Source organism: Canis lupus, chromosome 12 (genome assembly GCF_003254725.2).
Source record: "Canis lupus dingo isolate Sandy chromosome 12, ASM325472v2, whole genome shotgun sequence".
NCBI lineage: Eukaryota > Metazoa > Chordata > Mammalia > Carnivora > Canidae > Canis > Canis lupus.
In genome coordinates this window covers 51111539-51183627 of record NC_064254.1, presented here as the reverse complement: position 1 = coordinate 51183627, position 72089 = coordinate 51111539, and the positions used below count along the sequence as shown (strand labels likewise).

At 35.1% G+C, this 72089-nt stretch overlaps 1 long non-coding RNA gene across 2 annotated transcripts; it reads left to right on the top strand.

Annotated features, from left to right (window-relative positions):
- The first annotated feature begins 14824 nt into the window (after positions 1-14824).
- LOC112658697 (uncharacterized) lies at positions 14825-61882 on the top strand. 2 transcript variants are annotated; one of them, XR_007401508.1, is made up of 4 exons: positions 14825-15422; positions 26401-26724; positions 27410-27502; positions 61756-61882. It is a non-coding gene; the product is annotated as an uncharacterized LOC112658697 (long non-coding RNA). The 2 variants fall into 2 exon arrangements; XR_003135903.3 differs by lacking the exon at positions 61756-61882 and adding an exon at positions 61468-61658.
- The last annotated feature ends 10207 nt before the right edge of the window (positions 61883-72089 follow it).

Here is a 72089-nt window from a genome sequence, read left to right as displayed (position 1 = left end):
ACTGAATTTTGGGTCTTTACCGTAGAGGCCAAATACAATGCAAAATAAACAAAACCAAGAACAAAAGATAGTAAAGCCTTGGGAAAATACTGAAGCCCCATGATGGAGTATTAGCCCTTTTACAAACCCAGACATTTGTCTGGTGATTTCCTTCTGCACGCACTTGCTTTGGAGAGAGAAATGGCAAACAGTTAGAGTTTAGGGTTACAAAAACAAGGCAAGGGGTAGATGCACAGAAGTGCCCATGTTGGATGGCGCTTCTGCTGACAGTGTTGTCAGAATGTAAAGGGATAACAGAGAAAATCAGCATGAGAACAGCAGGATTGTCCACAATGCCTTTATAGAAGAATAGCCTAGGTTTGTGAATAAACGCTCTTTGTGTTTCTGGCTCAGCTTTGCCTTGTCTGCTACCTAATTCAGCCCACATTTTACCTGCTGGCTGCCACCTTTTATATACAGGCAAGTACTATTCCTTGGCAATGCTCAGCTATGTAGCATTACCTAAGGCACCATTACAGTGTCAGTTTAGCTGGTTAGAACAAAATGCTCAATAATCTAAAGGCACAGAGGGGTGGTTTAATCAGGCCGTTTGGCTTTGTACAGAAAACCTCTCCCCTGCAAGGCCTGGGGCTGTCCTTCACATTCCTGTCCCTTAGGGACAGTGGAGGTATGCTGACACACCATCACTGTCTGGAAAACCATTGAAAAAAACTGCAGTGACAAGAGGGTCATTTTAGGGATGTCATCCTGTGGGAAACTCACATTATTTCCCACTAGTCAAGTTGTTTGGAGGTTTGTTTGTCTTTGTTCATAATGCTTAACTGTAGCCTATGTCCTACAATTTGAACAACTACTTGAATAATCTATTATAGCATGCCTGCTTTACATGTAGAGAAAAACCTCTGTAGCAGACATGCAACTGCAGCTGGTCCTGAACTTGGTTGGGATCCAGTTCGTAGATAAAATCAAAAGGTGATATTCTAAATGGCATTCTACAGGTGGCCAAAAAACTCTGAGTGTTGCCCTATTTCTCAGTGCCCTAAAGAATAAAATGGTTTATAGACCTTTAGTTTAGTTTAAAACTTGATGTTCTATTGACATCACACCCGCACTTGTACACTGTTACATGCAGGGACAGAAACACTGAATCACTGTTCGTCCAGTCAGAAGTATTCACAATTTGCACCAATGTTGTTTGCTGACATGGGGGGCATGTGGAGAAACTATTTTTCTATGAGAAGTCAATGATAAATTTTAATTGTTTATGTGGCATATTTATATAATATGGTTTGAAACAGAACATTTTTATAAACATATTAATCTTATGTATAAACTAATTATAAAATTAGAAGTTCATATAATTATACCTATTTTATTGAAGGAAAACAGAGTTTCAGGTATATTTGAACTCAACTATAATGGTCATACAAGGCAGGCAAATAAGAGTCTGCTATTTTTAAACCAGATTTCAATGAATAAATACCACTTAATCTTAGAACAAAGCTAATAATCCTAGTGGATAAAAATGTAAAATATATGGAGATAAATTGGGCTATGAATTATTATTCATTTTTGTGATCAGAGAACATTGTATATAGACTGTCTCACCCATTGTAATACCATAATATAGAAGACCATATAGCCTACAAATATGGGAATATATAATAAGTATTTTTAAATGCACAGTTGTGTTTGAAAAATATGTTAGGGAAATCAACAGGGAATAGGAACTGCAATAAAATTCTGGAGAAGGTGCAGAAAGGATTGTTAGTGTCAGTAACCTAGGATTAGAGTTGTTATCACAGAAACAGACATAGGGATGAGGTCTTGGGCAAGCAGAACTTTAGTTTAAAAGAATACTCATGGAGAGACTTTAAAATAGGAGTATGGGTGCTCCTGGCTGGGTTGATCAAAAGAGTGAGTGACTCTTGATTTTGGGGTTGTGAGTTCAAGCCCCATGTCAGACATGAAGTTTGCTTAAAAATAAAATCTTTTTAAAAAAAGTTTTAAAAATGACAGTTTGAAATAAGACCAGTCAGGTTTGAAAAAAGTCCAGTGAATCTTTTAAAATTTAAAAATACAGTCTTTGAAATGAAACACTCAGTAGGTTAATCAACAAGCAGATCAGACACAGTTAAAGAAAGATTTTGTGGGAACCCTGGGTGGCGCAGCGGTTTAGCGCCTGCCTTTGGCCCAGGATGCGATCCTGGAGACCCGGGATCGAATCCCACATCGGGCTCCCGGTGCATGGAGCCTGCTTCTCCCTCTGCCTATGTCTCTCTGCCTCTCTCTCTCTCTCTCTGTGACTATCATAAGTAAATAAAAAATTAAAAAAAAAAAAGATTTTGTAAGACTCTAAAGAACTTATCCAGAAAACACAGAGGTAAATATGGGAATCCATGAAATGTAGATTGTAAGTCATAGAAAACAGAACGACAAATTCCAATAAAATTCTACCAGAAATTCCAATACAAAATAGGGAAGAGGTAATATTTACAGAGTTATATTTCAGAATTGATGAAAATATCTGATTTCAGGATAAAGACACTTGGACACACAATAATGACATTGAAGGATACTCAAAACGAAACAAGTTGGTAAATGTAACATGCAAGAAAAAATATGGATTATCTCTGAGAGGATGATGGACAGGTAGCAAATCTTTTAGCAGAACCAGTAAGAGTCAGAATAATATATTCAAATGACATATGAGCAAAGACTTAAAGCAGGTGTATTACTTAGCCACATAAACTTCAGAGAGCAGGGTTAGGAGAATATTTTGCACCAAGACACTGAGACTACAAAGTCTTTAAAACAAGGGTATGTCTTGTTTGCTCAAGAAAAAGGCCAGAGTGGCCAGAATTTATGGAGAAAAGAAGATAAAAGAAGCTGGTAAAATCAAAGAAGAAAACAGGGTCAGGTTACGTGGGGCCTTACAGGCTAAGTAAAAACTTTCTCCTCACTTTTAGTGATGTGTGAACCATTGCAAGGTTTTGAGCAGAGAAGTGGCATGATCTGATTCACCATTTAAAATGACTACAGTAAAAAAATTAAAAAATTAAAAAAATAAATAAAACGACTACAGTTTTCTTTTGGAAAGCAAGGGTATAGTTAAGGAAAGCAGCTAAGAGGCTGTTGGAGCAATCCAGGCTTGGACTTTGGTATTGCAACAGTAAAAGTGGTAAAAAGTGTTCGAATTCTGGGCCATTTTGAAGGTGGAGTCAATAGGATTTCTGGATTGACTAGATGCAGTGTGTGCACAAAGAGAGGAATCAAGGATGATTCAATGATTTGGGGCTTGAGGAGCTTAAAATATAAAATTGGTTTCAACTGTGATAAACTGTGATAAAGAGGCTGCAAGCCCATTTGGGGAGAGGGTACTAGTTTGGTTTTAAACATACTCTGATAAGATAAAGCTTATATGTAGAATGAAGTTGCTAGAAATGGGATGCTTCACCAGCTCTTTCTATCCTTTAACCCTGACCCCACCTTTGTGAAGACCCCTTCATATACTCCTTCCAGTTACCTTGTCTGATTTTTCTGTTTCCTGTTACAAGTATGAGTGATAAGATTATGAAATGAAAAATTTATTAATATAATACAAACTCTTCCACCTGCTTGGGTCCTTCATGCCAGAACCTTTTAAAGAGTATATTTTGGTACAAATGAATTTTAAGTACTAAAAAAAAAAAAAAAAAAAAAAAAAAAAAAAAAAAAAAATCACTAGATTTAATTAGCAGTAAGCTACATGCATTTATCTTAACCAAATTTCAGATAATGAAGATAGCACTTTAATCAAACTACTTTAATGAAATTTTCCTAAGTAGTAAATGACCTGAAGTTTCCCATGTTTAATTCACATGTCGTCATCTACCATCATAAGAAAAATTATGGATAAACCATATGTGTATTTGGGATGTTTTGCTTTACTTTGTTTCTTTCCCAGGCTGAAAGCCAATAATGGCATAATCTGGCAGAGTCTAGGAAAGCTACTGATCACATTCCTAAAAGAAGAGAAAAGGCTAATGTATACAAGACTATGTCCAAAATTATAATTAACTGACAAAGAGAGATTTTCATGACATGAAGCATTGGATCTTTGGGGGAAAATGGATGCAAAAATGTGCAATTTATCAATGAACTACAGAAATGAGAAATAAAACATGCATAATGCTAATAGATGTGTAGACTCTTCCAAGGGATAAAGTACAACTTTTATCTTCTTCTTAAAATGTCACCTGTGAATTAATGCCCATCTTCCAAATCCCATCTTCCTCTTCCCTTCATGTGGGATGAAGTATGCCAGGGCAAGGAGAGTACCCTACAATGCCACTGTACCTCCAAACAGATGCAGCTCATGTTTTCACACTCACTCAAGTAATGTCACGTGTAGGTGTCATGCTCCATAACACATTTGCTTTCCAAAATTCAGAATAAAGAGAGAAATAAAAAAAAAAAAACATACTTTTTAGAACCATGTTTATATTGAAATTTAAACACCCAAGTGAAAGAGATTTACATAAAAGAATATGACCTACATGGTATAATGTACATGAGTGAAAATTGCTTCTCAGTTCTTCATAAAATTTTAGCTTGACTGGCAGGTACAACGTAAAAACAATATGCATGCCCTGCTTTCATTTACATTTTCACTCTCCCATGTCACATTGGATAATAAATTTTTTTAGTATTTTATCACAGCAATAATCACTTCAAAGCATATTAGAGCAGTGCCCTTATGTGATATAAACAAATATGTGCCGGAACACTGAATTCTTGCGTTAACCCTTGTCTAACATGGCTTAACATAATGGTATTTTTCCTCATTCATATGAAAAATGTAAAATAGTGGTTTCACACATCACACACATACAAACACACATACACAGAGACACCCATATCATATCACATAACGACAATTATTCACATAGATTAAATCAACAAAATTAGCATGTTTGATTCTCTAAGAATTGGGAATTAGCATCTTTACTTAACAATATACAACCAATTCTAATATGTGAGCTTATAAATATTTACTAAGTGCCTAATACATACTGGGCAAGTACTAAGTAGAGGAAAAAGAAAATGGATAGTTTTTTACAGTACAATTGCAAGGAAAAATACTTATATCATGAATGGGAAATTTCCATATAGTATGTTAAGTGTTAAAATAGGTAGAGGCAGACTGTGGTAGAGGGCCAGACAGGAAGCCTGCTTAGCTAAACCCAAACTTGAAAGTAAATTTCCTGAAAGAGATGATTTGATATTTTTTGCCAAACTGTCACACAAAGTTTACCTACAGAAATTTGGAACCCAGAAAAATAATACTTTCTATGCTAGAATTATGTTTCCTAGCTTAAAAGATTTGAACATTTTATTAAGCATGATTCTTTATGAAAATTTACTTTCATGAATACAATAAACTTAGAATTAATGTGTACAATTATTTTCAATGATTTATAACATAAACTACTTTACCTTTGTGTTATTTTAATGATGAGATATATTTTTTTATGGCTGATAAATGGATATGGTAATTCATGGAATGTTTTGATATTAGAACTGGGTACTTCAGCAAGGATTACTACAAAAGGCTATTGAAAAAATAAAGGTGAGAAAAATGGTAAGCCCTAAACTAGAGAAGTAAATATAAGTGTGGAGTCTGACTGAAATAATCATTTGTGTTTATGTAGAACATCAGAAAAATGTGGGAGTGTGAGATGCAGGACTCTGGGGTGGCTCCCATGATTCTGACATGGTGAATGAAGCATGCAGAAGTGAGTAATGCAGATAGAAGAGCGATTCAGGGCATGTTGAAGTGAAAAGTGAAATTGGACTATCCAAATCATCTTATGTCTAAAGCTCAGAAAAATCAGAGCTCAAGAAATATTTAAAGTTATCTACATGCATAGGGCACTTGGGTGTCTCAGTGGGATAAGTGTCTGACTCTTGATTTCAGTTCAGGTCATGATCTCAGGGCTGAGATCAAGCCCAACTCCATGGCCAGTGCAGAGCCTCCTTAAGGTTCTCTCTCTCCTTCTCCCTCTGCTCCTCCACACCCCTGCTCTCTCTCTCTCTTATAAAAGTCATCTATATGTAGATAATAATTAAAACTAAGAGGGACATGAAATCATCTTATAGGGAATGCATAGAAGCAATGCTAAAAGCCAATGTAGAAATCCAAAGTATTAACGATATTTAAAGAGCAAATAGAAGACGGAGTATCAATGCTCACAATGAGAGTGGAGAGAAGAAGAGGAAAAGATTACAGAGACACATGGAAAAGCTGGAGAGAATCTTGCCATGGAAATCAAATGAATAGAGAGTTTTCAGAAGAAAATCAGCACTATCCATTGTAGCAGAGATATCTAGCAACATTAAAGACCGAAAAGGGACTATAAACTTTCATTTCCAGAAATTGAAACCTGGGGAATTCAGGCCAGATTCCTGCTGCAGAGAACCACAGATTAAAAAGAAAAACAAAAAGTTGAACTAAATGAAACAAAATGAAGTCACCAGAAATTTGATGATATAGTGAAGATACAGAAGATTAATAGAATAATTTTATTCACTAATTTTGCCTACTTTTAATGTACTGTGAACAAATACAAATAACAAGATTTTTTATCAAAGAATTAATATCTTCTGAAGAAGCATGAGAGAATGTAAGAATTGAAGGACACTCACACTGATAATTTGCCATAAAAATTGTGAAATACTGGCACATTTCAGTGTACTTCTTAGGTATTTATCCATTCTTTGCTCCTCTGAAGATAAGGATGGGTAGCTAGCTCTCACATATCACAACTGGTTTGAGAAACTGTCTTTAAGTCTAAAAATCTAAAAGAGGAAGCTTCAGGGAAAAAAATCTTCTCAATCCCATTGTTTATTATCAGTGATGGTTTTAGACAATGTCAGCTCTTGAAATTGTTTTCAAACATTTTCCTCCTCTGCCGTTTTTTTGTATTAGAATTACCTTTCCAAGGGGACTATTTAAACCAGTGAATGCAAGGACCAAATAGAACACGTGTGGAAAGGCTACTTCTGAGTGTAACATAGTGAACAAGTTCTCACTTTGGATAAACATAAAGGTGTTATTGTTCCATTTGATTTTTGGAGGTGAAGTTCAGTCTTTTAAAAAAATGTTACTTTGTTACCTTAAGTAATGTTTTTCCAGACACTTTAATGTTTCTCCAACTTAGTTTGTTTTACCACAAATTGAATTATTAGTTTAGAAGCAATGAATTTTAATATCCTTAAAAAGTAGCATTTTTTAGAATAAGAACAAGTTGGTTGTAGTGCCATAATTCCCCTCCAAAAGCTGGTACTAATGTATATAAAACATGAATTTACATAAAAACAAATTATATAAATGTAGAAATAAATCCGTTTAACATTTAAAAAACACCCCTATTGGGGGGGTATAAGAAGATTTGAGGGAGTGCAGATATTTATACAATCTCAAGTATAAATAATAGGAAGTAAAAAGCAGAGGGGGAAAAAGATGTCTATAAAATCTTGATGATTCAGAAACCTTTTAACTGGTGTCATTAATTTACCGTTTTGGATACATAGCATAAAGTGATATAGAGTTAAATGAATAGATAAAGGCTTCTCCACATGTGCCCCTTTTTCACTCCAGTTCATATCTACTAACAACAATGGTTTTAACAAACGTTTAGTTGCCAACAACTCTCAAACCTACATTCTTTATTCTCTACCACTCCCTTGGCTATTTAACTCTTCCACTTGCCTGTTTCAAAGGTACTTCAGACTTCATCTAATGTCAAACTCGTGATCCTTTTGCGTAAACTGACTCTTGTCTAGAAGCTCCCAATTCTATGAATGGCATAACCATTAATCTAGTTTAGCAAGATAGACGTCTAGGGTCATCTTTGACATCCTTCTTCCCTTTTCTATTATTATAAAGTATGATAATTATATGCATATTTATTTCAAAAGTTATTAATCTTCTGCATTTTGTTTTGTATATGCTCAAATAATCATTTTTTAAATTTTTTTTAAATTTTTATTTATTTATGATAGTCACAGAGAGAGAGAGAGAGAGGCAGAGACATAGGCAGAGGGAGAAGCAGGCTCCATGCACCGGGAGCCCGACGTGGGATTCGATCCCGGGTCTCCAGGATCGCGCCCTGGGCCAAAGGCAGGCGCCAAACCGCTGCGCCACCCAGGGATCCCCCAAATAATCATTAAGAAAATTCTATTTCAATAGTTTCACTGCACATTGCCAAGCCTACACTTCAACATCCTCAATCTCTCTTGTCTCCATCTCCTCCTTCTTCCCTCTTTCCTTCTTTCCCTCCAATTTCTTTTTGTCCTCTCTTTCTTTCTTCCTTCTTTTTTTTTAATCTTTGTGGTGGCTAGAATCTTTTTAGTAGTTACATTTTTTTATGGATGGCTTATGGATCCATTCATTAATGTATATATTCATTCAATATGTATGTATTATGCACCTACTTTGTAGATTGTATTATACTGGGGAATTCATGTATCAACATAAATTACAACAATTCCCCAACATAATTAATTTTCAGCAATTGTGTGAGGCCTTATTTTAAAATGATGATTGGACTCCCTTTCTAACAATGTGGATTCATTCATCCAACAGCCATAACAATAACAATTATGTGACCAATCCTGTATTGGGACTAGAATACAAAGATGAATACATCACAGTTTATACTTACACCATAGTACAGGGAAACAAGACAATAAAAAATAAACTTGGATGCTAACTATACTGCAATAAAATGGACAATGCAAATAAGAGTCATAAATTCCCTGGAGAGTGAGTGTCTGGAAACGCTTCATGGTAAAAAATATTTTTCTCCTAAGGACTTGAATAGAAGACTTTTCCCTCTCTGGAATACAATCAAAATACTCTTTTCACAATGAATTGGGCATTCTATTCTTAACCCAGTAACTTAGTATAGGTTTACAGTGTTGTTCGAAGTCTCTCTTACATTACCTGGTAAGTCAGTTGAAGAAAATGTCCTCATCTGGTTACTGCAAGTGCTATGGTGGTTCAGAAAATGAATATTAAACTTAATCTGTTATGAATGGTTTCTGTGACCATTACTAGCAGTTGTATTAGTAATAGTAATATCATTATTATTATCCAGAATTGTAATTACCCAAGGATAGAACTCAGTTGTTGTTTTCCCTTCTCCTAAGCCACTGTAGAAATCAGGGAAATAGTTGTCAAGTTATCACTATAGTCAGAAATACAGAAGTCATGTTGGGATAGGGAAAACATTCCAAGAAAGCAAACTAAAGAGGAAAAACAAGGACCAATGTAAGTGGCTCTGGATATGAAGCCAATGTTGAGCCCATATGAGAATAGATACCAGTTGTGGAAACCAAGATTAGAATATCCAAGACCAGCATTGAGAAGGGCAGGGAAGTCACTCTAGATCAGAACGATAGATTCAAAACAAAAGCACAAATGCCTCGGTGATTTATTTCCTAACTTTAAATAGAGGCTCATCTTTATGGAAGAAAAGCCATTCGGCTTCCCATTAGACTCAACAAATCTTCTCCTGAAACCAAATCAGATACTTTTGCTAGTCACATTACTTCATAAAATAGTTTGATACAACTACACAAATTTCCAACTTTAAGATGTGTAAACAATAAAAATTATTTATGACATATCTAGATATTCACTTTAAGTTAGTAATTCAGTATTTTGATTATCCATCATGAGTGTTGATATTTCTGAGTGATTCAACTGTGGAGCAATATTAAAGGTGAGCCCATTCCCTTATTTTACTAATAGTATAACTTAGATCCAGAGAGGTAAAATGCCAGGTGGGGGTCACACATGCAGCTAGAGTTGAGATGAGGATTAAAACCTCAGTGCTGTATCCTCTAGCACGGTATGCTTTTCTAATACCTTACTGCCTTACACATGAGTATTTTAAGTGTTTGTGAACACAAACATACTACCTACAATAATATATGAATAGCCATGCTAAAAAGTAATTATAACAATGATTAAAATTAGTTTTAATTAATCTGTGTTAAAAAAAATAAATGTGTCATTTCATACTTGCACGTGCCACAAAACCCTAGTGGGAAATACACATGCGAAAATGTAAGCTTTCATTCAATGACCTTTCCAGAAATTATAATCTTGCTTAATTCCATCTTATATATTGCTTCAAACTATATATATGTTTTTTACGGAGAAACACCTCCCTGAGAAATGCTCTTAAACAATTAAAGTAAATAATTTTTCCATGATATAAATTTTTTTAAAAATGAAGAAGAAGACTGGGAAACGATGATAAAGAAGAAAGATGTTAGGCTTCAATCTGTCAAAGGAAAGCATTGTGTTCCTCAGTTACTCCGGATCTGAAGGGAAGAAATGAATAAGTACAGAGGAATTACAAAGGAACCTCATCTCTTACCTCGCTGTCATCTGGCACCTTCATAAGACGGGACCCCCTCAGCTGCCAGCAGCTCTCGTGAAGGCAGACAAAGAGGGCAAAAAGATCAGCACCGCAGCGCTCCTCCTTGACAGGTGAATGTAAGTGGCACTTCTAATGCTGTTACTAATTTATTAAGTATTCCAAAGTTAGAATTTAATCAGAATATTTTTGTCACATTATCCATCACTAACTTAGAAGAGATGGAATTTTCTTAAACAGCCGTGCCGTGCAGTGCCTTAGGCAGGCTTTTAGTCATTTCAGTTTGTCACAATGGACTAGTTCCATTTTAATGATTTAGTTAATTGTGTGACAAGCTATGAAAAATGGGAGTGACCCAATACCTAGTCCAAGGAATATGCCAAGGTCTAGCGGCTAAGTTCCTGAAAACCACTCTCATTTGCAAATGAAAAGGAAAGAAAGAAAAGTTTCTACTTTTCTCTTTTTCCTTTATAAATTTCAGATTTCATTTGTTAAGCCATAGTCAAGTTAGAGAATAGCAGTTCATTTATATAAAGACAAGATGAACATAAAAAAGTCACATTAGTGGTTTAAATGATCAAGTTAAATAAGACACAGTTTAGGTGAAAAGATAATTAAGTGTTGAAAATGTAATGATCCATTTGACAGTGGGAGAATATAGATGCAGAGAATTCCAAATACAACCGCCCCATCTAGATATCACACTTAGTATTCCTCACAAGAGAATATATGCATCTGATAGTACTTTGCTAGCTTAATACTCAACCTATCACTTAATTAGGGCACACTCACATTCTATACAATATATGTTCTTAATCACGGTAGAGTCAGAGACAAGGATTTTTTTAGTAAAAATCATGCATCAGAGAAACATTGATAAAAAATAATAAAAACAGTGTTTTGCCTTTGCTCTGCTTTGATTTTGCGTAATTTTATTGGTGCAAACTTAGACTGTCCTGCTAATTCCTTTTGTCAAAGCATTTAAAATTTTCACTCCATCCTGGCAGGAAAGTAACAAACAAAAAAGAATGACTCTATAAATAAAACACATTAATAACATCTTCACACTCAAATCCAAATATCATATTAATCTCTGTGGCATTTTGAAAATAAGACGTTCTGTAGAGTCCAAAGATCTAGGTTCAAATAATTGATTGAAGCAGCTTGTGTAATCTCCCTGAGCTGTGGTTTCTGCATCTGTCAAATTGGACTAATATTATTTACCGTATGTGGTTATTATAAAGGGAAAATGTTAATTTATGGAAAAGAAAAGATTTGGGTCTATATTAATAAGGGTATGTATTATAGTGGCAAACACTGGGAAGTTAAACAGGCTAAAGGCAACCTCTCTGGCATATCGAAGGAGAGCACCAGGCAACCAGGCATCACAAATACTGTACTGCAATCCATTCCAGGTAGGTATTATGACCTATGGAGTGCCCACCGAATGATTCCTTGAAGATACTATAGCACTATTCAGAAAAAAAAATAACATACATTCTACAGAAACCTCAAACCATAATATATCAAAACATATTATGAGATATATTATTGAACTGACAGGTAAATGGGTTCGGTGAAGTATCACATTTTTTGTGTCTCTATTTTTATAATGTTTAAACAGTCTATGTATGCCCCCAGCACTTTATCACCATGCTCTAAAGACGATTAAGTGGAATAAATGTGCATTGAAATTCAATGCTGAAATATAGACAGTGACCTGGTCACAAAAAAACCAAATGCATAGCAATTCTATGACAGCCAACACATCATCAGTTTATAGTGTATATTATGCTCATAGATTGTAGTGTTGTCTAAAAGGCCTAAAAAACAAAACTGAACAAGAGAAACATATACTAATACTCTTTAACCAAATGATTCATATGAAAAGGAGAGTGGATGATGATATCCATTTGTAGTTTCTTCTGTCTTTATAATTAGGGCATTTTTTTTCAATTTATCCAATTTCATACACAAAATTTTCTCTTAAAGAAAGCATTAAAATCACTATAGGAGCCTGAGTTTTCATTGTTTGACTTAAAACAATGTGATTAGGCTAAAAATATTTGAAGCTATATTGCAAAATGAATATCCTCTAAAAAACAGATGTGTGCAACATCATTTTTATTTTTACAGTTTACATGATACTTCTCCTAGAATGAATTTAGCTGTGTATACATAATAAATTAATTCATTAGAATATCCACATCTGCATGCAGAATCAGTTTTCCTGAGTGCCTACAAAGTCTCCAGCTACACTATAAAAACTATGTTGAAACTTAACTCATTAATTACTCTTAATATTTAAGCATTCTCCTTATAATCTATTTACAGCTGACTTCTCTTCCAAATTAATTCAAATGGCCAAATGTGATCCATTACTTATTATCAATCAATCAACCTACTATATATCCAGAACCTTCCAGATGTGCTTGTTTATGCCTCATTTATACCTACTGACCAGGAATTGGGTGTTTATGTACCAACTGGAGCATTAATATATAATTATTAATGATACCTCTGGTTAGTACTGCTTAAGCCCTGACACCTACTGAGGATTCCAGTCACCTTTAATAATAAATTTATGGAATTTAGAGAAAGAACTTTTTCTATAGAGGATTTTGCATTTTAAAATTGTTTATTTTTTTAAGTAAGACCGTTAAGCTACTGGATAAAACATTTCCTTTAGTATTTCTTTCTGGGAACCACATCTAAGTTGTTCCCATGTGCTATACAAATTTATCTGCATTTATCCCTGAGATGAAAGATCAGAGTAGGTAACATCCAAGACCTTCCCGGTTCAAAATACTTGACACTCAGCCTGGGAGCAACCAACAAAGATCAGTGGTATAGAAACTCTTCCCTGAACTCTAATGGCCTCAATTCCAACTTCATTGCTCTCCTCTTCTCCAATCCTTGTTATTAAAAACATTGGCAGTGTTTGGAATCCCCAAACACCCAGAGATAGTGCCTCACTTGGTATCCCAGATGACAGAGTGAAATGTTTGGTAAGAGGAATGGCTACAAGGAGAAAACGTGAAGAAATTATATAGGCTATCTGTTTTTCTTTTCTTAGTGACATAGCATCAGAGGAAGAGGTGGTAAATGACACTGCCAACACCATGATATTTCACCCCTCTCGTATGCTTCATTATGCTTGGACATAATGTCCCCAAGTCTCAAGCTCACAAAACAATGTTTCACAAAAAAGAAAATTAAATAAAAATGATTAGAATTTTCAGAACTTGAAACTGGATAGTATATGAAATCAGCTATGCAGATTATAAAAAAAAAAGTCATTCTAGCTGAGTACATAAATTCTTTTTCTGGGGCAATGGGGAAAAATCAGAAAATTATCAACAAGAGGGAAATATAAGGAAGCTGTGAATATCATATCTAGCAACTACCCCTTTTCCATATTACTATATGCCCCTCTAGATATTTTTAAGTTCCTCACCTTCACTCCTTACTCTTTTCTTCTACCGTGAGCCCCTTCTCCATACATGTTTACCCAGTGGCTTGTGCATACAAAATTCCTCTCCTTTTCTCTCTAGCCCTTTCTTCCTCTCCCCCCTCTCTCTCTCCTCTCAGATTCTCTCTTCAAAACTACTTATTGGTGATTCATGTGTAGTATCTAACTCTTTTTAACTCACATCCATAAATGAATGACCTTATCCTGCCCTCACCAGAAATACAAATTTCTTCCTTTCTCGTAGCATCAGAATCTGCACGTCCCCTGTGCTAATGTGCAAAAGAGCCTGAGTTTTTTTCTAAAATATTTCAAGGAATATTTAGGCTGAGCATTTGCCTTAATAAAAGGACAACATTATACCAATATTTCACCTATATCATGACCACCATCATACATATACAGCTGTGCATTCCCCTTGATGAAATTTGTTTTTATCTCTTCAAAGTTTTAAATATTTACTAGAAAATTTCACACTATCTTCAGTATTTTTTTGTGGGGTAAATAGGAAGATAGAAAGTACATAACTGTTTTCTAGTTCACAATGTACCAAGGAAGTGAGCAACCTTCATGGAAACTGTCAAGAAATTGGTGGTGAAAATAGTTCATAAAGTCCAAACCCTGGGAAACTTAAAGTTAAAAGAAGAAGAAGAAGAAGAAAGTAACTCATAAGCTAAAAACCTAGCTCCAAATCTTCTGCAGCTCACTACTATCTTTTTGCTTCCACATTCCTTTTCCATATCCTGCCAGCACCCTGGATCAGTCCTTCTCCAAATTCTCCTATGATGTGGTTTAGAGATTAGGACTGGATGGTGTTGAATACAGAATTTCCAAAGACTGTTGCCAGGAAGTCAACAGAGGAAAATGTTTTTTCCAGAATCTCTAGTTGGACATTCTGATTCATAATCCTGCAGAACCATCATGAAACATACCAGGTGATCCATGTAGCATCACGCATGTAGAACTATACTTCAGTTACACATGCATGGAGGCACATTTAGACTATGTTGAGACCCAAACTCGGTATTTTGTCTCTGGTTCCAAACAACCAACAATCCAAATGACTTTTGAGAATCCAATTCATTGACAAATTTGGGTTTGTCTATGCCTGTATTCGTTATAAAATTATCAAGAAGACTAATGAGGTAGTATATTTGGAAGAACTTTGAGAGCCTACTTAAGAAAGCATTACATAAGTGCAAAGTATTGTAAAGAAGTGATGGTGGGAAATGTGTTGGCTGAGGAAATAATTGGCAATAGGGAGAGGCAACATTTCTTGCAGCTGGACAGAAAATGTTGTCAGGGAATACTGAGCCAGGTGAATGGAAAAAGGATTTAGGTTTATTGGAGGAGGATGACAAGTGCCAGCAACTTGGAAAGAAGTGGAAAACAGATTTGACTGTTTGGAAAATATTCTTCGAGAGTACATGATGATATTTGCAGATTGTCAACTGGACATTCACCCTAAGTTTCCCAAGTGCCAACTCTTTGCCTTTGAATTTGAGTCAACATATGTTATGGTAGGTATTTATGTTTTTTGTACATATGTGCATGTATAATTACATGTGCATATGTATAAGTATAATTACTTATAAAAGGTAGAATAAGAATTGTTATTAAAATATCCAGAGAGGGCATCCCTGGTGGCACAGCGGTTTAGCCCCGCCTGCAGCCTGGGGTATGATCCTGGAGGGCTGGGATCGAGTCCCACGTCAGGCTCCCTGCATGGAGCCTGCTGCTCCCTCTGCCTGTGTCTCTGCCTCTCTCTCTCTCTCTCTGTCTGTCATAAATAAATAAAACTTGTAAAAAAAAATAAAATAAAAAATAAAATATCCAGAGAAAAATGCAGAGTTCACAAAAATATAATGCTCAGAGAGATCAATAAACATTACACTAAATAAAACTGAAAATTTTGATTAAATTAAGTGTTCTGACTAAATAAAATTGGTTTGAATGAGATTTTTTTCTAGAGATTTTAAAGGTTTAATTTGTTTAAGGCTGGTAACATTTGAAGCTTTATCTGCACCTGTGATATCCTGCTTTTAAATTAATAATGACACATCAACCACCACAATACCCAGGTATCAGAGAAGGATATGGTCCATAGCTAGTAGTACAAATGAGAAAAAATTTCTTGGGAAATAAAAAAAACACGCAAAAAATGTGGGCTTTTTGGCAAAAAATGGCATGCTGAGTAGATATATTCACTTGTTAATTTAACTTGTATTTATGTAAAATAATTTTAGTCTCAGAATTTTAAAAAATCCCACCTTATATCATCACATCAAAAATCTTTTCCGTTTCAGTATTTAAGGAAGGCCTGGGAGTGGAAACATTTGTCCTGTGCCCACTGTCCCCTAGCTCCCATAAAATCTATAGTACTGAGCTGCACAGTAGTCCAGCTGTCTTCCTAAAATTACCTTTGGATAGAAAGTTCCTTTGTTTCTGTCCTGTGCTGGACAATCTCCCTTGATTCCACATTATTCTCTTTTTTCATTGTTCCCCTCATATCGATGAAACAAAACTTTTATTACCTCCTGGAAAAGGATGTATAAAACATTAAAATTTGTATGCATGTAATGTCTTTCTGCCATCACTTTTGTTTCATCTTCTGGTATAATATAGAATTTTAACTGAGAATTTTTTCCCCAAAATTGAAAGTATAATTCCATTTTCTTCCAGATTTCAGTATTATATCTCATATATCTGATGCTATTCTGATTTCCCAAATCTTTGTTTGCTCCACTTTTTCTCCTCTCTGGAAAATGTTGGCATCTTTCTTATATTCCTGGAATTTTGAATCTTAATGAAATAGGGTATTTTAAAGGATCTTTTAAAATGCTTCTATGCTGATTATAACATGCTGTAATCTTTTGACATGGAAACTCATGCCCTAATAATATAGATGATATTCAGCTATTATTTCTTTCATAATTTCTCCCTCTTAGTTTTCTCTTTTCTTTATTACTGAAATTCCTATTTAGTTTATACTTCCTGGACTGTTTCTTTAATGTCCTTATCTTCAAACTTCTGGGTTTTTGGTCACCTTTTTGTTTTGTTTTTGTTATTGTTGTTGTTACTTTTTACATATAGGTTTAGTAATTTCTCCTCAGCTTTTTTTTCTTCCAAGCCTTCTTTAAATATGTTTTGTATATGCATATGTTAGATATGTGTATATATATACACACACATATATAAACATAGATATATGTTAGATATGTATATATATGCATGATAGAAATATACCTATTTCATATACATACTTATGTTCTTAGGTATGTGTGTGTGTGTGTGTGTGTGTGTGTATGTATATATGAATTCTCTGTTGGTCTCTTTTTTATGGTGCCATGTTCTTATTTCATAAATGTAATAAAATGATCATTTTAATAGTAACAAAAAATCTATTGAACACTTTATGTTCCAGTTATGGTTTTAGGAACTTTATTGGTCTTAAATAATTTCGTCCTTTTATTGCTATGAGATAGTTTTTTTTCTTCTGTTTCATTCACTGCTTCTGTGTTCTACAATGCATTTAAATAATCTTTTTTCTTTTGTTTCTTTTGTTTCTTTCATTCCTCATATCTTCAGTGACACTTTCTATGAGGATTAAACATTTGATTGGAAGTATTATGTGTGGGGCAGGGTTGGTCCACCGGTGAGCTAGGTAGAGAATTAGACTTCTTTGCAAGACGCTCCTTTTGTGACAGGCAGGATTATAGAATGGCCCTCCATGAGTCTCTACTCCCTGATATTATTCCTATATTTATGTTACATTATATAGCAAAAAGGATTTTGCAGATGTAATTAAGGTAAAAACCCATTACTTTAAAATGGGGAAATTACGAAAAAATAAATAAAATAAAAGAGGAAGTTATCTAGGTGAATCTAAGGTAATCTTTTGAGCTTTTTAAAATCAGGCCATTTCCTCCAAGCCATTTCCACCATTTCATGGTGGCATGAAAAGGAGAGAGATTTGAAGCACATGAGAGATTTGGTGAGAAGTAACAGACCACATGGAAAAGAATTGAGTGGCCTCTTAGTGCTGAGAGCAGTCTCCAGCTGACTAGAGTAGTCTCCAGTTGATAGCTAGCAAGACAAGTAGACCTCAGTCCTATTGTGAATAATATTACTAAGGACATAGGTGTGCAGATATCTGTTTGAGTTCCTGTTTTTACTTCTTTTGGTATATACACCGAAGTGGTTTTGAAGATATTACGGTGGTTCCATGTTTAATTCTGGGGGGAACCACCATCTGGTTTTCCACAGTGGCTGCACCATTTTACTAAATTTGTGTTGTTTTAGCCACTAAGTTTCTGGTAATTTTTAATGTAAGAACAGAATATTAACACATTACCCTTCCCACCAAGTGTCCATATCTACAGGATTTCTTGTTGTTGGATAAGGGAATGCTAGTCAGTTTTTGCCAGAGAGTAATTAATTCAATGTTTGGAGAACAAAAAGTTTGATAAATCAGTAGAAAAAAAAAAAAAAGGCCAATTCCCTTATTTCTTCCACTTTCAAATTGGTTCTTCTTCCCTAACATTAGCCACACCAAATATTTCTTATTCCATTTATTGAAAGAGTAAAACTTCAGTCTTTTTATTGGATGGGAGAAGTAACTTACAAGTTGTATGAGGTGGGCAAGGATATTGAGAGGGTTGATTGCTTGCTAATTATGAAGAAAATGTTTAAACGTTTAATGGTTGTTGGGTGCACATAACTGGGTTAATCATATTCCTTTATTATGAAAAACTGTCATCTTTGGTCCATACATGGGCCTTTTGTTTATCTATATATCTATCTATTTATCTATCTATCGTAAATAAGCACACAAACATAAAAACCAAACCTTTGACAATAACTTACATCTAACTATATGGCCCTCCCCCATCATTTCCTGGTATTTCCTCATCTGAAGCAACTACTTCCTTGATTCTCATGTAATAATTGTTATCTCTAGCCATTATAAATGTCTATATGTTTATAAATAAAAAAAATTTACATTATACATTTAAATATATTACATGCAATTACAAATATGCATACTCTTATGTTTAATATCCATACACTTATGTTTAATATCCTTATATGTGCATATATACGAGTGTGTATGTACATGTATTGCATGCATGTGTGTATATGTGTGTGTGTGTGTGTGTGTGTGTAATGTATATCACAAAAGTTTGGCAAATTTTTCCCGTAAAAGGCTGAATATAATTTTGTGGGCCATGTGGTTTTTGTCCCAGCTACTCACTCTGCTATTGTGCTGCAAAATCAACCTTAGGTATAATGTAAATTAACTAGTAAGTTTGACTATGTTCCAATAAATCTGTATTATTGATACTGAAATGTGTTTTTCAACAATTATGTATATAAGAACATTATTAGCTCAAGGAACAACCATACCAATACAGGAAGATTTGGTCCTCAGGCCATAGTTTGCTACTCATGATATACATATGATCATATGTATATTTTTTAAGTTTATTTTAATTTTATAAGGAATTAAAGCTCTATATAACATCTTATACTTCCTTCATTCCATGTACATGTTAATACAATGTATCCATATTTCCTATTATAGTTACTTCATTTTGCTTGATGCCTATTTCATTTATGAGATCATATCAGAGTCCATTTATCCACACTTCTATTGATGGACAGTTGGGTTCCAGTTATCTGGCCCCTCAAAATCCTGAGAATCTTGTAGGTTCTGTAGAAAAAATTAGTTTCTGCTTGTTAACTTCTGCCTTGGAGTCTAGAGTGTCAGTTTTTGTCACCTGCTGAGTCCATACACCTGCCATCTTCCAATGTCCCCTTGATATCACTTATCTGCTGTTATCTCCTGTCTCTTTCTCTATTTAGTCTTTTAGATAAGTTTAGTTATTTTATAATTTTTTTTAAGTTTTGTTTGATGGGTGGGGGAGAGAGAGAGTACAAACAGAGGAGCAGCAGGCAGAGGGAGAGGGAGAAGCAGTCTCCCCACTGAGCAGGGAGGCTGATACAGGGCTCCATCCTAGGACCCTGGGATCATGACCTGAGTTGAAGGCAGACACTTAAGAAACTGAGCCACCCAGGCACCCCAAGTTTAATTATTTTACTGTTGTTCCTAAGGAAAGAGGATACAGAGGTAAACACATATTTTTTTTCTACCATATTTAACTGTAATTTACTTGGATCAAGTCTTCATAGATGATTTCAGGAGATGTGTTTGAGGAAAGATTAAAGAACCCAGAGGATTCATTCCTGGCATGACGGAGTGAAGACATCAACAAATTCTCTCAAAAAGCAACTATGAAAGTGGGCAAAACTGTCAGAAAACAAACCACATTTTGGCACTCTGAAAATCAAAGGCATACAACAAACTAAGGAGAACTTATAAATGAAAATATTAAATTTGGCATAAGAGCCGCAGGAGTCTGTGATATCCTTCCCTGAGACTACTAACATCGTTCCCCCGGTTCTGTTGGTGAGGAAGTTCAATCATAGTAGAACAGGTCTTGAACAAGCAGCACCTTTAATCCCACTAGAAGAGAGCACTCAATTGATTTGGAGCCTTGTCATTTAAAGTGGAAAAGCCAACAATGAGAGCCAGAAGCTCAGTGATCTATAGGTTGCAGTATTGTGTGGGCAAACAAGAGACCTGCAGACGAGTGAATGATTTTTTTTTTTTTTTTTTTTTTTTTTTAAACATTCTTTTTTTTTTAAATTTTTTTTTTTTTTTTTTTTTATTTATTTATGATAGTCACAGAGAGAGAGAGAGAGAGGCAGAGACACAGGCAGAGGGAGAAGCAGGCTCCATGCACCGGGAGCCCGACGCGGGACTCGATCCCGGGTCTCCAGGATCGCGCCCTGGGCCAAAGGCAGGCGCCAAACCGCTGCGCCACCCAGGGATCCCACGAGTGAATGATTTAACTGAGAGTTCCTGAAGGTGTGACAACCACAAGGACTTAAGAAATTTCAGGTTGATCCTAATCTAATATATACTGCAGAGATCAGAGTAAGTCAAAGTTACCCATACATCCTTGGCTAAAGGTACCTGCACATACACACACAGAGGGTCCAGCAGTAAATGAAAGTGAGACAGATCCTCAAAAACAAACCCCTGATCTTTAAATGCACTTTTCAATCTATTGTTTTTTGTTTGTTTGTTTGTTTGTTTGTTTTTTGGTCTGCTTGCTTGTATTTTTCTTTGATTATTTATTTACTTGTCTGGATTAAATCTGCAAAATATATCTCCTCTACAATGTGTGGTCATTGATGTTTTTGTTCTAGGTTTGTTTATTTTTTCCTCTTGATTTTAGTTTTAAGCCCAGCTTCCCAAGGGCAACCTTTATGTCTGCATAGCTAAATGTTCAACCAATGATAAGTCATAGATTGTAAGCAAATGTCTTGAGGAAGTAGGATTTCTACACTTCAACTTCCAAGTATTAGAGAAGTTATAGAAAAACTGGAACCTTCCTACATTGCTTGTGGAAATACAAGATTGTACAGCTTTTGGGGAAAAACAGTTGGCAGTTCTTAAAAAGTTAAACATAAACTAGGCATTTAAGCCAAAAATTCCACTGTTAGGAATCTACACAAAGGAAATGAAAACGTATGTCCATACAAAGATATGTATAAATGTTCACAACAACATTATTAATAGCAGCTAAGAACTGGAAAAAATCCAAATGTCCATTAAGTGTTAAATGAATAATCGAAATGTAGTATACCCAAGTATGGAATACTATTCAGCAATAAAAAATAATAAAATATGGATATATGTTATAACAGAATAAACCTCAAAGATATAATGTTATGTAAAAGAAGCTGGGTGCAAAAGACTATTTGATAATTTAGAGTCTTAGTAGAAGTATTTTTAAAATCCGGTATTTACCCAAAGGATACAAAATACTGATTCAAAGGGATATATGCACCCCAATGTTTATAGCAGCATTATCGACAATAACCAAATTATGGAACCAGCCCAAATGCCCGCCGATGATGAATGATAAAGATGATGTGTATAGGTACAATGAAGTATGACTCAGCCATAAAAATAATGAAATCTTGACATTTGCAACATTGGGATGGTTCTAGGATATATTATGCTGAGCAAAATAAGTCAGTCAGAGAAAGACAAAAAGCATGTTTTCATTCATAAATGGAATTTAAGAAACAAAACAGATGAACATGGAGGTAGAGAAGAGAGGCCAACCAAGAAGCTGACTCTTAACTATAGAGAACAAACCGATGGTTACCAGAGGGGAAGTAGGCTGGAGAATGAGTTATACAGAGATAGGTTAAGGAGAGCACTTGATGATGAGCATTGGGTGTTGTACCTAAATGACGAATCACTGAATTCTACACCTAAAACTAATATTACACTGTATGTTAACTAACTGGAATTTAAATAAAAAGTTGGAAAAATAAAAAATAAATTAATAAAATAAAATCTGAATCTTTAAAATCATATAAAGAAGAAAGGTTAAAAGTTGATGGTATGTAGTACTTCAGTGTACTGACTTGCCACATCATCTTTACTACTATAAAATTAATGAATCATAGAGATAATATGAAAAATCTGATCTTTTTCCCTTTTTTTGCTTTTTTAAGTCTAAACAACAAATGATTCTGATAGAAAAAATATTACAGTGAAGATAGAGTGATATGAAATCAAACTACCCTTCTCCCCATAATGTTAAAACTATGTTAGGGAAACCCAGGTGCCTCAGTGGTTTGGCGCTGCCTTCAGCCCAGGGCCCGATCCTGGAGACCCGGGATCGAGTCCTGCATCAGGCTCCCTGGAGGGAGTCCCTGGAGGGAGTCTGCTTCTCCCTCTGCCTGTGACTCTGCCTCTCTCTCTCTCTGTGTGTCTCTCATGAATAAATAAATAAAATCTTAAAGAAAAAAAAAAAAACATGTTAGAAGAGTATGTTAAAAAACTATGTTAGAAGGTGATAGAGACTCATTCCCCTCACTGATCAAAGGTAGGCTACACTTGCAAAGGAAATAACAAAATTTAAGGATGAACAATTTACACAGATGAAGATGTATTTGATCTGCACAGTGATAGTGAGCAGTGAAGGGAGAAAAAAATGATAAAAGACATTACATTGATATTGCCATACATGGGGAACACACGATGACAAGAAAAAACAGAGAGCAAGAGGTGATTTAGAGGATAATGGTAGGAAGGGGAATATAAGCTTTTGACACTTTAAGGGTGTATATATATTTTAACTTTAAAACAGGAAAGAAGTTACGGATTCTAAGATGCACATGAAAACTGAGCTCTGCACTGCCGATGCTGTTTATTTATTAGATTAAATTGTCACATATAAGTCTTTAACCTTTAAAATAAAGGATTCTAGAATACTTCAATGATTTCAAAGAGATTATCTTTGAAATTATACCCATGAATGTGAAAATAGGAATATATCTGAGAACAAAGATTATCAGTTACCTTACAAATGACACCTAAACACTGCCCCTTTCACCAACATTCTGTAAGTTTTAATGAATTAGTCAGGTGTGCTTTTACTTTATAATGAACATAAATTCCAATTCAGTTTCAAGGCTAATTTAGAGCATCTGTTTCTTCCTGTGAGGAAGCACAGATTGGTTCACATATCTGTGATACATGCATGAGACCTTAATCATGCTCAAGGAGGCTGCTTGTGAAAATAACTGGCTCCATTCTTCAATTTGGCAGGAGTGGCTTGTGAAATAAAGACACATGGCCATCCAATGAGCTTCCTCTGAGAGGGAAACTCTTTGCCAAGAAAACTGTATCCAGTGCAGCTACAGAGATGTAGTGACTAAACAATACAAACTGACTTGATTCATTTTGTTCTCCAAAAATACTGCTGGTCCAAAAGGAAAGCCTTCTCTCTCTCTCTTTCTCATTCTCTCTCTCTCTCTCTCTCTCTCTATCTCTCTCATATCTACCTCAACTAGTATAAAGTCTTCAAATGAAGGATTCTTTTTTTCCATATGACTATGAAGGGTGTAAGACTTTATAATTGGGAAAAATGGGTCAAGAGGATTAAGAGTTACAAACTTCCAGTGTGAAAATAAGTAAGCAATGGAGCTATGATGTACAGCATAGGGAATATAATCAATAATATTATAATAATTTTGTATGGTGACAGATGATAACCAGTGTCATCATGGGGATTATTTCATAATGTATAAAAATATCACATTGCTATGATATACACCTAAAACTGACTGTCGCATGTCACTTATACTTTAGTTTAAAAAAAAGTATTCCAGACACTTGCCTCAACATGTACAAGAGCTTCATTCTCTAGACCATGCATCCAGTTCCCCTTTGAGGCATGATATTAGCTTTCTCTTGGTTCCTTGACATAATCTTACTAGAGGCAATGTGAAAACTTTCTCTGCTTCTTCTGGAAGTAACTTTCTGAATCTCTCTCTGCCTCATTGACTCCTGTTCCCATTTCAAATGTTAACCATATATATTCTATCTTTCATCCCCTCTGCTTCTTAGATTATTTTTCTTTCTATGATGTCTGTTTTTCACAATGTAGCTATAGTACTTTATCTGCAAGAACTTTGGAGACATTGTTTTTCTTATAAGATAAATTTATTTTTTAGAACTAAACAAAGAAACAAAAACTTCAGAATGTACCATTGACCATATCAGATCCTAGATATAGCTTAAATCAATATGTGACCAATAGAAATGTGAATGAATCTTATATTCAAGCCGAGTTGAAATTCTCCCAATATAAAGTTACTGAAGTGAGGTACGTAAGAAAAACTAAATTTTTAAATATGTCATAAGAAGTTGTGATGTTTTTGAGACTATATTTGATACGAGTTTTATAATAAACTACAAGGTACACACATTTGTAGATAAGTAGCATAAGTTATCCTGATAACTAGAAAGGAGATGCACTGCTTGGGGTATAAGCTTTCTGGACAAACATGTAGACTTACTGAACAATATTTGAACTCTTGTGCTAAGAGAAAGTTAAGATATATTATCATTTATGATTTTTTTTTCCTGATGAAAACCTTTTTGCTGGGATGCCTGGGTGGCTCAGCGATTGTCTGCCTTTGGCTAATGGTGTGATCCCAGAGTCCTAGGATCAAGTCCCATATTGGGCTCTCTGCATAGAGCCTGCTTCTCCTCCTTCTTCCTATACCTCTGACTCTCTCCATGTGTCTCTCATGAATAAATAAATAAATTCTTTAAAAGAAAATCTTTTTGCTGATGATATACATAAGATATTAATTTCAAATATGTGAGAACATGTATTTAGCATAGAAAATAGATTATATTATATATAACTATATATACTTACAGTTACTTAGACACTAGAAGTGGACCCACAGTACAAAATGGTTTGCATTCCAATTCTATATCTTGCTGTAACATTCGTAGTCTGGGGAGCTGTTTCATTAGAAGATGTGATATGCTACTCGGATTTATTTTTCAAAATGTGTCAGTATTTCTTAACAGACATTCATGTACCTCGCTAATGACTGCTTCACAAACATGTGTTGTATACTTTGACAATCATAAAAGATGTGCAAATATTTACTCATTTCAAATGACATAATCTCGTAAAGGAAAGAAAAATAAATCTTGGCATGAAGAATGAGAAGGGGATGAAGGTGGGAGAGAAGAGAGACAGAAAATTGCTATGAAGCTATGAAATGCCATTCTAATTAAGTACATTAAATGTATTGTTTCTAGCGGGCTGCAGCCCCAAGCATACCTCTGGCTTAATCTTTTCCAAAATGAAATATAAATATATTTCAATCTATTAAAGGAAGTTTTCTGTCATAGGAATTATTCCTATCTTTTACAGGGAATTTTAAAGGCCAAATTCATATTAGAGAATGCTCCTGACAGTTAACCTTGCTGGAAAACCACTACTCCATCAAAAAAGGATGGCTGTCATCTCACATCACTACGAAATGAACAAAAGAATAAGTAATACCCATGATCTGCTGATTCTGAACATGAAACAGTTTTAAAGTTAACCAGGCTTACTTGGTGGCATGGCATTGCTGATAAGAAATATTAAAATGCCAAATATCACTATACTTAGATGTATCTTTCAACTAGGCAGGGAAAAATCACCATGTTTTTTTACCGTGATTCAAAAAGAACGTGTGAAATGTAGAAAATGCAGTAATGAAGTCTGTGTTTTGCTTCTTGATCTTCCTCAAAAAAATATTATCAGAGAAAGTTACTTGGGGAAATATATGATAGCACATCATGTATTTGCCTGTATTTAAGGGGAAAAAATGAATAAGGAAAAATGTGGGGGGTTCATTTAAATTCCAGTGGTGCTCATTGTAGTCAAAGCATCATTTTCATGGAGTTACAACTTATCTAAATGCAAAGCACACTTATTTTAACAAACTATACATGAACTGATGCTTTCCTTCAAAATAATGCATATTAATTAAGACAAGCATTTCTTATACAGAGATAGGATTGGCACTATTTTTTACATGTGTTTTCTATTACAGGTGCAATGATGGTAAAATTTGATATCACTAAGGAACTTATTGCTTTTAGGAGACTTTTAAAACTACATGAAGATATCCAATATCAAGCAATCTTCCATTAATGAAGCAATTACTGGAACAGGCTTTCACTGGGATGTGGAGTCAAACACACTGCTTGCAGAACAACCCCTAACCAATACAAGGCCAGGGAATGAAAACAGGATCTGCTCTGAAAATGACATCTAGAGGATACTTATTTGAGTGGCTCTTGTCAAACGAAGATACAATTAACTGTAATGGTGGAAAACTGCCTGATTAGATTATGGCACCGTCAGTGTCCTACAGGTACTTTAATTTGATTAGTTCTTTAAGAAACAAGTATGGAGAAGGGTTTGGCGCTGTAATCTACTCTGTGTTAAAATGGTTAGACTGAAGAGAAGCCTGATGATCATGAATTAAAAATGGAAACATTTATCTAATGCAAGGTTTAAACAAAGGAAAGCTTCTGTGATCGCCATTACAGATTAATTGAGGAAAACATTCATTACAATGAGGTTTGTCTAGTGGTGCAGTGTCATGTGCTCTCCCATATAAAATTTATCTCTATATAAAGACAAATCTGGTGACTTCCTTGTTCTTTGAGGGTTAATTGGAATCAAGCCTCATTCAAGTCAAGCTGCAGTCCTCACCAAGATCCCTATAAATGTGCAGGTGGAAGAGGAGAGCTTACATTTTCTGGTCACTTCTTATTTTAAACTCTAGTTCCCCTTTAACTTTTTTTTTTTTTTTTTCCAAATTAGGAATTTGGACTTAGATTTTTGGGCAAAGCGAAGAACCTTGGATGAGACCAAGCTCCTTGTTTTAGAGTCTCCTACTATCCTATTACTGATACTCTCGTTGCTGATCTCCCAGTGTCCTTCAAGGTCCTCCTGTCACTTTTCTTTAGCGTGATACCCCCATTGAATCTGAGGCGAACTTTGCATATCGAAAATCTCATTAACTTGTTCTGCAACTTGCTCTGTTCTCACAGAAAGGCTGGCAGACGCATTGAGAGTGATTGCCTGACCGCTAGCAAAATAGATCTCCTTTTCAAGGTAGAAGTAACTCCCACATAGCTGAAAAGGTGAGTGTAACTATTAAATATTAGGGCATCTCTGTAAGATAGGCATTATCGTTACCATTTCTATTCCACAGATGAGGAAAGTGAAGCTCATTGCTAATTTCTGGCTTTCTGTGTTCAGACAGGAAGTAAAGATTAACACTAGGGCTTGAATTCAAGTCTTTTGACCTGATTTAGTCCATCTTTCTGGCATTCAATAGAGTTTCTCTCTTTTTGGTAATAACAGCCAAGTTTTCAAATTGGAAATAGGACTCTTTCTAAATAGGTGCTTTCTTTCTTTCTTTCTTTCTTTCTTTCTTTCTTTCTTTCTTTCTTTCTTTCTTTCTTTCTTTTCTTTCTTTCTTTCTTCTTTCTTTCTTTCTTTCTTTCTTTCTTTCTTTCTTTCTTTCTTCTTTCTTTCTTTCCCTCTTTCCTTCTTTCTTCTTTATTTCTTCTTTCTTTCATAAAGAAATATTTACCCAAAAATGGGGGGCGGGGCATCTGGGTGACTCAGTTGGTTAAGTGACCAACTCCTCATTTTGGCTCAGGTCATGAGCTCAGGGTTGTGAGATTGAGCCCTTGTTTTGGGCTCCACACTGGATGTGGAAACTGTTTGAGATTTTTCTTTCTCCCTCTGCCCCATCTGCACCTTTCCCTCTAAAAAGGGGGGGGGGAGAAAGAAAAGTAAAAAAATAAAAAATAATAAAATAAAATAAAAGAATTATTTACAGAGCCTTGAGATTATTCCATCAAATCTTTACTGCTGCCTGGAATCTATCTTCCCCCATGATTTATATGTGAGTGCATACAGTGCAAAGCTGTGGGGAGAAACACTACATGTGGGATTCCCACCTTCCATTGTTTTTCTTTTTAAAAAGAAAGATTTTATTTATTTATTTGAGAGAGAGAGAAAAAAAAGTGGGGAGGGTAGAGAGAGAAGCAGACTCCCCACTGAGCAGGGAGCCCTAAGGGCAGCTCTATGTGGGTTCAGTCCCAGGACCCTGGGATCATGACCTGAGCCAAAGGCAGATGCTTATCTGACTGAACCACCCAGGCACCCCACCTTTTCTTCTTCCCTAACAAGGTGTTATGGTTATGCTGACAGAGCATTACAGCAAGACTGGGAAGATGGGAACAAAAAATAAGCTGATTTCAAAGTTATCTTGACAGTTGTGCATGCTCAGACCTCTTATTGAATGTGGATAGTGCATGGTGTTTTAATTCTTCCTGCATCCCTTTGGTTCTGTTCCAGAGAACAGAAAACAAATAGGTTTTTCAAAGTGTAGAGAATTTAATTCACCAATATTTAGATAATTTAGATATAAGAGTTAAGAAAGAACTGAAAATACAATTGGATGATATATTTATTTATTATTATTTTAAAGATTTGTTTATTTACTCAAGATAGAGTATTAGCAGGAGGGACAGAGGGAGAGGGACAGAGAATCTCAGGCAGACTCCACACTGACCATGGAGCCTACTATGAGGCTTGATCTCCTGACTCTGAGATCACGACCTGAGCCAAAACCAAGAGTTAGGTGCTTAACTAATTGTTCCACACAGGTGCCCCTCAATTGCAAATAGGCAATCCAGACCAGCAAGAATAGGGAGCTCGAAAATTCCAATGGCTAAAGGACGAGTGACAGACAGTGGAGTTGCTGGAATTGGAACCCAGGCCATGTGGCTAGGATGCTCCAGTGGGATCTGGGCCATGAGGGAGGTAGAGCTTTTCTGCAGGCTGTGGGGCAGAGAAATGACAAGAAACTATCTCCTGACCTCCAATCCTCCTTCTATATACCCATTACAGAACTATCAAAATCCAGCTATCAAAGGAGCTTGAAAGAATATTTTCCTAAAATATTAAGCAGAGCAAAAAAGAGTGGGAAATGGAGCAATGTGCAAATAAAAGGCACACTTGTCCCACAACATCCACAGCTATTAATTACCTTCACATTCGCCAGCCATAAAACTAGTTAGTGAATAGCTTTAATGAATAGGAACTCTACAACTCCAATAACTCAGAGAAGATTTCTAGGACATAGCAGTTATCTTCTTTAGCATGGATATTAGTGACATTAATAATTTTACTTTATTAATATAACTAATAATAACCTATTACGTTGAAGTAAAATGAAAGCAACCTTCAAAGCTATTCATGACTAATATCTTGATTTTTTTCTTTAACATTTATTTCTTCTTCCTTAAGACTTGTTAGCTATGACCTGATCTATAATACCCTGGTTTTAAGGGTCTTTTCTTAAAGATAAGTGATGATTCATTTGGTGTGATTTACCAGGGTGTGTGTGTGTCTCTCTCTATTTTAAGAAACTTTCTCATCTTAAAGCATGTCAGCATGAGTGTCTTGAAAACAGAAGCTGAGAGAAGGGATTTTCCAAAGATGGAAGAGTGTCTGGAAAGAACAGAAGGATGCCAGAGGAGCCATAAACATTTCTTTTGAAATGTTGCTTAAGACAGATCGTGCCTTTTAAGACCAAATTAAAAAAGAAAAATAGGCCATTTTCTGAAGGGCTCAATAAGACCAAGAGTCATAGAGGCCCTGTATTCAGAAATTGAAGCAACTTGCTGGGCACAAGCAAACCTGCTTGGGTTACCTATTGATGCTGATGACATCTGATGTGGGATTCGAGCAGCCTTCTCCTCACCCATCCACTCCCCAGGCTTGTAACTCAGGGGTTTTATAAACCGACTTCCTTCTCTCTTTCCCTGTGCTTGTTCTGACCAAATACATTATTCTGGCTTAGGAGGTATTGGGCTTGTATTTATCAAATAAAAAATGTCTATGGAGAATTTTGCTCATGTAGAGCCATATACATATTTTAAAGGGTTCCCGAGTTGAGATAATTTTCAGAAGAGAGGCTACAGGAAAAATAAGAACTTACTAGCTTTCTTTGAATTGTTTTTAAATATGAAATATTTTCCTCATGAAAGAAGTTTTTATTAATCAAAACTGCTTAAAAGACATCCATATTTTATTTTTAATTTTGGTATAAAATATCAAGTTTGAAATTGTTATATAAACATGTCACTGGATCCAGCTATGTTTGGGACCATTTGTGTCTTAAGTGATATAGGTGTTAGGTGAAAAACATTTGGGTAAAGATTAGTAATGTTTAACGTACCTAATCATTCTCAGCTTTCCTGAACTCCTGTGATATTTAAGGTGGTAAATTACCTACCTTTTATTCTTTCTACAGTTTCCTTTAGGCTTCTATTTATCTCAGTCTTTCCATTGTAAACAAATTCATCAGTCTTGGTCAACTGACCATGGTTTTATTTTGGCAGCAGGATATATTATGATTGTTATTGTTATGGCTCACTGTGCACTTATATGTTGCATTTCTGTAAAGAGGTTAAGGTACGATATTAAATCTGAAGATAATTTTTATAATTCTCAGTAGAGATACACGGAATATATTTAAAATCTTAATACCCCACCAATCTATGCATGTATTCCATTCTAATCCCTAGTACCAGCATCTATCCCAATGAATATTCCAAATTCTAAAAATTCAACTAATGAATATTCATTTTAATTAAAGAGATAAAAAAATAGGAAGCACAAAGTAATTTCACATTAAAACAAGTATTAGAGCTATGTCACATCTCATAAACACCCAGACTCTTGAAACAAAATAGATTATTAGGGATTAGGGTACTCAGTATTTTGCCAATTAAAGGGATTAACTCATTCTATGATTTGAGTCCAAATTATAGAGTATATCAAAATAGCTTATTTCCTCCATCTGGTCTTAGTATCAATTTTTTTAAAAATAATTATTATTCTCAAATAAGAAACAAAGAAAACCTCATAAAACAGATGTGTAGTTTACTAAATTATCAAAAGGTGAATACTCATGTTAACACCATTTATGTCAAGGAATAAAACCTCATGAGCTGCACCAGGGGTCCCTAAGTAGCCCCTAATCACAGCCCCTTCTCTCTCTACTGAATTACTTCTCTAGACTTTTATTGTAACTTACCTCCTTACTTTATCATCCAACTGTGTTTTGATAGACATCAAAGTTTAGTTTTGCTTATTTTTTTTAAGTATTTTTGTTTTAATCTGTAGGATTCCCTCCATCACTTCCCTTTCCTGAAATGTTTATTAAAGAACCCAGTTATCCATCCTATAATTTTCCACAGGCTGGATCTTGCTGATTGCATCTTCTGTAGTTTACTGTGTTCCACTACTTTTTTTCCAAATTTGTAATTGAATCTAGAGGTTTAGTCAAACTAAGACTAGCTTTTTTTTTTTTTTTCTCCAAATCTACTTTATAGCCAGTATTGTGTTCCTCATGAGGGATCATGGGAGGTATTTAATGGCCAGTTGTTTCTTTTGATAAAATTAGAAGCCCTTAATCCCTGAATCCTTTAATTAATTAGAATTTGCAAAATGTTGAAATTGCAATTCTGTCATTCTTTCTTCTTGTGTTTTTTGAAATATGTTTAGGATGAGACACTTTCCTTCATCTACACTTTGATTACCCAATTCTATAGTTCATATAGGAAAAACAGGATAAATGTTTGATGCCTTCCTTATATTTATATTGGTTTATGTTTTGAAGTTCTGTTGGCTGTAATTCTCATATATTTTGGAACCAAGTTCTATAACTCATCTTTAAATACCACAGCTGTGCCTTTCAAAAGAGAAAAATGCTTATTTCAGTTTTGGCCACATATCCGAGTTATTCAAAATTTGCATTCAAGATATTACACCCTGAGACACATAATGATCTAATGCTATCCACTTCTTTTAAAATTCCACCTTCACCAGATGTATAGTCGAATAGCTACCCACTCTAATCCGTCTTACTTATGGATATCCTATTATGCTTTATACTTTCCTACATGTTATTGGTATTAAAATTGTTTTCTACTTCCAGTAATTAGGCTGGAATTATATTAGAAACTTAAAAAATTTTCTATTTTTTTAAAATATTCTCCTGAAGTTTTCACATTTTTATTAAGATCTTGAAATAGAGAAAGTTCAACATCAAATTCCTGTGTGGACCAGACTAAACCTTTGACCAAAGTGATTGAATCTTACTAGTTCTGTTTTATTTGGTTAGTTATCAAATAGATCTCAGTGTCACAGAGAAATAAGCAAGAAACTAGGAATGAGGGTCCTAGGAGACTATATATGACTTCTCCGAGAAGAGGATCCAGTGATCTGACTTATTAATGTGATTAAGCCGTTCCAACTAAATGTGGCCTCGGGAATAAGCATGTCCGTTTGGAATGCAAAAATCTTAAAGCTGAAAGGCAAACAGTGCATGTCCCTTAAGGTAAAGGAACAATTTTTTTTTTTTTTTTTTTTTTTTAGGATTCTATGAGAGAATACACAAAAAAAGTGAGATACACATGAGATACACATGAGAGATACACAAAAAAAGTCAGAGACAGGCAGAGGAAAGAGCAGGCTTCCTGCAGGGAACCTGATGTGGGACTCCATCCCAGGGCCCCAGGATCACTACCTGAGCTGAAGGCAGACGCTCAACCACTGAGCCACCCAGGTGTCCCTAAAGGAACAAATTTTAACATTTTCTTGGGTAACTTTGCTTAAGTTCGGTGCCCTGGCTAACTCTATAAGTTGACAGTGTCATTTGTACCAGACTCTCATAAATATTTAAAATAATTAGTAGAACATTTTAATATAATTTATGTTTCTGAACACAAAAAGGAGAGGAGGAAATAGGGACAGCAGGGATCATATAATGCAAAGACATATTTTAATGATAATGTTCTTTATTCTTAAAGCAATGGTTTTTAGGCAGGGAAGATGGTGATTACATTTTAATTTGGGAATCACTGTACCTACAGAGAAGGGCTCAGAAGAATCAAGAAGGGTTAAGGGGAGACAGCTAAGGTATAATGAAACAATCCAAGTAATAAACTATGGTAGATTTCACGGAGTCAAAAAGAATGAAATTAATATACTACTCTTAATGAAAATATTTAGTGTTCCCTTTTGCTCTGGCAAATTTAAAGGCTAAATTTGCAGTGTAATTAGAAGTTAAGGATATTTTTCTTCTATAAGATGGGACCTTCATGATGACTTACTCAGGATGTCCAAGGTATGTCTCTCTCACTCTTTCTCTCTCTCTCTCTCTTTCACTATTTTCTTCTTCTATCCTTACATCTCCTGACTCTGTCTATGCCTTGCTATAATTCAAAACTTAGAATTTACAAATATAAGGACACATAACACAAAACATTAATTTGCCTTTTGTTTGGTCTATAAATAACATGTATGTGGCAATGTGACCTGATGTAGGTTACTCTTGGATTTTTTTTCCTCTATTTAGGATCTGATTGCTTAGGAATAAATTGTGAATTTACCCCTTTACTCCACTCTATGAAAATTAGAACGACAAACAGTTTGAAGACCTTATTTTGAAGACTTTATTTTGAATTAAGATTGTATATCCTATGTTTTATCTGACTTAATCTTCATGACAATCCTACATATCTACTTTTGCAGATGGAAAAAAGGTAAAACATTAGGCAGCCCAGGTGGCTCAGCGGTTTAGCGCCGCCTTCAGCCCAGGGCACAGTCCTGGAGACCCCGATCTCTCATGTCCAGTTCCCTGCATGGAGCCTGCTTCTCCCTCTGCCTGTGTCTCTCTGCCTCTCTTCACTCTCTGTGTCTCTCATGAATAAATAAATAAAATTTTTTAAAAAAGAAAAAAAGTAAAATGTAAAGAAACTTAAGTAACTTGTTTAAGATCCCCTAGCAAATAAATTAGAGTTGGAATTCAGATGGGTATATCTATATCTAACCCTCCAATCCAAAGGCTGAAAAGCAGCAGACAACATGTTGTCATTCATTGTTCTTTGACATGTCAAAATGACATGTTTGTGGTTTTTACTTACAGATAGAGATAATGTGTCTGTGTTGCCCTCGCATGGGTGATGAGGTGTAAAAAGTCACTTGCATTCACTTGTGTGTCCCCTTTATTTATGTACTTATTAAGACAACTTTTTAAGAGTAGCTTAAGGTTCATAGCAAAATTGAAATGAAACTACAAAGATTTCTCTGATGCCCCTTGCCCCTACACTTGCATAGCCTCTCCTTTATCAACATCCCCCACCGTAGTGGTAAACTTGTTACGCTTGATGAACCTACACTGACACAGCATCCTCACCCAGAGTCCATAGTTCACATTAGAATTCACTCTTGGTCCTGTACATTATATATATGAGTTTGGATAAACCTATAATGACATGTAACCATCCTTATGGTATTATGTAGAATATTTCACTTCCCTAAAAATCATGTTTTGCTCTGCTTGTTGTTCATCTCTCCCCTAACTTCAACCTCTGGCAACCACTGCTTTTTTCATCTCCATAGTTTTGTCTTTTCTGGAATATCATATACTTTTCAGATTGGCTTTTTTTTCACTTAGTAATATGCATTTAAGCTTCTTCCACTGTCTTTTCATGGTTGAATAGCTCATTTCTTTAGTTTACAAATATTTTAATATAGTTATAGAATATTCTAATATGATTTTTTCTGAGCATAAAAACACAGAATATATAATTGATGTAGTAAATAAAGAAGTAATTAAAAGTCACTTTTACCTCACTATGAAGTTAGCATTTTTTATCGTTTCCTTTAATTTTAACTTTTTAAATAGCAGTTTAACTCAAGAAGTCCTAAAACAGACAAATATTTCATTGGATCTCACATTCTACCCCAAAGGGCATATCCCTCACAAATTTAGAAGAGCCAGGAACGTTTTCCAATACTGTAATCAACACTGGACACAAAAAACAGAAATGTACTCAACTAGTTTAAGAAAAGAAAATAATAATGGGTGACAAGGGGGTAAATTCTGTCACAAACCAATGACAGAAGAGGAATAGTGACTCTTAAGGGCTTGGAGTCAGAAACTGGAAAGCCATTTGGAAACCAGCCTATATATATTCTTCTCCATCTCCCTCATTCTATCCTTTTCCTCTCAGTCCCTGTCCATTTCCTTCACTTACTGGTTTCTTCTTTTAGCTTCATGTCCTTCATCTGTTTTCTTCTCTCTCTCTTTTTAAAGGCTTATGTATTTCTTTGAGGGAGGAAAAGAGAGAGAGAGAGAGAGAGAGAACAAGGGGAAGGGGCAGAGAGAAAGAGAATCCCAAGCAGATTCTGTGCTAAACCCCATATTGGGGCTCAATCTCATGACTCTGAGATCACTACCTGAGCTGAAACCAAGAGTTGGTAGCTTAACCAACTGAACCACCCAGGTGCCCCTTCCTTTTTTTTTTTTCCCCCTTTGGCAGCTGATTTGAAGTTTTTAAAATCTGTCTAGAAATTTTGGAGGAAATCTTGTCCCATTCTCAGTCCATATGGTTCAATGGTACTGACCTCAGTCCACTGTTAAAGGTAGACATTTGACCCAGGCCTGGTCAACAGATTATAGTAATTAGTTCAGATATAAGTATGTGGAATATTGATTAAAATCACCAGATTTAGAGTAAAATTACTGCAGTTCAAATCCCAGCTCTCACACTCACTAGCAGTAAAAACTTGTGCTAGTTGTTTCTCTTTCCTGAGATTTAGAATGACATCAAACAACTAGTAAATGATTAATATATTAACTGTTATTTTCATTAATCTAGTCAAGGACAGTCAATGTTGGGATTATTTGTGGAACTACTGGATTATCATGGGTCTACTGAAATTTTGGGCTTCTTGATGGATTGAACATAGGCTTGAGGGTTCTTGGTGGCCGTTTGGACACATTCTGCTTGAGAAATAAATTTATACAAAGATGTCATGAGCCAGGAATTGATGATATTATGTGAGAAACCAGGTCCAGCCCATTTATCTCTGGACTTCTCACTTAGGTGAGTCAATGCTGTTCAGCTTAAGGTTGACTTCTCTTATGTGCAGTTATAGTGGTTAGCATTCTGGATCTCATTATCCATATAACCATATACATAATCATAAAAATATATATTATGTACACTAGTATGCCTGTGTGGGTACATCCATATGCAGTTAATCCTTGAACAACGTAGGAGTTAGAGGAGCTTACCTCTCATGCATTGGACATCCACATGTAACTTTTGAGTTTCCAGAAACTTAACTACTAGTAGCCTATTGGTGACCAGAAGCCTTAATGATAATATAAACAGTTGATTATTACACGTGTTGTATATGTCTTATATACTATATTCTTAACAAAAAAAAAGTAGGCTAGAGAAAGAAAATGCTATTAAAGAATCATAAGGAAGAGAAAATACATTTGCAATACTCTACTATTTATTGAAAAAATCTGTTTATAGATCTGAAAAAAAAAATCTGTTTATAAGTGGACCCACTCAGTTCAAACCTGTTGTGCAAGGATCAACTGTAGTTACAATTTCAAAAAGTAAAAAAGTGAATCAGATGAGAAGACTCACACCTAGGTCCACCAACACTTCAAATCCTACTCGTTTCAATTCTTTCATGACTATAATCTCTTCTGTAGGGGCTCCTGGATGACTCAGTCAATCAAACATCTGCCTTTGGCTCAGGTCATGATCCCAGAACTCTGGGATCGGGCCAACTCTGGGATCGAGCCCTGGATCAGGCTCCTTGCTCATCAGGGAGCTGCTTCTCCCTCTCCCTCTGCATGCTACTCCCCTTTCTTGTGCTGTCAAATAAGCACATAAAATCTTAAAAAAAAAAAAAAAAAAAAAAAAAAAGAAAAGACATAATAATCTCTCCTGTATTTAATGTTTTTGTTATGTTTGATTTAACAACATTAGACAACATCTCTGAGTCTCAATATCTGTTATTATTTTAAATAATTTAGTGGTAAATTTCTATTTTCTGTTTTATACTTCTATTTCTGTAACCCATGATCTTAGAGATTTTCTTTTGACTTCATAGTATGTAAAATTTTTTAAAAATCAGCATAGATTACATCCCCCTTCTTTTTTTTTTACATCCCCCCTTTTTATTTCATTTTCATATTCCTCTCTTTGTTTTACCACATTGATGTTTTCAGAATTGTTGCATCTGTTTGCTGTTTTTATTTTCCTAAAATTAAATCTTCAATGCATTCTGCCTATTGATTAATTGAATTGTGAAAGCTACTAAACATTCATAAATATACAAATTTTTATTTTATAACAAGTGAGTACAGTTGGATCCTTAGGAAAGGATTTATAATCAACACCCTAAACTTTACTCTTCAAAGAATTTTCAAAGCATCAGTGTCAGATGCTTCTCCTTTCAAATGCTCATGGACCATATCATATTCTAGTTTGTTTTTTATTAAGGTCATAATTGTTTGTGTTTTTCTTAGCTTAAATTTGAAATTCTGCCTTTTTGTTGTTGATGGAAATGATACATGAAGAGAAGAGCTTCTTAATAAAATATTTGTTGTGTGTATTCCACTTTCTTATTAAAGATATTTATTATTCGTGAAGCCTTCAACTTCCTATTTTAGTTTGTACAAGGATATTTCCCGGGACTATGTACAGTTATCCTCTTTGGGTATCTTTTCAAGGGAATAATGTTTCATATATTTCACATTTTTCTTTAGAATATTTGTGCTGTTGTATATATTTTGATATGTTTTCAGTAAATTCTGTATGGATGTCAAGCTTTTGCTACATATTAAAGTGTATGTATGAAAATGGTTTAACATTTCCTTGTTCTTCGTTAATGAGAAATTCAGTCTAAAAATGTACCTTCAAGAAACTTTTCTTTTAGACCTTTGAATGCCTTACTCCAAAGTATTTTCATATCTGGCATTCTTCATGCTAATTGGTTCTCTTTATTTTTTACATGATTTGTGTGTGTGTCTTTGCTAGTGTGTTTTGGTTTTCCCTTTTGGTAGGCTTTTAACTTTATTCTTGAAATTTTTAAATTTTACCAGCTAGTGAATATGTGTTTATTCATTCATCTCACTTATTAAGTATTGAGTTTTAAATAGTAATAGAAATCTTTTTTGTAAGGTGCCTGGGTGGCTCAGTTGGTTAAGCGTCTGCCTTTAGCTCAGGGTATGGTTCTGGGGTCATAGAATCAAGCCCCACATTGATTCTCCTGCCCCTCTCCCAGCTCACACTCTCTCATACTCTCTCACTCATGTGCTCTCTTTCTCTCGTAAATAAAATCTTTTAAAAAGTATTTTTGAATAGTAATGAATATCATTTATTTTGGTAGGGTTATGGTCAGTTATCTCTCTTGGAATTCCCAAGTGGTTTTTCAACATCATTATTTGTTCCTTCCTTGATTCTTAAGGTTTTTTTCCCCATATCTTAATTTTTAAAATAGTTATTATAAACTTTTCCTTTCTCCTGTTTTGAGAAATCTCCATATTTAATCTTCCAGATTATTTATCTGGCCTTTTGAAATTTCCCGTTTATTTTTCATTCTTACTGACTTAAAACATTATCATATTTTTAATTTCCATGAACAGCTCCTTATCTGTCCTGCTTTTGCACCTTTTCCATAGAAGTACTGTTTTTCTATGGAGAAGATAGTCTGTTGAATTTTTATATATCAGGAGATAATATGAATAAAAATTTATTTTCCTTATGTTTTTCTTCTGATGCTAAATAATCACTTTCTTGTGAGAATATTTCACTAGACATATTTCTCCTCATTCTTCTTTTTTGTGTTGTTTTCATTAAATAGCTAATGATGTTTTCTGAGTCATTCATGTCTATAAAATGGACTGGTTGAGCAGAAGAGAAGGGTTTTTGGAGGCAGAGTTTAGGTTTACTCTCTAAAGTTTTCTTCCCTGTAAAAGAAGGTTCAGAGTGGTTTTGGTGCTTGTTAAAGGGCTGTTGTGTGCAGTACTTTCATTTTGAGAAAGTAAAGTTAGGGAAGGTGGAAGGCAGGCTTCAACTTGCCCCTCCTCCAGCACCACAGATGAGGAGCAGCAGAGAGCAAGACCTCTGCCACTGACAAGTCCTATGACTTGGTCTAATTTACCTGATCTCTCTGTGCCTCTGATCTGCTAAATATATGACTAATAAAATCTTCAACATAGGGCTGTTGTGAGTTACATACAAAACATTTAGACCAATATCTCACACATAGTAAGCGCTCAATAATTGTTAGTTTAAAAATGAAAACATATTGACGAATTTAATTTTAGTATAAAAAGTATTTAGTGTATTTTTCTCTTGTAAATAACTAGTTTTTACTTGTTTTTCTTTGTTTTTGTCTGGTATAGAATTCTTTTCTGCTTCTCTGGAAGGCACACCCACTCTAAACCTCCCTGGGGAAGGTCTGCTATTATCTTCACAGCTATGTTCCAGATTTAGCTTTAATGTTTCTATTGCCTGCCTCTTTATATTGGCTGTGAAAGTGGAGAAGAAAAGAGAAGGAGGAAGGACTGACTGGCCCAGCTGTTTCTTTCAATAATAATGATAATTATGAATGGTCAACACAGTTCCTAATAATCATGACAACTCTATTGTACAATGTCTAAACTTGTTCAGAATTTAAGTTTCCTTACTGTGCACTTAATGTGTCCAGGGCTCCCACTAGAAGAATGTCTGTCGCCTTTGCTGCCAATCTTCTTCCCATATCATATTTTTAGGCTACAGTGTACTTTATCTATCAATGCAAATCCATCTCCTGTCTTCATATCACATATTAGACATAATATACAGTTAAGTAATACCATTGTTTCCCCATTCCATGAGTTCATTTGTCTCTATATCTAATCCTAGCTGTCATCTTGAATCTGAAGCAACAGTCAGTTCCTGCATTCTGGAATTTCCAGATTGGCTTTGGCATCAATTAGATTTCCTAGTTCATCTTTATGTATTATACATGCACTTGTCTACATCTACTCTTTGCTCCTGGTTTCCATTTTAAAATAAATATTAGCTTTTGAAGTTTTAAAAAATAATTAGTATTATTAGATTAATAGCTAAATAGTTGTAATAACATCTATATCTATCAATGTGGCTGTACATTTTAATACCGTTTAATAAATTAATGCGATTCTTTGTGTTAGTAAAAGTCTTGAATGGAAAGCACTTTCACCAGGGACAATCTAAAAACATGCATTCCCATTTGTTGTTATTAAATTTTAAAAACATTTTTCCTGTGTAACACCTCACAGACATTAAGGATTTAGATTGGTCTCTTCTGTTAGTAATAAAATCAGTCTACTTTGAGAAAAATGCATTCATTCATGGACCATATTAACTAATCAATAATTTATGGCCCTTGTTTACACATAAGATATTAAATATATACAATGTAAATCTTTAACTATGAACAAAGAAATGAATACATAGTGATTAAAAACGACTTGAGAAATTTAACTAATGGAACATTTTCACTTCTAAGGTCAAAAGGTTATAGCTGAAGTAACGGGATAGATTTACCTGTGAACAGAAAAGACTGTTTACTGAGATGATCTAAATCACGTACATTTTCAGCCTTCTGCTTCACAGTGTAGATTACAAGTAAAACTTTCAGTGTGGGTGAACTAGGAATGAAGAGGAATCAAGGCTCTCTAGTATGACAGTGATCCTGATGGCTGCAAATGATGGCAGTGCTCCAATTTTTGAAATTGTTTCATTTAAAAACTAAGCATTGGATTCCACACAGTGTTATAGGATTCTCAGCCATCTTGGATTCAATTTAGAGGAAACATTTATGGAGCTTAAATTGTTCCTGGCAATTCTATGCTCTGTAACATTTTAAACAAATGTATTTTATACCAAACTCTCCCACATTGAGTGTAGATAAAATCTAAAAATACCCAATCACATCTCGTTCATGAACTGGTTTTAGTTTTGGGTGGGTTCAGCTGTATGCTCTTTTAGCAAAAGGAGAGTCAAAACTGATAAAAGCGAAATTTAAATTCTTAGCTGGTTGTATCTCAATAAGATGGCTATTTAAATCTAAAAACAATAAAATAAAAAAATAAAATAAATGAAATGAAATGAAATGAAATAAAAGAAAAGAAAAGAAAAATATTCAAAGAGCATATAATTCAAATCCTGAGGCTGGAAAGCTAAACTTCATTTTTCCTTTTCTAATCAGACACAAAGTGAGTTTTAAAAGCCATGATTTGAATCATCAAGCTCTTCATTTGCCTTTTTTATTTCCTTTATGGGTATAAATGTAATAAAATCAAGTAGCCATGTCCTAATTAAGGAAAACTGGTGCACTTTAATGTTACATGGGTTATTCTTGACCTGAGCTTTGACTTGTTTTGTTGATTAGGAAACTTACCTGTCATTTTTTTTTAAATTTCATTCCTTAGCATTTAGAAAATAATTACTAAATACCTATGGGGGCCATGGCATAGATGATGAATGTGTCTCCACTTCTTTCTATTTGTTAGGAGATTTGGATGACAAAACACTTCTGGAAGTGTTTCATGTTCTCCAAATTTGATACTAAGTGGTATTTTAAAAGGTTATACTGGGGATATTTGGTTGCTCCTGGGTTGATTTCCGTTTCCTTGAGGATCTTGGAGGAAATTAACTCTTCCACTTGGGGGTCTTCAAAGGTCTTCACATCCAACCCCACTGTTCAGTGATTGGCAGGACCTCCAATTACCAGAATTTCACTAGTCAGGTGAAGAGTTACCTTTTATTATTACACTTTATGAGCTGACTGAATTAAGTTAAACCTGTACATCATTTTTCTTTCTGGAAATTAAAAAGATTTACACTCACTGTTTTGAACAAGTGGAGTTTTGCTTGCAGCTGTCAAAACAAGCTGTCATTTCAATTATCTAGAGTGCCTATTAGTCAATTTTTAATAAAGTTTCCACTACTTTTTCCTGTTTTTTTAATGAATAGTGTCCCTCACACACCTTTTAAATATATGTTCCAAGGCCCCTATAGAATTCTGAAATTAGGTAGAAAATATTCAGTAATTTAATCATAAAATGCTTTACATTTTTCCATGTTGCCTAGAGCACACTCTTTTTTAGCAGTTTTATTTCCTTTTCTCCTTAGAAAAAAATCACAGCAGCAACCATAAAGATTATAGTATTGACAAATTCAAGACAGTTCCCTCTTGTTCAATGGAGCAATATATAAACAACTCGTGTAATTTATCTATTATTTATCTTTCTTTCTTTCTACCTATCATCTATCATCTACCTTTCTATCTTTAAATCTTTTCAATTTATTTTCGAAGATATGACTCTTTCTTCCACCTGAGTGTAAACTCCTAAAAGTAAACTCTATGTACACAGGAGGCTGGAATATGAGCAGGAGACCAAGACAGGTCCAGTTATCAGAGTAAAGCAAACATTGCAAATAGGAAGGGAATTTATGGCTCAGTGAACATGGAGATGCCTACAGTTTTTTCATTGATGTCTCAAATAACAGCTTTATAGTAATAATGATAACTCTTGTTACCCATCTCCACCACCACCACCACTGAACTTCTAAATATGGAATTGCTTGGTTAGAATCCAAAACAACACTAACCTAGGAATGAATGGTATAGGTGACTCTAGATGACTGATGTGAAGATATAAAAAAAAAAGAAGAATTAAATGAGAAAATTGATGACAAATGCCTGACAAGCTATCTGTCTTTTACATGCTACTTTATAACCGAGATCTAAATATGTTCCTGGGTATCACTATAGTGTCTCAACCCTGCCTTGCATGTAATGGGTGCTTAGTAGCTTTCGTGTAAAGTAAGTGAATGAGTAATTAAATGAATTCTCTCTCTCTTGCATTTTCTTTGATGACAAGAGTATACAACAAATATCTAAGGTTGCCAGATTGTCATTTATCATTTTTTGGTGTCATTTTGAGTTTGAATTTGAATGGTATTTGCCAAATAAAGGAGAACACTTCCAATCATTTAACCATCTGTGCATTTCAAAATCCACTCTATAGACACACAAAGTCTTCAGTAAAAAAAAAAGAAAAAAAGTGAGCAAGACCATGGCTTCTCCTTCCACTGGTATGGGTCCTGGAAACTGCTAATTTACATTCTAAATATGAAAATTTTCTAAACTTACCTCAGAGGGAGACTGAGTATCAAAGCATCATTTTATTCATGAGCTAAGATTCCAATTACTTCCATGATGCTTACTATTGTTAAATTACTTAGAAGAGGTAAAATCTTTGCGCTCATTAGTAAGTTTGTGGCAATCTCCATCTTTCTTTTTTTTTTTTTAAGATTTTATTTATTTATTTATTTATTTGAAAGAGACAGAGAGAGACAGCATGGGCAAAGAGAGGGTGAAGCATACTTCCTGCTGGGCAGGGAGCCCAATATGGGGCTTGATCCCAGGACCCTGAGATCGTGACGCAAGCTGAGGGCAGATGCTTAACTGACTGAGCCCCCACAGGTACCCCAATCTCCATCTTTCTTAAGTTTTTTTTCAGAAATTTGTTTCAAGAATTATGTTTTTTGAGACTTTTAGTTCCATTTTAACCAATAATTTTCCCATGACTTTAAATTATGACATATTAATTTTATTATTTGTAAATTTGTCTTAGGCATATGATTATATGGAAGTGAAAGGGGTATAGCCTATTTATTTTATTCTTTTAAAGAAATTTATTTTGGAAAATTTCACAAATGCTATGGCATTATAATGCCTTATGAAGCAAAATATTTAAAATGAAATTTTTAATGTTTCAATTACAAGATAAAAGATGCCACATTCTAATTTGAGGTGTGACATTACTATATAGGAGGTAAAAAAGTAGAAGTCAGAATATTTGGGGTTTTTTTCTCTTGGCTGACTACCACTTTTAGTCTATAAAGGAGGCTGGAAAGATTGAGAGGGACTGGACATTTGGAGATCTTTATAAAGAGTTACTAGTACCATACAGTCTTGATGACTACAGCTTTGTAACACAGCTTGAAATCCAAAATTGCGATGCCCCCAGTTTTGTTTTGCTTTAGCTTGTTTTTTTCAGAATTGCTTCAGCTACTTTAGGATTGTTTGCTTTAGCTCTGTGAAAGATGTTGGTGTGTTATGATGGAGATTGCATTAAATGTGTAGATTGCTTTGGGTACAATAAACATTTCAACAATGTTTGCTCATCCAGTACATGAGCATGGAATGCTTTTCCATTTCTTTTTGTCTTCAATTTCTTTTATAAGTATTCTATAGTTTTCAGAGTATAGACTTTTTACTTCATTAGTTAGATTTATCTCTTAGTATCATACTGTTCTTGGTGCAATTGCAAATGGGATCAATTCCTTGATTTCTCTTTCTGTTGTTTCTTTATTGGTGTATAGAAATGCAAGAGATTTCTTCACATTGATTTTGTATCCTGTGAGTTTTCTGAATTCCTGTGTGAGTTCTAGCAATTTTTTTTTGATGGAGTCTTTTGGGTTTTCTACGTAGAGTATCATTCATCTGCAAAGAGTGAAAGTTTGACTTTTTCCTTGCCAATTTGGATGCTTTTTATTTCTTTTTGTTGTCTGATTGCTTAGGCTAGAACTTCCAGTACTATTTTAAATAGTAATGGTGAGAATGGGTATCTTTGTTTTGTTCCTGACTGTAGGGCAAAGGCTCTCAGTTTTTCCCAATTGAGGATATTAGCTATGGGTGTTTTTTATATGGCCTTTGTGATGTTGAGGTATATTTCATCTATCCCTACTTCATTGAGGGTTTTTATCAAGAAAGGATGCTGTATTTTGTCAAATGCTTTTTCTGCATCCATTGAGAGGATCATATGGTCTTGTCCTTTCTTTTATTAATGTGGTGTATCACATTCATTGATTTGTGAATATTGAACCAGCTCTGTAGCCCAGGAATAAATCCCACCTGATTGTGGTGAATAATTCTTTTAACGTACTATTGAATTTGATTTGCTAGTATTTTATTGCGGATTTTTGCATCCATGTTCATCAGGAATATTGGCCTGTAATTCTCTTATTCAGTGAAGTCTTTTTCTGGTTTTGGAATCAAGGTAATGCTGGCTATATAGAATGAGTTTGGGAGTTTTCCTTCCATTTTTATTTTTTGGAACAGTTTGAAAAGAATACATATTAGTTCTTTCTTAAATGTTTGATAAAATTCCCCTGGAAAGCCATCTGGCCCTGGACTTTTGTTGGGAGATTTTTGATTATTGACTCAATTGCTTTGCTTTGCTGACTATGGGTCTGATCAAGTTTTCTATTTCTTCCTATTTCAGCTTTGGTAGTTTGTAAGTTTCTAGGAATTTGTCAATTTCTTCCATGTTGCCCAGTTTGTAGGCATACAATTTTTCATAGTATTATTTTATCATTGTATTTCTGTGGTGTTACTTAGGATCTCTCCTCTTTCATTCATGATTTTATCTACTTGGGTCTTTTTTCTTTTCTTTTTGATATGTATGGCTAGAGGTTTATCAATTTTATTAATTCTTTCAAACATCAGCTTAGTCTCATTAATCTGATCTACTATTTTTGTTGTTGTTTCTGTATCATTTATTTCTGCTCTAACTTTGTTTCTGTATCATTTATTTCTGCCCTAACTGTATTATTTCCCTTCTTCTACTGGCTTTAGGTTTTGCTATTCCCTTTCTAGCTCATTCAGGTATTTGAGACTTTTCTTGCCTCTTGAGGTATTCCTGTACTTCAATATACTTCTCTCTTAGGACTGCTTTTGCTGTATCTCAAAGGTTTTGAGCTGTTGTGCTTTCATTTTCATTTGCTCCCATGTATTTTTTTAATTCATATTTAATATCCTAGTTGACCATTCATTCTTTAGTAGGATATCCTTTAACCTCCATGTATTTAAGGTCTGGCACAAAAACAGAAGAGAGAACCCCAAAATGGACCTACAATGTGATTAACTAATCTTTGATAAAGAGGAAAGACTACTCAATGGAAAAAAGACAGTCTCTTCAACAAATGGTGTTGGGAAAACTGGACAACCACATGCAGAAGAATGACACTGGACCACTTTCTTATACCACACACAAAAATAAATTCAAAGTGGATGAAAGACCTTAATGTGAGACAAGAATCCATCAAAACACAGGAGGAGAACACAGGTAGCAACCTCTTTGACCTCACTGTGACAACTTCTTACTACATACATCTCAGGAGGTAAAGGATACAAAAGCAAAAATGAACTATTGCAACTTCATCAAGATAAAAAAGCTTCTGCACAATAAACAACCAACAAAACTAAAGGCAGCCTGTGGAATGGGAGAACATATTTGCAAATGACATATCTGATAAGGATTAGTATCCAAATTCTACAAAGAACTTATCAAACTCAATACCCAAAAAACAAATAACCCAGTTAAGAAATAGGAAGAAGACATGAGTAAACACTTTTTTCAAAGAATACATCCAGATGGCTAACAGTCACATGAAAAGATGCTCAGCATCACTCATCATCTGGGGAATACAAATTTAAACCACAAAGAGATAGCATCTCACACCCATTAGGATGACTAAATTAACAACACAGGAAACAACAGATGTTGGTGAGGATGCAGAGAAAGGGGAACCCTCTCATACAGTTGGTAGGAATGCAAAATACTGTAGTCACTCTGGAAAACAGTATAGAAGTTCCTCAGAATGTTAAAAATAGAACTACCCTATGATCCAGCAATTGCACTACTAAGTATTTACCCAAAAGATACAAAAATACAGATTCAAAGGAATATATGCACCCTGATGTTTATAGCAACATTATCAACAATAACTAAACTATGGAGAGATCCCAAATGTCCATATGATCCAGCAATTGCACTACTAAGTATTTACCCAAAAGATACAAAAATACAGATTCAAAGGAATATATGCACCCTGATGTTTATAGCAACATTATCAACAATAACTAAACTATGGAGAGATCCCAAATGTCCATCTACTGATGAATGGATAAAGAAGATGTGGTGTGTGTGTGTGTGTGTGTGTGTATGTGAGTGTTATGGAATATTATTCAGCCATCAAAAAAGAATGGAATCTTACCATTTGCAATGACATGGATAGAGCTAGACTGTGTTATGCTAAGTGAAATAAGTCAGCCAGAAAAAAGAAAAATATCATATGCTCTCACTCATAGATGGAATTTGAGAAAGAAAACAGATGAATATCTGAGGAGGAAAAGAAAAAAAAGAGGGAAACAAGTCATAACAGATGCTTAATGATAGACAACAAAACTGAAGGTTGATGAGGGAGGACAGAGGGAGTGGTCTAGATGAGTGAAAGGTATTAAGGAGTACACTTGTTATGATGAGCACTGGGTGTTGTATGTAAGTGATGCATCACTAAATTCTACTCTAGAAACCAGTATTGCACTATATGTTAACTATCTGAAATTGAAATTTAGAAATAAATAAATAAATAAATAAATAAATAAATAAATAAGCTTTTAGTGTGCTGTGATTCTGAAAAACATCTCCAATGGACAAGGCTGTGTGGAGTGCATTCTTATCTCAAGTCAAGAGGTGGGCTTTTAAAAGATCGTTCAGAGAGCATCATATGTGTGTCTTGAAATTTTAGAGACTCATGACTTGGTACCTGATTCATCCTTGAGAATATAAATATTGAGTATAATCCTGGAGAAAATCACAAGCTGAATTTAGGAAGATCTAGAAGAAAGGTAGGACTCAAGATGGGAAAAGTGAAAAGTAAGAAGCAGACCTGATACCCAGCTTTTCTTACACTCAGAAGCCAGGCCACTTATAGCCCTAATTGTAGGAAGAAGTAATACTTGGATTTCAGATTCATTTTGAAAATGTTATCATTACCATAAACCCAGAATAATTTTACTAAACTGAATCAGTGTTTCTTATGACAAGTAGCTGAAGGTATCAGAGCATGTGAGAGTTAGGAGCTGAATGTGTCCCTCCAAATTTACATGTTAAAATTCTAACTCTTAGCACTCATAATGTGATTATATTTGAAGGCAGGGCCTATAAATAGATTATTTAGTTAAAAGGAGGCCATTAAGGCAGGCTCTAATCCAACGCAACTAGTGTTCTTATAAAAATAAGGGAAGAGGACATACAGAAAGAGATCCCAGACACATGTATGCACAGAGACAATCATGTGAAGACACTGGAAAAGATGGCCATCTACAAGCCAAGGAGAGGCCTCAGAATAAAACAAACAAACAAAAACTGTAGACATCTTAATCTGGGACTTGCAGCCTCCAGAAATGTGAAGAAATAATTTTCTATTGTGTAAGCCACCCAGTCTGTGGCATTCATCATGGCAGACGCAGTAAACCAATGCACAGTATGACCCAACATGTCAGGATATTTGTACAAAATTTTACCTGACAGTCAGATAGAGGAAAAGTTACTCTGTAAACAATATCTAAAACTAGAGTAATGATTGATAAATACATCCCATATGCAGATCATCCCATTTAAGACTCATGGACTTATATATATATTCAACATGTGAATAATTTGAAATCATTTTCTTAATGATTCCTTAAAAATTAGCTTTATCACAAAAACTTTTAATGACAACCCATTAAATACTAAAACCTTGCCCAGTTTACTTCAGTGATCAGTAAGCTGAGTAGAACGTGCAGCAAAAAGCAAGAATGATAAAGAAATTAAAAATTGCAGATTTTCTTAATAGTCCTGGCTGATTATCCTGGTAGACTCCCTCTGCTCCCCCTCACCCTGACATCATCCCTGTTGAAACTTTTTTGTCCCCCTCACCATGCCTGGTAGACTTGTTAGAAGCTGGAGAGCAGAAAAATGGAGGGAAAAAAATACTTTAGTTTTTGCCAGTTGATCACTTTATAAGTATACATAAAACTGGCATACTAATAGAATACCAAAAGCACAAGCAAGAAAAGCAAAATTGAACTGAAAAGGGCTACATCGAACTGAAAAGCACCTGCACAGCAAAAGAAATAACCAATAGAGTAAAAGGCAACCAGCACAATAGGAGAAATTATTTGTAAACTATCTGATAAGGAGTTAATTCCAAAACAACTAAGGAATTCCTACAACCTAATAAACTGGTTAAAACACTGGGCAAAGAGGGTGTCTGAATGGCTCAGTCAGTTAATTGTCTGACTTGGTTTCAGCTCAGGTCCTGATCTCAGAGTCATGAGATGGAGCCCCAGGGCAGGATATGTGCCATGCAGAGCCTACTTAAGTTTCTCTCTCCCTTTCCCCTGCCCCTCCACCCACCCCCACTCCATATGCTCATGCTCTTTGTCTCTGCCTCTCAAGTAGATAAATAAGTCTTTAAAAAAATACTAGGCAAAAGACTCAAATAGACATTTCTCCAAAGAAGACATACATTTGGCTGATAGTTATATAAAAATATTCTCAACCTCACTAAGCATCAGGGAAATACAAATCAAAACCATACAAGATGTCTTTAGGATGGCTGTTACTTTAAAAAATAAAAATTAAAAGTGTTGTGAAGATGTGAAGAATTTGGAACCATTTCAGGTAACTTTATATATGGTATGAGGTTTAAATTAAGATATATGTATGAATGTATTGCCTATAGGTATCTAATTATTCCAGCACTACTTGTGGAAAGGTTACCTTTCCTCTGTTGAACTGCCTTTGCACCTGTGTTAAAAATCACTTGCTCATATTTGTGTAGATCCCTGGGTGGCTCAGTGGTTTGGTGCCTGTCTTTGGCCCAGGGAGTGATACTGAAGTCTCAGGATCGAGTCTCACATCGGGCTCCCTGCATGGAGCCTGCTTTTCTCTCTCTGCCTATGTCTCTGCCTCTCTCTCTCTCTCTCATGAATAAATGAATAAAATCTAAAAAAAAAAACAAAACACAAGATATCTACTCTATTCTTACTGATAGATTTGTCTATCCCTCAGCCGATACTACAGTCTTGATTACAGTGGCTGTATAGCAAGTATTGCTATCAGGAAGACTAATTCCTTTCACTATTTTTTTTCAAAATTATTTTAGCTAATCTAGTTTCTTTACCTTTCCATATAAAGTTTAGAGGAAACTTGTCTATATCTATACACACACACAAATCACACTGGAATTTTTCTAAGAATTGCATGAAAGCAGTGTATCAATTTAGGGATGATTGATATCTTTCCCATGCTGAGTCTTCCAATTTGTGAATATAGTATGCTTCTCCATTTGTTTAAATATTCTTTGGTTTCCTTCACCAGCATTTGTTTTTTGTTTTCAACATATAACTCTTGTACATGTATTGTTAGATTTATATGCGCTTCATCCTATTTAAGCAACTGTCAATGGCATTGTATTTTTAATCTGGTTATTCATATGCTCATTGTTAGTCTATTGAAATACATTTGATTCTTGTATGTTTGTCTTGTACCCTACATCCTTGCTGAATTCATTTATTTGTTCTAGGATGGATTTTTGCTTTGTCATTCTTTTGTTTTGTATATTACTTAAGAATCTCTACAAAGATGATCATCAATCATGCCATCTCCAAAGAGGGACAGTTAATTTTATTTCGATCTTTCAGCTTCATAAACCTTTTACTTGCTTATTGCTTATTTCACTGGCTAGAACTTCCAGCATTAAGTTAAATCAGAAAGCTTATAGTGAAAATCTGTACCTCACTTTCCACTATTAAGAGACTAGAAGTTATCCTTCACTTTAAAATATAATGGTAAGTATAGTTAGTGTATAGTGCTGAAAGCTACCCAAATTTGGCAAAAGATAAACATACAGATTGAAGAAGTCAACTGAATCCCAAACAAGATAATTCAAAAACTCCAAACCAAAACACATCATAGTCAAACTTCTAAAAGTAAAGACAAAGAAAAATAAAATCTTGAAAAGAGTGAGAGAAATGACACTTTACCTATATGGGTGGGAAAGAGGGCAGGAGTGGCATTGTTTAAACAACAGTGGATTTCTCACCAGAAACCGTAGAGACCAAAAGAAGGTGGCATGATATTTTTCAAGTGCTGAAAGAAAAGAATTATCAATGTATAAATACAGAATCCTATATCCAATGAAAACTACCTGTCGGGTAGCTCAGGTGGCTCAGCGGTTTAGCACCGCCTTCAGCCCAGGGCGTGATCCTGGAGACCCAGGATGGAGTCCCACGTCAGCTCCCTGCGTGGAGCCTGCTTCTCCCTCTGCCTGTGTCTCTGCCTCTTTCTCTCTCTCATAAATATTTTTTTAATCTTAAAAAAAAAAGAAAACTATGTGTCATGAATGATGGGGAAAGCAAGTCATTCTGAGGTAAAGAAAAAAATAGAATTTGCAGCTAGCAACAAATCTTGAAATAATGGCTTTAGGAATTTCTCTACACACAGGACCATTTCCATCAACCAAATGGTCATATAGATGCTCCTGTTACCCCCTTTTCTAGCTCTAGACAACTACTTATCTACTTTCTTTTCTGTGCATTTGCCTGTTCTGGACAGTTCGTATAAATGGAATAATAGAATATGTAGTCTTTTGTGGCATCTCTGGCATCTCTCACCTAGCAAAATGTTTAAAGGGGTACCTGGGTGGCTCAGTGGTTGAGTGTCTGCCTTTGGCTCAGTTGTGACTCCAGGATCCTGGGACTAAGTCCTGCATTGGACTCATGGCAGGCAGCCTAATTTTCTCTCTGCCTATGTCTCTACCTCTCTCTGTATGTCTCTCATGAATAAATAAAAATCTTAAAAAAAAAAAAAAAGATTTAAAGATTTGTTCATGTTTTAGCATTTATCAGTACTTCATTTTTTTCTTGCCAGGTAATATTTAATTGCATTGATATTGACTATTTTTGTTCATTCGTGACCAAATGGACACTTTGTTTATTCCCACATCTAGGCCATTATGAATAACACTGCATTATGAACATTCGTGTATGAATTTTTGTGTGTACATATTTCACACACTTTCATTTTTTTAGGAATTTTTTTCATTTTTTAGGAATATATTTGGAAGTAGATTGCTGGGTTATATGGTAACTCTGTGTTTAAAAATTTGAGAAACTGCCAAGTTGTTTCCCAAAACAGTTGCTTCATTTAATATTTGCATCAGTCACATATGGGGGTTCCAATTTATCCACATCTTTGTCAACACCTGTTACTATCTGCCTTTAAAAAAAAAAAAAAAAAAACATAGTTACCTTAGTGGGATTGCAATGGTACCTCATTGCAGTTTTGATTTTCATTTCCCAAGTGACTGATGATGTTAATCATCTTTCCATGTGCTTATTGGCCATTTGTTATTTTTTTTTGGAGAAACATCTATCTACATACTTTGCCTATTTCTGAGTTGGGTTATTTGTGTTTTTATTGTTGAGATGCAGGGGTTCTGTATATATTCTGGATCTAAGTCCCTTATCAGAAATATGATATGCAAATATCCTCTCCCATTCTGTAGATTTTTATATAATTATCTTGCATAATGCAATCTTGTTGTCATTTACCTGTTCTGATACTTAATTTGAGGATACCTTAGGATTTTCTGTATACAATATCATATTATCTGCAAATAAAGATTATTTTAGTTCTTTTCCAGTATGAATGTGTTTTTATTACTTTCTTTATCTATCTGCTTTGGCAAAAACTCCAGTGATGATTACAGACACCTTTATTGATTGATTGATTAATTGATTAATTGATTGTATTTCTTTCCTGATTGTAGGGGGAAAGCAATCATTCTTTTACCAATGAGTATGATGTAAGCTGTAGGTTTTACATAGATGCCCTTTATCAGATTGATTAATCCCTAGTTCTTTGAATCTTTTTATCATTAAAGTGTCCAATTTTGTAAACTAATTTTTCTGTTTATTGAAAAGATCATGTGGTTTCTGTCCTTTATTCTATTGATATGGTGTATTATATTGATCAATTTTTGGATGTTAAACAAAACTTGCATTCTTGGCATAAATTCTACTTGGTCATGGTATATAATTCTTTTATATGTTACTGGACACAGTATGCTAGTATAGTGTCAAGAATTTTTGCATATTTATTTATAAGGGGTAGAGTTGTATAGTTTTATTTTCATGTGATATCTTTATCTGGTTTTGATAAAGAATAATACTGGCCTCATAGAATGAGGTGGAATGTATTTTCTCTATTTTTTGGAAGAATTTATGAAGGGTTGGAATTAAGTGTTCTGCAAGTATTTGTAGATTTCACCAATGAAGTTTTTTTTATGGAAGTTTTATAGGTTACTAATTCAAATTTCTTAGAGGTCTATCCAAAATTTCTTTTTCACATTCTTTCTTTTTACTTTTGTTTTTTTTTTTTTAATTTTTATTTAGTTATGATAGTCACAGAGAGAGAAAGAGAGGCAGAGACAGAGGCAGAGGGAGAAGCAGGCTCCATGCACTGGGAGCCCGATGTGGGATTCGATCCCGGGTCTCCAGGATCGCGCCCTGGGCCAAAGGCAGGCGCCAAACCGCTGCGCCACCCAGGGATCCCTTTACTTTTGTTTTTTATGTGTATCACCTATAACACCTGCTAGCTGGATTTTTCAAGTCTATTCTAATTTTTTTCCAATTTTGCCTTCACTGGGTTTTTTAACCCATTGATATTTCATAAAAGACAATAATATATAGGATTTTACCATATTTTAAAGGATTTTAATTTATATTTCTTCTTTCTTGTGTATTATAGGATTGATATATATTTTTGCTCTTTTCTATTCTCTCCTAATCACTATAGATTATATATATTCCTTCAACAAAACCATCCAAATACACTCCCCACAGGTGGTCATTCCACTCCCTGGAAATAGTTTGTTTCCTGAAATTTTCTCTGAATACAGAAGTATAATTTATTTTATAAAAATAAGGTCAGGGGTGCCTGGATGGCATACTCATTTAAGCATCCTACTATTGGTTTCAGCTCAAATTGTGATCTCAGGGTGGTGAAATTGAGCCCTGCCTTGTGTCGGAGGGTAGGGGGAAGAGGAGGTGTTCCACACTCAGCTGGAAGTCCACTTGGGATTCTCTCTCTCTCCCTCTGCCCCTCCTACCCACTCTTGCATGCTCTCTCTCTTAAATAAATAAATAAATCTGAAAAAAAAAATAGGTCCAGACATCTATCCAACGTAATACATGGAGATTTATATTATTGTTTTATTAAACAGCTGCATAATACTCTATTATTTGGAAATTGTATACTTTTAACTTACCAGACAGTGATTAAAAAGGTAATACATATTTTAAAAATAAACAGTACCAAATGCAAAATATGAAAATAGAAGACTTTGGCTAAAAAGGCACACTCTTATTAGGATTTGGAAAACCCTTTCTAATGTGATTCCTATTTATACCAGCTTAAGTGAATGACAACCCAACATTATCACTCAATGCTTCAAAAAAATCACCTATTTCCTGAATCCAGGATGTATCTCATTCTCTCTTCATGACCTTTGCACATTGTCCTCATTCTACTCCACCTGTAACTAGCCAACTTTAACAAGCTTAATCCTATTCCTTTGATTCTCAATATAGATGTTGTTTTCTGTAGAAAGGACTTTGTGGTTTTCTAGACACTCTCCAACTCTGGATTACATATCTCTTTTAAGTGCACGTATAACAACATCAACTTCATTATTGCACTTATAAAACATACTATAAATACAGATTTCCTCTCAAGCTTAAACTAAAAACTGCATGAGACAAATAAGTCTGCTCAACACACAATGGTATTTCAAATGTTCAGTACATATAGAACAAATATTGGTTAAATAAATGAAAGAGGTGATTAATATTTCTTTCAATATTACAGTTTAGGATTCAACATAGTATTTGTTCCAACCTATCAGCATAGTAATATGTGGAAATATAAAGTATAAAATTAATTATTCTGTTACGATTACTTGAGATTATTCAAATTTTTAATTTCAAGGAGTAGCCATTTTTGAACATATTATTTATTTCCCCTTTCTAACTTACTCATAGTGAGAGTTTAACTTGTTTATATTACAGGTCTGTATGGTTCCATTATGGTTCCAATAATAATATAATTATAGTTAGTTTATATATCACACTTATGTTATTTCTTTATGAAAAAAGAAGAAAAAAAGAAGAAAAGAGAAAAAAAAAAAACTTTGCTTTAGGGAAGGTTTTCTGCTTTACAAATTTCTTCCCAGAAAATTTCTGGGAAGAAGAAACTCATTATATGGTGTGCTAAATGTTTTCACTCCATTTAGGATTCTAAATTGGGGTGAACTACTTGAAACTATTGTAGGACAGTTGGTTTTTAGTTGACTAATTGCCATTAACACTCTCAAATCGGTTCCTTTGTTCCCTTTGGGGATAGAAGAAATTTGTTTTTTGTCTTTTGTCTCTCTGTTAAAGCTATTATCATATTACTGCATCTATTCAGGCACTGGAGGTACATTCTCAATTCTCCAAATTTCCTTAATCAAAACATTTGGCTCAATGCCAACTGCTCCCAATCCTATACCTAAAATACATCCGAAATCCATTCTCTTTCTTTCAGGCCACCAATGCAGTTTAGTTTCCTGTCACCTCTCGTTTGGATTCTTACAAAACTTGACTAATTGATTTCTTTGTTTCTGTTCTTTTCCTTATCCAAATTATGCTTCTATCACTAAATTTCTAAAAAAAAAAAAACAAGTCTTGCCATGACTCCCCTTCCCACAACACATACTTAAAAATCTGTGGATGATTTCACTTAATCCCTTGCTAAAAGCCACTTGATTACACAGCCTAATAAGAAATATAATGTGATACATAAATTTAAGACACAGATTTTAAACTTTCTAGTAGTTATATTAGAAACAGTAAAACAGGGATGCTTTGGTGACTCAGTGGTTGAGAGTCTGCCTTTGGCTCAGGTCATGATCCAGGGGTCCTAGGAGGGAGTCCACAGAGAGCCTGCTTCTCCCTCTGCCTATGTCTCTGCCCCTCTCTGTCTCTCTCATGAACATATAAATAAAATCTTAAAAAAAGAAAGAAAAGAAAAACAGTAAAAACAAAATAGGTATAGAGTTAATAATACATTTGACTTAACCCAATATATCTAAAATGTTATTTTAACATACAATCAATATTGAAAACAAAATAATGATTTCACATTCTTTTTTCAGACCAAGTCTCTAAAATCTGATGTATTTTAACTTAGAGAACATCTCATTTTCAATTAACATTGCTGCCCAAATAAATACCGGTGTTGAATAGAACCAGTGATTTTTGTTACTACTCTTGGATAAAAGTTAGCTGAGATCTAGACTGAGTTCAATAATCACTAATTTTCTAAAGCAGATAACTTCCCAGCACGGCTTGAACCCCAGGGGTAGCCCAAACTATTAAAAGTGACAATATAAGGGAATCTTGAATGATCTGTATATATAAGGAGGAAAAAGTAGACCACTTTTCCTAAACCAGGTTGAAACGTGGGAAAGATGGTTAGTTGTGATCATTGCTAGATGTGTGGCCTCTGTATATTTGCCAGGACTTGAAAGCAAACAACGTAAATCAGTAGCTCTTTCTCCTGTTTACCTAACTATTTTTAGGCAGACTTAACTTTCTCCAAAAGCATGTATATTGGAGTAGAACTTGAGGTTTTGTCAGCATAAGATAGTCCCCCAAGCTGCAATGTACGTTGCATTGCATCATTTCTATATTCAAGAGTTATGGGTCAGGTTACAACCAAAATCAGGATCTACATGAAATAATGCTTCAGGGTGAGAAAAATTTTCTCAACTAGCAGAGAAGAGGAATACAATTCCTCGTTTTCTTGACATATCAAGGAGACATCAAGAAACAGAGAGCACAAACAAGTAATGCCAGTCAATGTAGTGCTCTTATGTTAACCATGCTTCTTCCAGAAACGTGGCTAAAGTTTGGTGTATCTTTCGTTTCAGACCATAAACTGTTTCTGAGTTTTAACATTCTTTCTAACTAATATGTGTAACAACCTTCACTGAATCCTTTAGATTCCTCTAGTAGCTGCTACTCCTCTGCAGGGAGAATAGTAATCTCCTCATCCTGTTTCCCACTCCCTCACACCAACCATCTACCTCTGCAGGAGGGAGATGGCAACCGACTGCCTGCTCCAGGGTTCACATCTATGTCCACCTCCACCAGAGTGGGATCGACTTACATGCTTACTAGTCCTACATTAAAAAAATCCCATATGCTTTTTATTAGATCAGAGAAGTGAGGTCAGTATAAACATGGCAGCTTTAGGGGTTGATAAGGCAACATTTTCCAAATGGAAGAAAGATGCTTTCACAGAAGAAAAGGATGGGAATTAAATAATAAAAACGACTTCAATTCCACAACAAGTAGAAAATTAGGATTTACCTCTGAACCTCTAGGCAATTTAGATTGATGCTGCATCAATTGGCCTGGAGCAGCCTGTTCATATCATGACCTGTGTCTTACCTGCATTTTGACAGGCCATCAACTCCTCTCCTTCAATATGTCCTCTTTTAGTGAGTGGCACAACTGGTACCCATTGTTCATCAGACAGCTGAGAATTGTTTTAAAGTCTTTCTCTCTTTCATCTGTCACATCTTTTGTTGCCAATCTTCTAAATTCCAACTCTTAAATATCTTTTGAAATAATCTGGTTCCTTCCTATGACCACTACCCTTGTTCAAACCAACATTTCCCTCCTGGACACTGTCCTACGTCCATTACTCATTATCCAACTTCCACTTCTGACTCTCTCGAACTCAGACAATACACTGCCCCCTGAGTGACATTTGAAAAATGCACATCTGATCATTTTATGTCCTTTGGTGTAATGGCTTCCCATTGCTTCTTAGAATTAAGATCTCAAGAATTAAAGGTTAGCATACATATTCTTAACAAGTTCTTAACGTGTATGATTTCCCCCCTGCCTACCCACTTAGCCTCCTTTCTCACCATTCTCCTTTTAAAAAATATATAGTTAAGTCAAATAGCATATATTTCAGTTCAATAAGTTTATACTTTTTAAACTCAGGTCTTTTTGCATGATATTCTTTATGCCTTGGACATTCTCCCTAAAATTTCATTCCTATGTATCCTTCTGTCTCAATTTAGGCAGCCCTTCTTCCAGGTAACCTTACCCAGTAACCAAGATAAAGTTTGTTCACATGTTAAATATTTTGATGGCATGCTGCATTTCTTTTTAGTTGTCTAGAGCACTTGTAATTATTTGTTTACTAGCTATGAATTCCTTGAGGGCATGGACCATGTCTTTTCATCTCTCAAAGCCTGGTACAAATGTCTGACCCATAGAAAGTGTTAATGAGCATTTGTGGCATAAATGCATGAATGGATGAATGAATGATTACATCGGTGAAATTTGCTGTTTATAATTCTGTCACACATCACACCTCCTTTAACAGCAAATCCCCGAAGGCTTTGTATCCCAGTGCCCAGTGTAGTATGTGCTTTATGGAAAGCCCTAAAAAATATGTTAATGAAAATAGACAATACCCGCCATGCGAGATACTTTCAATTCATCTTATTTAATTCATTGTACCTCTTTCTGACAAGGTCCCCTCATAGATATTGAATTTTTGGGTCGCCACCTTCCATTTACCATTTATTGTAAAATCAAGCTAACTGCCTCAGTCAAGTTCCTGAAAAGAAACTTTGAGTTAACCTATCAAGTTACTGATAAGTATGGAACTACTGAGTTCTGCTCTAACTTTATAGTATTTAACTTTTTCCCCACAGGTTTTTCAAAACAAGCCTAGACCCCATTGTTAAAAAGAACTACTTCATGCAGAACTGCAAAGCTCAGCACCATTTCCAAACCTACATCTGATGGCCCAATGGGCTAAGACATACCATGAGGATATTATCTTGACAAGGAGCTCAAACACCTGCCCCTATATGTAATATTTTTAAAAACTCTAAGTAGTACCTAGATCATTCCTCACTCTATAAAGGTCAATCCTGTAATTCTTCTCTAAAATTATCTCCCATTTCTTTACTGAGAACTTATATGAAATAGGCCAGATGTGGTAGTCATTGAAGATATAGTGAAAACAAGACATGGTCTATGGTGGATACATTATTAAATCCCTCTTGTAATGGAGTCATCATCACCTACTCTCGAACACTGTGGCTCCCTTCTCATGATCCACATCGGTGAGCTAAAAAGCATATTCTGAATCATATTGTGTATCATTAAGCAATAGACCAAATCATTGTTGGGGATGAGGAGTGGCAAGGGTAAGGAAATATGGTGGAGTAACAGATAATCCTTTTATTTATTTTATTTTATTTTATTTTATTTTATTTTATTATTTATTCATGAGACACACAAAGAGAGAGAGAGAGAGACAGAGAGAGAGGCAGAGACACAGGCAGAGGGAGAAACAGGCTCCATGCAGGGAGCCTGATGTGGGACTTGATCCCAGTACTCCAGGATCATGCCCTGGGCTGAAGGCAGACACTAAACCACTGAGCCACCCAGGGATCCCAGTAACAGATATTCCTCAAAGACACTCTAGAATAGAGAAAATATTCCAATGGGCTAATTTTCAAAGTGTCCCACAAAATGTTCATATTAACTTGGCCATAGAAAGAGCAAGTAATAAATCTTAGAAAACAAATAATTCAAAGTATCATTTACAACCAAAGTGGATAAAATGATTAAAGGAAGTTTGTAGGATATACATATGATATGTATGGCATAAGTGTTTTAAGAGCTAATAAATTCAGCCAAGTTTCAGGATACACAATTTGTAATACTAAAATTTGTTACCTTTCTACACATTAATAAACTATCAAAGGAGGAGTTAAGAGAATAATCTCAATTCCAATTGCATCAAAAAGAAGAAAGTACCTAAGAATACATTTAGCCAAGGAGGTGAAGGGCCTGTGAAGATGAAAGGCTAGTATTGCACTGCGCATAAGACTGGAATTATGAAATAGCACAGAATCGCACACACACAGAAGTAACAGAGCTGTCCTGTGCTGTGTTCTCTGTTTGCTATACTTTGGTCCTGTTGCCCAAATGGCTCCTATTTAGTCCTCGGATGAATTTCACTTTCTGGATTGAAGATATGTTTTCCTTTGATAGCCATGGTGGCCTTCTTTTAATACCTCATCACCGTTTAGCCTCTTAGAATTCAGAAAGACATTCCTTTCCACTTGATCAGGCACTTAAGGCTTTCTCTAAAATAACCTGTATTTATTTATTACCTATTTATGTATGGACTTAATTGCTTACTTACTTATTTTGCACAACCAGTCACACTAACAGCATTTCCAATCTCAGAGTCAAAGTCTCCATAACTCTTTGGTTTGGTATATTAGTTTCCTAGGACTGCCATAACAAAGCGGTGGCTTAAAACAAACCAGGTGGCTTAACACAAAATAAATATATTCTCCTAATTCTGGAGTCTGGAAATCTGAAATCAAGTTCTTGGCAGGGTCATGCTCCCTTAGAGGTTTCTAGGGAAGAATCCTTCCTTGTCCCTTCCAGCTTCTGGTGGCCTCTGGCTTTCCTTGGCTTGTAGAAGTATAACTTCAATCTCTGACTCCATCATTACATGGCCATCATTTCACCGTCATGGTTTACCCTAATCCATTATGATGTCATCTTAATTACCTCTGCAAAGATATCATTTCCAAATAAGGTCATATTCTAAAGTAGACATGATTTTCGAGGGGAGTGAGAGGAAGGGGGAGACATTATTCTACCCATTAAGCATGACATAAAATTCTCTTTACAACCTAATTTTAGTTTACCTATTTTTAAAATACCCTTTCAGTAAATGTTGGTTGCCTTTAATCTGTTTGAAAGACATAAAAAATGATTCAGTAAAAGAAACCAACTAGTATATTGCTCATTTGCTGTTGTTGTGCCTTCCTATGAAAGCTCTATTCATTTAAAGTAAAAGTCATATTTACCTAGTGATAACCAAAGCAATTTAAGGGGATTTGTTTTTCTGATCAAGACCTTACTTTCCCAATAATCACAGGGTAAATATAATCGTAAATTTAATTAATAATCTACATGTCATGTAGGTTAATGATCTGTATAATAAACCATGTTTCTACTTCCAAGATATAGATTCAAAGCACCGAATTTCTGATTTACAAGAGAAAAAAATGTAGAATAAAATATACATACAGTATATAAAAATAATTTATTATAATTGTAGCCAAATAATTAACATGAGTTTTTTTTTTTTTTTTGCTTTCTCAAGATTTATAAAGACTTCGAGGACATAGTAAACATCCTAAGGCGGGATCCCTGGGTGGCACAGCGGTTTGGCGTCTGCCTTTGGCCTAGGGCGCGATCCTGGAGACCCAGGATCGAATCCCACGTCGGGCTCCCGGTGCATGGAGCCTGCTTCTCCCTCTGCCTGTGTCTCTGCCTCTCTCTCTCTCTCTCTCTCTCTCTCTGACTATCATAAATAAATAAATAAATAAAAATTTAAACATCCTAAGGTTAACCGGTTGCCTTCTTTTCTCTTGATAATTTTTTTCTGTAGAAAATATGGAAATTTGAAATGGATTGAACTTCAGCATTTTTCCCGAATGTTGTAGCCAGTGCTTTATAAATGTATTTGTTATCAATAATGATGATGACGGTTTCTTCCACTGAGAAGCATTTTAAAGGTAAGAGACACTCTGTTATTCTCTCCCTTTGCCTAAACGTGATTCTATTCTAATTTACAACTTTAACCAGCTAAAGAAAGGATCCTTAAAAACAATAAGAGCAGAGGGGTACCTGGGTGGCGCAGTCCCTTAAGAGTCTGCCATTGGCTCAGGTCATGATTTCAGGATCTTGGGATCAAGTCCCACAGTAGGCTCCCTACTGATTCTCCCTCTCTCTCTACTCTATCACCCCCACCCTTGCCTGTGTGTACCCTCCGTCTCAAAAAATTAAACAATAAGAGTAGCATAGTAGGAAAAAAACCTAAATACTCATTTTGAGCAAGTAACTGCAAAACACCAGGAGGCTAAAAATGGACTTGACTTTGTTCTAGTAAAAGCCCATGAATGGTAAGTGCGGATGAGTTCAGGGTTGATACGCTCTGATAGAGCTGAGCACTATTGCCCATGGAGTATAAAGGAAGCTTCTTTTCACATCAGGGACAGGTAGCCCAGAGGAAGTTTCCAGGGGAAGGGGATACCTCAACTGAAACCTGCAAGTTGAGTGTGGGATTTCTGTATAAAGAAGCACAGGATAGGGGCACCTCAGTAAATCCATCAGTTAAGCATCTACCATGGCTCAAGTCACGGTCCTGGGATGGAGCCTGGGATGGAGCCCCACTTCAGTCTCTCTGTTCAGCGGGGAGCCTGCTTCTCCCTCTCTTTCTGCCACTCACCCTGCTTGTGCTCACCCTCTCTTTCTGTCTCTCTGTCAGGTAAATAATAAAATCTTAAAAAATTAAGAAACAAAAATGCTCAGGATGGCAGGGGGATGTAGGCAAAATAGAAGAGTCAGAAGTGAAATCAGAGAGGCTACAAAGTTACAAGGGCCTGATGATTCCTATCACTCTCCAACATGCATTTGATTGTTCTTGTGGCTTTTCAAATGAGCAATAATATTCTATAATTTTCTATAATGTTTTATAACTTCTCAAGTGCTGTGATATATACTATCCCAATGTTTTCTTATACCTATTTTTGTAGTTGGTAGCCATGATAGCTATTATCATCCCCCTTTTACAAGTGGGTTAAGAAATTTGGACTTGTAAATGTAAGCTGCTCTGGATGGAAAAATGAAGAAAATTTTTCTTTATGTTTTTCTTTCTCTCTAGTTATTTTTTTGTTGTTGTTTTCTTATGAGTCCTCTTTACAGGAAAAACATAATAAACATAAAAGGAAATAAGCTTTAAAAATTAAAACCATTTCTCACAAAATTGTTAAAGTAGCATGAGAGGACTATGCAAGTGCTTGCTGTCATCTTAGTCTTTCAAAAAGGAGGAAAAGTCCTAAAAAGCAACATTGTAAGGTGACAACTGATAGTGCTAAGTTATAGGGAGAAAGATTAGACCTGGAGAATATTCAATTAACAAGTAAATTTTGAGCAGTCACTACACAGCTGTCCAGGCTGTATTCTTTGCTTAAAATTTCTGAGTCTCATGAAGTATAAACACATACTGTATTTTTATAAATATTTGTTAAATGAATAACTGAGGAGGATTGCATGGGTCATGCACAGATTCAGAGAGATTTTAGGAGTCTCAGAAACACCTAAAGAAAGTGTCAAGGGAAGGAGACTCAGAATGGGGGAACAAATCACTGGTGGCAGTCAACTTTTACTTTGAATCCAGTATTTTTTATTATTTTCTCTACCAGGAGAACATTCCTTTTGAAGCCAAGAAACTCCAGCTTTCAAGATCCCTACAGCAATGTAGAAGAGGTCCTCAAACATTCTATTCTCTTTCATTTGGCAGGCCTTCCATTATTGTAATGATATTTCATTTTTCAGAGAATCACAATAATTCTGGTAATTTTTATTTCTTCTCATTTTTGGCCCAGTGTCAGATTCTGGAGACAACAGCTAGGCACACCCTCTATTTTCCCCATCGTTTCCTTGTGGTGAACGTTATATCATAGTTACCCATGTGATGAGGATGCCTCTTCCCTCAAAACACTCTATCAGAATGCTCACAGTATCCAGTCAAGGTATAAGCTTCTGTGATATCTGCACAGCCTAAGGTCTTGCCTTACTTTGATTTGAAACTCAACTTCATGCAAAGCTGGAATATGTAGCATACAAAAGAGTTCTCTACTCTAAAGCAGTAATTGGATGGCCTCTGACTAAGGCAATTTTTACCAATCTAAGTGATCCTGCTAACACCACTTCTGGTGCCTTCTTTGAGGGTACCATACCTTATATCACCAGGTTTTAACTCCTAAATCAAAAAGCACATTGTTTCAGTTAAAATTGATGAGTGTGATGTACATTGATTTTTTTTAATAAATTAATTTTTATTGGTGTTCAATTTACCAACATACAGAATAACACCCAGTGCTCATCCTGTCAAGTGTCCCCCTCAGTGCCCGTCCCCCAGTCACCCCCACCCCCCACCCTCCTCCCCTTCCACCACCCCTAGTTCGTTTCCCAGAGTCAGGAATCTTTATGTTCTATCTCCCTTTCTGATATTTCCCACACATTTCTTCTCCCTTCCCTTATATTCCCTTTCACTATTATTTATATTCCCCAAATGAATGAGAACATCCACTATTTGTCCTTCTCTGATTGACTTACTTCGCTCAGCATAATACCCTCCAGTTCCATCCACATTGATGCAAATGGTGGGTATTTGTCGTTTCTAATGGCTGAGGAATATTCCATTGTATACATAAACCACAACTTCTTTATCCATTCATCTTTCGATGGACACCGAGGCTCCTTCCACAGTTTGGCTATTGTGGACATTGCTGCTAGAAACATCAGGGTGCATGTGATGTACATTGATATTAATACTCTATTTGAGAATTTTCTTCTCAGTGAGTGGTGGTAACTATTATTTTGAAAATTATATATAAATTAGGTCTGTATAATTTGACTGAAAAAAATGCTAAACAATCACATTCAATCTCCTAATAAACTTAGTTAGAATATATACATGAGATCCTCCACTGGTAGCCATATTTGCAGGTCAACCTGAGCCTACTCTTGGGATGTTCCTTTCAATTATCTGTGTCTCTTTGAGATTTCTCTGGAGCAAAATAAAGAGCTCATCCAAAAGCAACAGCACTACTTCTCCTTTTAGATTGATTCTTGGTGCCTAAGCAGGATATTGACTTTGTCTGCTACAGTGGGCCACTAGCTGGTCCAATTCACTTTACCCCATCAGAGCTTAGAACCATTTGAGCCTGCTGCAAATCAGGACCAAATCTATTTTTGTTTTAGTCTTGTTTTTCCTGTGCCTTGCACAGTGCCTGACATGTAGAAGGGACTTCAAAAATAATAGTTGAATAAATGGGTTAATTATCAAGTTTCATAAATAAATACTCAAAAAATAGTGGAGTACTTTACTGTCTGTCTTCCTCATTGCAGGGCAAAGTCGTGCAATGGAAATCTCACTCCCTTCTCAGTGAATTGATTGCATTCCTTCTCTTTGAATAGGGCAATTTGCCCATCTAGATGGAGCATTTTCTTATTTGTAGCATTGCCCAGTGCATTTCCTTTCATCTTAGAACATTTTGTAGTTTTCTCTTGCAATTGGCAAAGAGTTCATTAGATTTGAAATCTTTACTTCTCTATGTGATGTAAGATCTATTTAAACTTAGTACTCATTTTTCCTTTGATGTTCTGATGCTGCATGTTCTGATGCTGCAAGGACTCATGCCACCCTGAGGAATACATCCTGGGACAAGATGTAGAGAGGGCACCAATCCAGATGATGTCTTTTTAAAGGATTATTTACTACTGGTGCTGAATATCTTAGCATATCGAAGAAAAAAAAAAAGGAACATAAGCACACAGGAAGAGACCTCGTGGATAAATGGGCATGTCCCTTCATAAGCACCTTACTGCTTTCTTGAGGATGTGATTTTTTATAATTATGAAGAAGTGTGTGTGCAGTAGGAGGAGTTATAAGGGTTACTTCACTTGGAGAGGGGTTTTGGAAGTATAATCCTTTGAAAAAGTTGATTTCTGTGCTCGAGACTTGGAAAAAAATTTCTCCTTGCTACTCAACCACTCAAGAGTCATAAAGTCGGTAAATCTTCTGTAGATGAGACTACTCTATCTTTATTATGGTAGCCTGGTGACTCCAGTGAGGCAATATGACTGTGTGAGCATGGGAGTCATCTGGGTCTGAAACTGGGAGCAACATGCACAGTTGCTGCAGATAGCTATGAGGCAATTACCTTTTTTAAGTTGATTAAGTAGAGTGAAATTTTATCATGCATATATTTAGCTTACACAAAATCAACTAGAGAGAAATAGCAATTCATGTTTATGCAATATGGCCAATTCCACTTATTGTGCATCTTTTCCCGAACAAGCATGGTAGGAAACAGTGCTTAACCACAACAAACCAGTCTCTATTCTCAAAGCCCTCTTAGATGGGGAATGTCTTGCTGAACTGAGTACCTTTGTAAAGTTTAAAATATGAGTGTCTCTATTTTAGAATGCCCCTAAATGGAAGCCAGCTACTTCATCAGTTACTCAACTGAACAGATTATTTCAGTGCTGGGGGAGAAACTTTCCTTGAACTTTGAATAACGATACTTTGGTCTTTAATGTGGTGGATTTTCTTAGCTAATTGCGAATCTATTTAATTTTATCTTACACATGGACTTCAAAATTTTACCACCTCAGAAAATCTTACTACCTGGACTTTCCTAGATAATTAGGTTTCTGAAGGGCCCACTGCTTGTACAAACCAGAAGGCAACTTTCACATTGGATTCAATTAAATAGAGCATGCTGGAGGGTACAACTGGCCCAACTATGAACATCATAAATTTGCTTGGTTCAATTAGAACAGTGATACCTGAAATACAACTTTAGAATTCATTCAGTTATTCTTTTCATACATGTTGATCATCAATTATGTGTCAGGCAATATTTTATACACTGAAAACTTTAAACTTTTTTTTCTTTTTGAGGAGACCTGAGTAATCATCTAATCAAGTTCCCAACTTTCAACTGAGTTCCCTGAGCCCACTCCCGAAAGTCATGCAGTTTTTCCATTGTATTGAAGCAAAACATTTTTTTTTTAATTCTAACTCTAGTTCTGCCCTTGGACACATAAGTCAATTTCTAATATCTTTTAATTATTATAACCCTTAACCATTAGAAGAATGTTTGCTCATTATTTCTCTGCTTTTCTCCCTTGACCGGAAAATCTTGTCTTTGTTAAGCTAAGTATTTTCTTTTTGGAATACTTTATATATCAGGGCTTCCACTCTATACTCATCACCATCAATGTCTTCCTTATAGTTTCTCATCACCCACCACTCTTAAATTCTAGACCCAGAGTTAAACCTATTGCACCTGAGATAAACTGAGCCAGTTGAATGAGACTCTCATATCACATGCTCAGGAAGATTTAGCCAAAATGCACTGTGGACTCATAAGATAACATACTCTCACTTGCTTACAAAGGATATAGAAATGACACTAGGACCCTTCTAGGATATATTTATCACATTTTGATTATCTACCTTTTATCTTGGTCTTTCTTTGAAAATGCTTGTTTATTATATAATATACAACCTTCTCTGTATTAATATGGATACTTGAAAGCAAACTAAACAGAAATATTAGTTGCTATTATGATCTGGAGTAGCATCTTATTTTTTTTTACTGGAGTATTTGTACAAGATGTACAGGTATATAGGTACTAGAATTATTAAAAGTGTCTATATTAGAGATTTGAGCAGATGTTTAGGGAAAACATATATGTTTTATGTGTATAAATGATTTCTACAACAGATTTTTGTAAAATATGGTTTAAGATAACTTTCCTTATAACATGAATTTAATTTGGAAGAACTTAATAAAATTTTATTACTTTTAAATGCAGATTTCCATAAATATACCATAATTCCAGTTAGTAAGTTAATTATAAGTAAAAGTTACAAATATTTATTTTAATATTTGTATATATTTGTAATATGTCATTTTCCTGTTAGAAATTAAAGTATTGGAAATTTCCCTTGAATTTTATAGAACAGTTTTTACTTGGTTTTTTATTTTTCAGAAATGAAATTTAAAGTTTTAAAATATAGCAAGAAAAATCTATCTTTTCATGACTAAGGAAAAATTGTTAAGATTTATACATGGGAAAATGTTGCTCCTTTAATTGCTTACATAGTGTTATTTATTTTTATGCAATTACATTTTATAGACAATAACACATGCTTTGTCCACACAATGCCAAAACATCTGGATGAAAAGTGGAAAGTATAGTAACAAACCCAGATGGTTTGTAAGTACAAGGCCAAATATCCAGATGGTGTCAAGAAGGCAAAGCATGTGGTTGACAAATATCAAATCTTTCATTCAGATGTCATGGCATCACAAAGGCACAGTATATCAATAAATTCTTTTAAATGAAGGTGAAGAATGTAGAACAAACTAGAGGTCAAAAAGAAAGAAGATAAATTTATTTTTAAAAAACCCACCATATTTAACATTAAATCAACTTTTAAGTTTTAACAAAGGTAATTTATAACTGATTTAAAATGTAATTTATTTAAAGAGAACATGAGAAAAAAAAACACACACACACCAAAGATCCAGTTTATTACATGCACTTTCTAATTGCAATAATCTTTACTGAGTTTTTGATTTGAGGGAATTTTCAATACAGCTCACGTGTGCAATAAATGGACTCAATTAAAAATTGTATTTGATTCCGATTAAAAGTTGCTTGATCTTTAGTATCACTATATACTGCAATCCCGAATTGCATCTAGCATGTCACATTCAATAAACAGACTTCTTTGCTATCTCTGAATAATTAACTTTATCTTTGTCACTTGGAACAAAAGTAATGAAAGCAGTATAGATGTTATTCATTTATGCCTAGATTGAGAATCTTATTATTTTGACCTGTCTTCCCACAGTAACCTCTTGTTTGGTGTCTTGTAGACTTTATACAAAGTTATTTCTGGCAGAAGATGTCATAGTTTCAGCATGATCTCTTCTTTCTTAAATCCTGAAAGAAATATGAGAAAGATAGTCAGTATGAATCTAAAGAAATATTATTTAGTCATTTACTGAATGTGTATTCCCTCTAAACCACTGAGATAGGTAAAATACAGAAACTCCTATTCCTCAAAAACTTCCTATAATATGAAAACTTTTTCATCCCAGAACGGTATTTCCACCAACATCCTTGCAGGGATACAGCCTTTGTATCTGCTGCTAAAAGTGTTGGCTATACATAACACTATTAACTTGGAGCTATATAAATTTAGTGGATGGGGGGTGGGGGGTGGGGGGTGGGTGCCTGGGTGGCTCAGTCAATTAAGTGTCTGCCTTAAATCAGCTCTGGTCATGATCCTGGGACTCCAGATCAAGCCCCAAATCGGGCTTCCTGCCGTCAGAGAGTCTGCTTCTCCCTTTCCCTCTGCCCCTCTCCCAGATCATATCATGCTCTCTCTTTCTCACTCTTGCTCACTCTCTTTCTCAAATAAACAAAATCTTTTTAAAATTTTAAATTTAACATTTGAAAAAATCTTTTAAAAAATTTAAATTTTTTTTAAAAATTTAAATATTATATATATATATATATATATATATATATATATATATATATATGGAAATCCTAAGCCCCAGTACTTTAGCATGTGAACTTATTTGGAAATAGGGTTGTTGCAGATGCAGCTAGTTAATAGTTAAGCTAGATGAGGTCATACTTTAGTAGGATGGGTCCCTAAGCCAAGATGACCAGTGCCTTCATAAGAAGATGGCTATGTGAAGACAAAGACATGGGGAGAATATCATGTGAAGATAGGGGATTATGATCATGCACCTACAAGCCAAGGAATGCCAAAGATTGCCAACAAATCACCAGAAGTTAGGAAGAGTCAAGGAAGTATTTCTCTACGGTTTCAGAGAGATCATGACTCTGTCAACACCTTGTTTGCCTCCTGAACCATGAGACAATACATTTATGTTGTTTTCAGCCACCTCATTTGTGGGGCTTTGACATTGAAGCCCTAGGAAACTAATACAATAAGTAAATCCACATTTTGACCATGCTATTACATTTCATGATTTTATTTTCTTTCTTTACTTTTTAAGCTACAACATAACCACTTTATTTATGAAATAAGAATTACCCAAAATGTTTTAAGGAAGAATAGGCTCCAGAAGCCAAAAGCAATTCTCAAATATTAATTCTAAAATTAAATATAACATTTTTTAAAGATTTTATTTATTTATTTGAAAGACAGTGAGTGAATAGGAGGGAGAGGGAAAGAGAAACTGAAGCAGACTCCATGCTGAACACAGAGCCCAACACCGGCTCAATCCCACAACCACAAGATCACCACCTGAGCAAAAACTAAGAGTTGGCACTTAGCCAGCTGACTGATCCACCCAGGTGCCCCCCCCCCAAAAATTAAACACAATTAAAAGTAGCAGAATCTTTTCCTCAATATAAAGAGCTCTCCAAACTCCTGAGGGAATTATTTGGATGAAAATAGAATCCATCTAAGTTGTATATTTGATTCCTAGTAACTATATTGACACCTTGTGATCCAATGGAAAATTGCTTAAAATGCAAATAAACAACTGTTGCCAAGAACTTAGATTTTAAAATTATGTTTTTTCTGTCTCAAAAGAAGCCATTTCTCTATGTTCCTAGTAAGTATCCTATATGATTCTAGGGCCTGTGAGGGAAATGAAAATTCCAACCATTTCTTCTCTCCAATCCTCTGGTTTGACACATCTTCAAACTTGAAGCATTCTAATACATTTTCAAGCACATGTATTAGAAGTTAATTTCCTCTTTCCATTGTAAGACTTCTGAGAATTTCATACTATACGAACAGTATTTTCCCTTTCTTCCTGCCTGCTGGCCTACCCTGCTATTATTCTGGTCCTCTTTCAACCAACTGTTGGCCTAAACTGTTGAAGATTTTCCAATTTCCACCCAATTCATTATCTGATGCCAGGAATACTTTCTTGAGCTTACCTCCCCAGGCCCTGGTCACATCCCTTATATTCTGTATTACTACCAGTGTCTAGGCAAAATGAAATATGATCTTTACATACTTGTAAACACCCCCATTCTGCAATACTCCAGATTACAGAAATCTGTTATCATTGCTGAAGCTTATATTTGGGAACTTGCCCAGATAACCATTGTAGAATGAAGAGTCTATGTGAAGACATGGAGTGTTCTGAGGGATATTACAAAAAAATCAATTACCCAGAGCTATCCTTATCCCCATGATCTATATCATTATATAGAAGGGAAAATTATTTTATTACATATAATATTATCTATTATTAAATTCACACCTCTGAGTTAGGCATAACTTATAAGGTAGAAAATTATAATATTATATATTATAAGGTAGAAAATTTATCTCCACAATAAAAAAAGCAAAATAGTGCATTTACAATGCAGTAAATTAATACAGTACATATAATACAATCAAAAAATGCAATATAAAATACCTTGCTTTCATTCAACATTGAGAAAGGGATAGATAAATATTTGTATGGACTATGTTACCAAATATATTGTTACTTTCTGGGAAGTTCAAGGGAAAAAACACAGTCCCTGCTGTCAAGAAGATCAGACCTTAGGCAAAGAGAGTTAAACAAGCAAACAGTTGTAAAACAGGCTGGCAAGTACAATAGGTAGATTGCAAGGGTGCCTTGAGAACACAGAAGAAAGAAACTTCCACAATAGGTTGAGAGGAAAAGGCAAACATTACTCTAATTAGTTAGGGTATGGGGAAAGGATATTCAAGGTCAATGGGCAGCTAGGTGGAAAAGCATTGAAAAAAGACCAGGAGTTGGCCTATTCCTACTTCAGGTGTCAGTTTATCATGTGTTGGCCAGATTTAGTTTAATGAGCACTTATCACATTCATAAGTCACAATCAATATGAAAGAGACAGTGTAAATCCTGCCACTGAGTTTCCTTTTTCATTCTGAATATAAAATATATGCATTATGATAAGAAATTAAAAGCAATCAGTGGCTTTAATATAGGCAAAACAGAGAAGATGATACTTGATAGAGGGTAAGGATTAATGGATTCTGGGTCAAGTGAAGGAAGAAGAAAGGATATTTCTGGCAAGAGAATGAGCATTCATGAAAGCTCTGGAGAACTGGAGAGAGAAGAGAATGATGCTTCCCTTTCAAGTATTGAGCAATGATGAGACTAT